The following is a 70,949-nucleotide window of genomic DNA, read 5'->3' as shown; positions in this document are numbered from 1 at the left end:
GGCGGGCTCACTCTCCGATCCAGACAGGCAGGTAGGCGGGCTCACTCTCCGATCCAGACAGGCAGGGAGGCGGGCTCACTCTCCGATCCAGACAGGCAGGGAGGCGGGCTCACTCTCCGATCCACACAGACAGGGAGGTGGGCTCTCCAATCCAGGGAGGAGGGCTCTCCGATCCAGACAGGCAGGGAGGCAGGCTCACTGTCCGATCCAGACAGGCTGCGAGGCGCGCTCACTCTCCGATCGAGACAGGGAGGCGGGCTCACTCTCCAATCCAGACAGACAGGGAGGCGGGCTCTCTGCTCCAGGGAGGCAGGCTCTCCGATCCAGGCAGGCAGGGAGGCGGAATCTCCGATCCAGGGAGGTGGGCTCTCTGATCCAGACAGGCAGGCAGGCGAGCTCACTCTCTGATTCCGACAGGCAGGCGGGCTCAGTCTCCGATCCAGACAGGCAGGGAGGCGGGCTCAGTCTCCGATCCAGACAGGCAGGGAGGCGGGCTCAGTCTCCGATCCAGACAGGCAGGGAGGCGGGCTCAGTCTCCGAACCAGACAGGCAGGGAGGCGGGCTCAGTCTCCGATCCAGGACAGGCAGGGAGGCGGGCTCACTCTCTGATCCAGACAGGCAGGGAGGCGGGCTCACTCTCTGATCCAGACAGGCAGGGAGGTGGGCTCTCCGATCCAGGCAGGCAGGGAGGTGGGCTCTCCGATCCAGGCAGGCACGGAGGCGGTCTCTCCGATCCTGGCAGGCAGGGAGGCGGGCTCACTCTCCGATCCAGACATGCAGGGAGGCAAGCTCACTCTCCGATCCAGACAGGCAGGGAGGCGGGCTCTCCGATCCAGACAGGCAGGGATTCGGGCTGTCCGATCCAGGGGAGGCGGGCCCTCCAATCCAGAGAAACAGGGAGGCAGGCTCACTCTGCGATCTAGACAGTCAGGGAGGCATGCTCTCCGATCCAGGGAGACGGGCCCTCCAATCCAGACAGACAGGGAGGCAGGCTATCCGATCCAGGGAGCGGGCTCTCTGATCGAAACAGGGAGGCGGGCTCACTCTCCTATCCAGAATAACACGGAGGCGGGCTCTCCGATCCAGGCAGGCAGGGAGGTGGGCTCACTCTCCGATCCAGACAGGCAGGGAGGCGGGCTCACTCTCCGATCCAGAAAGGCAGGGAGGCGGGCTCACTCTCCGATCCAGACAGGCAGGGAGGCGGGCTCACTCTCCGATCCAGACAGGCAGAGAGGCGGGCTCACTCTCCGATCCAGGCAAGCAGGGAGGCGGGCTCTCCGATCCAGGCAAGCGGGAGTCGGGCTTCACTCTCCGATCCAGACAGGCAGGGAGGCGAGCTCACTCTCCGATCCAGACAGGCAGGAGGCGAGCTCACTCTCCGATCCAGACAGGCAGGGAGGCGGGCTCACTGTCCGATCCGGACAGGCAGGGAGGCGGGCTCACTCTCCGATCCAGACGGGCAGGGAGGCGGGCTCTCCGATCCAGGGAGGTGGGCTCTCCGATCCAGACAGGCAGGGAGGCGGGCTCACTCTCCGATCCAGACAGGCATGAAGGCGGGCTTACTCTCCGATCCAGACAGGCATGAAGGCGGGCTTACTCTCCGATCCAGACAGGCTGGGAGGCGGGCTCACTCTCCGATCCAGACAGGCTGGGAGGACGGGCTCACTCTCCGATGCAGACAGGCAGGGAGACGGCTCACTCTCCGATGCAGACAGGCAGGGAGGCCGGCTCACTCTCCGATCCAGACAGGCAGGGAGGCCGGCTCACTCTCCGATCCAGGGAGGAGGGCTCTCCGATCCAGACAAGCAGGGAGGCAGGCTCACTCTCCGATCCAGACAGGTAGGCAGGCGGGCTCACTCTCCGATCGAGACAGGCAGGGAAGAGGGCTCTCCGATCCAGACAGGCAGGGAGGCGGGCTCAGTCTCCGATTCAAGGCAGGCACGGAGGCGGGCTCTCCGATCCAGGCAGGCACGGAGGCGTGCTCTCCGATCCTGGCAGGCAGGGAGGCGGGCTCACTCTCCGATCCAGACATGCAGGGAGGCAAGCTCACTCTGCGATCCAGACAGGCAGGGAGGCGGGCTCTCCGATCCAGACATGCAGGGAGGCGGGCCCTCCGATCCAGAGAAACTGGGAGCAGGCTCACTCTCCGATCCAGACAGGTAGGGAGGCGGGCTCTCTAATCCAGGGAGGCGGGCCATCCGATCCAGGGAGACAGGGAGGCAGGCTATCTGATCCAGGGAGCGGGCTCACTCTCCTATCCAGACAGACACAGAGGTGGGCTTTCAGCTCTTGGGAGGCGGGCTCTCTGATCTAGGCAGGAAGGGAGGCGAGCTCTCCGATCCAGACAGGCAGGGAGGCGGGGCTCTCCGATCCAGGGAGGCAAGCCCTCCGATCAAGGCAGCAGAGAAACGGGCTCACTCTCCGATCCAGGCAGGATGGGAGGCGGGCTCACTCTCCGATCCAGACAGGCAGGGAGGCGGGCTCAGTCTCCGATCCAGACAGGCAGGGAGGCGGGCTCAGTCTCCAATCCAGACAGGCAGGGAGGCGGGCTCAGTCTCCGATCCAGACAGGCAGGGAGGCGGGCTCAGTCTCCGATCCAGACAGGCAGGGAGGCGGGCTCTCTAATCCAGGGAGGCGGGCCATCCGATCCAGGGAGACAGGGAGGCAGGCTATCCGATCCAGGGAGCGGGCTCACTCTCCTATCCAGACAAACACGGAGGTTGGCTTTCAGCTCTTGGGAGGCGGGCTCTCTGATCTAGGCAGGCAGGGAGGCGAGCTCTCCGATCCAGACAGGCAGGGAGGCGGGCTCTCCGATCCAGACAGGCAAGCCCTCCGATCAAGGCAGGCAGAGAAACGGGCTCACTCTTCGATCCAGGCAGGCAGGGAGGCGGGCTCACTCTCCGATCCAGACAGGCAGGGAGGCGGGATCACTCTCCGATCCAGACAGGCAGGGAGGCGGGCTCAGTCTCCGATCCAGACAGGCAGGGAGGCGGGCTCAGTCTCCGATCCAGACAGGCAGGGAGGGAGGCGGGCTCAGTCTCCGATCCAGACAGGCAGGGTGGCGGGCTCAGTCTCCGATCCAGACAGGCAGGGAGGCGGGCTCAGTCTCCGATCCAGACAGGCAGGGAGGCGGGCTCAGTCTCCGATCCAGACAGGCAGGGAGACGGGCTCAGTCTCCGATCCAGACAGGCAGGGAGGCGGGCTCAGTCTCCGATCCAGACATGCAGGGAGGCGGGCTCAGTCTCCGATCCAGACAGGCAGGGAGGCGGGCTCAGTCTCCGATCCAGGCAGGCACGGAGGCGGGCTCTCCGATCCTGGCAGGCAGGGAGGCGGGCTCACTCTCCGATCCAGACATGCAGGGAGGTAAGCTCACTCTCCGATCCAGACAGGCAGGGAGGCGGGCTCAGTCTCCGATCCGGACAGGCAGGGAGGCGGGCTCACTCTCCGATCCAGGCAAGCAGGGAGGCGGGCTCTCCGATCCAGGTAAGCAGGGAGTCGGGCTCACTCTCCGATCCAGACAGGCAGGAAGGCGAGCTCACTCTCCGATCCAGACAGGCAGGGAGGCGGGCTCACTCTCCGATCCAGACGGGCAGGAAGGCGAGCTCACTCTCCGATCCAGACGGGCAGGGAGGCGGGCTCACTGTCCGATCCAGACGGGCAGGGAGGCGGGCACACTCTCCGATCCAGACGGGCAGGGAGGCGGGCTCTCCGATCCAGGGAGGTGGGCTCTCCGATCCAGACAGGCAGGGAGGCGGGCTCACTCTCCGATCCAGACAGGCAGGGAGGCGGGCTTACTCTCCGATCCAGACAGGCTGGGAGGCGGGCTCACTCTCCGATCCAGACAGGCTGGGAGGCGGGCTCACTCTCCGATCCAGACAGGCTGGGAGGCGGGCTCACTCTCCGATCCAGACAGGCTGGGAGGCGGGCTCACTCTCCGATCCAGACAGGCTGGGAGGCCGGCTCACTCTCCGATCCAGACAGGCTGGGAGGCCGGCTCACTCTCCGATCCAGACAGGCTGGGAGGCCGGCTCACTCTCCGATCCAGACAGGCAGGGAGGCCGGCTCACTCTCCGATCCAGACAGGCAGGGAGGCCGGCTCACTCTCCGATCCAGGGAGGAGGGCTCTCCGATCCAGACAAGCAGGGAGGCAGGCTCACTCTCCGATCCAGACAGGTAGGCAGGCGGGCTCACTCTCCGATCGAGACAGGTAGGGAGGAGGGCTCTCCGATCCAGACAGGCAGGGAGGCAGGCTCAGTCTCCGATCCAGACAAGCAGGGAGGCGGGCACAGTCTCTGATCCAAACAGGTAGGGAGGCGGGCTCACTCTGCGATCCAGGCAGGCAGGGAGGCGGGCTCAGTCTCCGATCCAGACAGGCAGGTAGGCGGGCTCAGTCTCCGATTCAAGGCAGGCACGGAGGCGGGCTCTCCGATCCAGGCAGGCAGGGAGGCGGGCTCAGTCTCCGATCCAGACAGGCAGGGAGGCGGGCTCAGTCTCCGATCCAGGCAGGCACGGAGGCGTGCTCTCCGATCCTGGCAGGCAGGGAGGCAGGCTCCCCGATCCAGGGAGGTGGGCTCTCCGATCCAGACAGGCAGGGAGGCGGGCTCAGTCTCCGATCCAGACAGGCAGGGAGGCGGGCTCAGTCTCCGATCCAGACAGGCAGGGAGGCGGGCTCAGTCTCCGATCCAGACAGGCAGGGAGGCGGGCTCAGTCTCCGATCCAGACAGGCAGGGAGGCGGGCTCAGTCTCCGATCCAGACAGGCAGGGAGGCGGGCTCAGTCTCCGATCCAGACAGGCAGGGAGGCGGGCTCAGTCTCCGATCCAGACAGGCAGGGAGGCGGGCTCAGTCTCCGATCCAGACAGGCAGGGAGGCGGGCTCTCCAATCCAGGGAGGCGGGCCATCCGATCCAGGGAGACAGGGAGGCAGGCTATCCGATCCAGGGAGCGGGCTCACTCTCCTATCCAGACAAACACGGAGGTGGGCTTTCAGCTCTTGGGAGGCGGGCTCTCTGATCTAGGCGGGCTCTCTGATCTAGGCAGGCAGGGAGGCGAGCTCTCCGATCCACACAGGCAGGGAGGTGGGCTCACTCTCCGATCCAGACATGCAGGGAGGCAAGCTCACTCTCCGATCCAGACAGGCAGGGAGGCGGGCTCTCCGATCCAGACATGCAGGGAGGCGGGCCCTCCGATCCAGAGAAACTGGGAGGCAGGCTCACTCTCCGATCCAGACAGGTAGGGAGGCGGGCTCTCCAATCCAGGGAGGCGGGCCATCCGATCCAGGGAGACAGGGAGGCAGGCTATCCGATCCAGGGAGCGGGCTCACTCTCCTATCCAGACAGACACAGAGGTGAGCTTTCAGCTCTTGGGAGGCGGGCTCTCTGATCTAGGCAGGCAGGGAGGCGAGCTCTCCGATCCAGACAGGCAGGGAGGCGGGCTCTCCGATCCAGGGAGGCAAGCCCTCCGATCAAGGCAGGCAGAGAAACGGGCTCACTCTCCGATCCAGGCAGGATGGGAGGCGGGCTCACTCTCCGATCCAGACAGGCAGGGAGGCGGGCTCAGTCTCCGATCCAGACAGGCAGGGAGGCGGGCTCAGTCTCCGATCCAGACAGGCAGGGAGGCGGGCTCAGTCTCCGATCCAGACAGGCAGGGAGGCGGGCTCAGTCTCCGATCCAGACAGGCAGGGAGGCGGGCTCAGTCTCCGATCCAGACAGGCTGGGAGGCGGGCTCTCCAATCCAGGGAGGCGGGCCATCCGATCCAGGGAGGCAGGGAGGCAGGCTATCCGATCCAGGGAGCGGGCTCACTCTCCTATCCAGACAAACACGGAGGTGGGCTTTCAGCTCTAGGGAAACGGGCTCTCTGATCTAGGCAGGCAGGGAGGCGAGCTCTCCGATCCAGACAGGCAGGGAGGCGGGCTCTCCGATCCAGGGAGGCAAGCCCTCCGATCAAGGCAGGCAGAGAAACGGGCTCACTCTTCGATCCAGGCAGGCAGGGAGGCGGGCTCACTCTCCGATCCAGACAGGCAGGGAGGCGGGCTCACTCTCCGATCCAGACAGGCAGGGAGGCGGGCTCACTCTCCGATCCAGACAGGCAGGGAGGCGGGCTCACTCTCCGATCCAGACAGGCAGGGAGGCGGGCTCACTCTCCGATCCAGACAGGCAGGGAGGCGGGCTCAGTCTCCGATCCAGACAGGCAGGGAGGCGGGCTCAGTCTCCGATCCAGACAGGCAGGGAGGCGGGCTCACTCTCTGATCCAGACAGGCAGGGAGGCGGGCTCACTCTCCGATCCTTACAGACAGGGAGGCGGGCTCACTCTCCGATCCAGACAGACAGGGAGGCGGGCTCACTCTCCGATCCAGACAGGCGGGGAGGTAGGCTCTCCGCTCTAGGAAGGCGGGCTCTCCGATCCAGGCAGGCAGGGAGGCGGGCTCACTCTCTGATCCAGGCAGGCAGGGAGGAGGGCTCACTCTCCGATCCTTACAAACAGGGAGGCGGTCTCACTCTCCGATCCAGACAGACAGGGAGGCGAGCTCACTCTCCGATCCAGACAGGCAGGGAAGCGGGCTCACTCTCCGATCCAGACAGGCAGGGAGGCCGGCTCACTCTCCGATCCAGGGAGGAGGGCTCTCCGATCCAGACAAGCAGGGAGGCAGGCTCACTCTCCGATCCAGACAGGCAGGGAGGCCGGCTCTCCGATCCAGACAGGCAGGGAGGCCGGCTCTCCGATCCAGACAGACAGGGAGGCAGGCTCTCCGATCGAGGCAGGCAGGGAGGCAGGCTCTCCGATCGAGACAGGCAGGGAGGTGGGCTCACTCTCCGATCCAGACATGCAGGGAGGCAAGCTCACTCTCCGATCCAGACAGGCAGGGAGGCGGGCTCTCCGATCCAGACATGCAGGGAGGCGGGCCCTCCGATCCAGAGAAACTGGGAGGCAGGCTCACTCTCCGATCCAGACAGGTAGGGAGGCGGGCTCTTCAATCCAGGGAGGCGGGCCATCCGATCCAGGGAGACAGGGAGGCAGGCTATCCGATCCAGGGAGCGGGCTCACTCTCCTATCCAGACAGACACAGAGGTGGGCTTTCAGCTCTTGGGAGGCGGGCTCTCTGATCTAGGCAGGCAGGGAGGCGGGCTCTCCGATCCAGGGAGGCAAGCCCTCCGATCAAGGCAGGCAGAGAAACGGGCTCACTCTCCGATCCAGGCAGGATGGGAGGCGGGCTCACTCTCCGATCCAGACAGGCAGGGAGGCGGGCTCACTCTCCGATCCAGACAGGCAGGGAGGCGGGCTCAGTCTCCGATCCAGAAAGGCAGGGAGGCGGGCTCAGTCTCCGATCCAGACAGGCAGGGAGGCGGGCTCAGTCTCCGATCCAGACAGGCAGGGAGGCGGGCTCAGTCTCCGATCCAGACAGGCAGGGAGGCGGGCTCAGTCTCCGATCCAGACAGGCAGGGAGGCGGGCTCAGTCTCCGATCCAGACAGGCAGGGAGGCGGGCTCAGTCTCCGATCCAGACAGGCAGGGAGGCGGGCTCAGTCTCCGATCCAGACAGGCAGGGAGGCGGGCTCAGTCTCCGATCCAGACAGGCAGGGAGGCGGGCTCAGTCTCCGATCCAGACAGGCAGGGAGGCGGGCTCAGTCTCCGATCCAGACAGGCAGGGAGGCGGGCTCTCCAATCCAGGGAGGCGGGCCATCCGATCCAGGGAGACAGGGAGGCAGGCTATCCGATCCAGGGAGCGGGCTCACTCTCCTATCCAGACAAACACGGAGGTGGGCTTTCAGCTCTTGGGAGGCGGGCTCTCTGATCTAGGCAGGCAGGGAGGCGAGCTCTCCGATCCAGACAGGCAGGGAGGCGGGCTCTCCGATCCAGGGAGGCAAGCCCTCCGATCAAGGCAGGCAGAGAAACGGGCTCACTCTTCGATCCAGGCAGGCAGGGAGGCGGGCTCACTCTCCGATCCAGACAGGCAGGGAGGCGAGCTCACTCTCCGATCCAGACAGGCAGGGAGGCGGGCTCAGTCTCCGATCCAGACAGGCAGGGAGGCGGGCTCAGTCTCCGATCCAGACAGGCAGGGAGGCGGGCTCAGTCTCCGATCCAGACAGGCAGGGAGGCGGGCTCAGTCTCCGATCCAGACAGGCAGGGAGGCGGGCTCAGTCTCCGATCCAGACAGGCAGGGAGGCGGGCTCAGTCTCCGATCCAGACAGGCAGGTAGGCGGGCTCACTCTCCGATCCAGACAGGCAGGCAGGCGGGCTCACTCTCCGATCCTTACAGACAGGGAGGCGGTCTCACTCTCCGATCCAGACAGACAGGGAGGCGGGCTCACTCTCCGATCCAGACAGGCAGGGAGGTAGGCTCTCCGCTCTAGGAAGGCGGGCTCTCCGATCCAGGCAGGCAGGGAGGCGGGCTCACTCTCTGATCCAGGCAGGCAGGGAGGCGGGCTCACTCTCCGATCCTTACAAACAGGGAGGCGGTCTCACTCTCCGATCCAGACAGGCAGGGAAGCGGGCTCACTCTCCGATCCAGACATGCAGGGAGGCCGGCTCTCCGATCCAGACAGACAGGGAGGCAGGCTCTCCGATCGAGGCAGGCAGGGAGTTGGGCTCTCAGCACCAGGGAGGCGGGCTCTCCGATCCAGACAGGCAGGAGGCGGGCTCTTTCTCCGATCCAGACAGGTCAAGAGACGGGCTCTCCGATCCAGTCAAGCTTCCCCCGCCTTCTCTCTGCTGTTAGCTCCCTAAACCCAACCCACAACACTGCCCCTCCTACCCATGTCACGTCCCTCCCATTTGTAAGGGTGACGCCTGTATTGTGTGCAGCCACTCAGCTCTTTGTCGCACTGGTACCTTGAGAACACACTACATGCGCAGTGCACTGGGCGGCTAATGACATGGGTAGGAGGGCAGGGCGGAGGGGCGGTGCTGAGAGCTAGCTCCGCCTCCCTGACCGGATGCAGAAGTGAAATGAGGAATAAAAGCCGTTTTTAGTGCACGGGGGAATCGGACATAAACCTTGATAGTAACAGAAATGCCCGAGCACCCGTCTGTAGTGTCACAGGAGGTCTGAGGTGACAGGTTCCCTTTAAAGGGTTAAAACCCTCGGTGGTGGTCCGGTGACGTAGGGAGCCCGAACCTCAGAACCTAGAAGTGTGGCTGAAGCTTTGCAGTTTGGGCTCACTCATCCCCAACCTTGACTGACAAAGAGGCGTGGCTAAAATTTTAAGAGTAGATTTATTCTACCACCTCCATCCAAGATATCCTCAGCTTAATCCGTATGCTAATGAGGCCGTAGGTGGACCTAGGACACTTCTTTAGTCAGGACGGGAAGTGCTCTGGGTGCACTCACGACCTCATTAGCATACAAATTACAATGGAACAGAAAATGTAATAATATACAGGAAATCAAAGCGCATTTCTCTAGCACCTGCTGCAGGCAGAGACTGGGGGGCAGCCCCCCGTTACAGGGAGCCCCGTCTCCAGGGTCTGGGGTTCTGTCCCCTAGGACACTCCTCACGTCGGGGCTCTGTTCAGGAGGAAGACCCTCGCCCTTCCATTACTATGGTAACAGAGCAGATCCTAAGAGGGAGGAGTTACTGAGAACTAAAGGATCTTGGGACTTGTAGTTTCCAGTGGCGGCCATCTTGGTGATAACTCCGCCTACTTTATAGAGGTCATAAAATCAAACTATTGATTTTGTGACCAATTACATTGAGTTTTGTTACATTCATTTATTTATATCATTATGAGTTTTTGTATCAGACGTTCGTATTCCCGGAATATCCCTTTAAATAAAATCCCCCATCACAATCCATCCTGATAACCAGGGACATTCCTCCTAGATCCAGGGACCGGGACTGTGGGATCTTCTTATATCTGTTATCCATGGTCACCTCCCTCCTAAAATTATGATAATGAGGGTGAAAGGCTACCGGGGGTGCTACCAGAGCCCCTCTGTACATAACTTCACAGGCTGCTCTCCACTGTTTCTCCCTCTGTAATCGCATATTTTTTTTTTTGTTTGGGGGGGGGGGGGGGGGAGGGGGAGGGGGAAGGAGGGTAAATGTACCAAATTGTGTAACAGATTGTGAAGCTGCAGCACAGAGGGGCTCTGGTAACACCAAAATTAGTAAATGTGTAGCAGTCAGGGCTGTGCTGTTGATCATTGGCCTCAGCTGCACATGGTTGAGTCCAGTGATTGATCTGCATGAAACTACGGAAAGTCTTAGTTTACACAGTTAAAAAAAAAACACTTGTCCATCAAGTCCAACCAAGGAAGGGAAGGGATTGGAGGAGGAAGGGAAGGGATTGGAGGAGGAAGGGATTTAGGGGAAACAATTGTATATAACAACCATCAATGTTATTTAGGTGTAAAAAGGCATCTAGACCCTTCTTGAAGCTCTCCACTGACCCTGCTGTGACCAGCGCCTGAGCTCTCTGCTGTCCCTGCTGTGACCAGCGCCTGAGCTCTCCGCTGTCCCTGCTGTGACCTGCGCCTGAGCTCTCCGCTGTCCCTGCTGTGCCCAGCGCCTGAGCTCTCCGCTGTCCCTGCTGTGACCAGCGCCTGAGCTCTCCGCTGTCCCTGCTGTGACCAGCGCCTGAGCTCTCCGCTGTCCCTGCTGTGACCTGCGCCTGAGCTCTCCGCTGTCCCTGCTGTGACCTGCGCCTGAGCTCTCCGCTGTCCCTGCTGTGACCTGCGCCTGAGCTCTCCGCTGTCCCTGCTGTGACCAGCGCCTGAGCTCTCCGCTGCTCCTGCTGTGACCAGCGCCTGAGCTCTCCGCTGCTCCTGCTGTGACCAGCGCCTGAGCTCTCTGCTGCTCCTGCTCTGACCAGCGCCTGAGCTCTCTGCTGTCCCCGCTCTGACCAGCGCCTGAGCTCTCTGCTGTCCCCGCTCTGACCAGCGCCTGAGCTCTCTGCTGTCCCCGCTCTGACCAGCGCCTGAGCTCTCTGCTGTCCCCGCTCTGACCAGCGCCTGAGCTCTCTGCTGTCCCCGCTCTGACCAGCGCCTGAGCTCTCTGCTGTCCCCGCTCTGACCAGCGCCTGAGCTCTCTGCTGTCCCCGCTCTGACCAGCGCCTGAGCTCTCTGCTGTCCCCGCTCTGACCAGCGCCTGAGCTCTCTGCTGTCCCCGCTCTGACCAGCGCCTGAGCTCTCTGCTGTCCCCGCTGTGACCAGCGCCTGAGCTCTCTGCTGTCCCCGCTGTGATCAGCGCCTGAGCTCTCTGCTGTCCCCGCTGTGACCAGCGCCTGAGCTCTCTGCTGTCCCCGCTGTGACCAGCGCCTGAGCTCTCTGCTGTCCCCGCTGTGACCAGCGCCTGAGCTCTCTGCTGTCCCCGCTGTGACCAGCGCCTGAGCTCTCTGCTGTCCCCGCTGTGACCAGCGCCTGAGCTCTCTGCTGTCCCCGCTGTGACCAGCGCCTGAGCTCTCTGCTGTCCCCGCTGTGACCAGCGCCTGAGCTCTCTGCTGTCCCCGCTGTGACCAGCGCCTGAGCTCTCTGCTGTCCCCGCTGTGACCAGCGCCTGAGCTCTCTGCTGTCCCCGCTGTGACCAGCGCCTGAGCTCTCTGCTGTCCCCGCTGTGACCAGCGCCTGAGCTCTCTGCTGTCCCCGCTGCGACCAGCGCCTGAGCTCTCTGCTGTCCCTGCTGTGCTCTGCTCCTGAGCTCTCTGCTGTCCCTGCTGTGCTCTGCTCCTGAGCTCTCTGCTGTCCCTGCTGTGACCAGTGCCTGAGCTCTCTGCTGTCCCTGCTGTGACCAGCCCCTGAGCTTCCTGCTGTCCCTGCTGTGACCAGCACCTGAGCTCTCTGCCGTCCCCGCTGTGACCAGCCCCTGAGCTCTCTGCCGTCCCCGCTGTGACCAGCGCCTGAGCTCTCTGCCGTCCCCGCTGTGACCAGCGCCTGAGCTCTCTGCTGTCCCTGCTGCGACCAGCGCCTGAGCTCTCTGCTGTCCCTGCTGTGACCAGCGCCTGAGCTCTCTGCTCTCCCTGCTGTGACCAGCGCCTGAGCTCTCTGCTGTCCCTGCTGTGACCGGCGCCTGAGCTCTCTGCTGTCCCTGCTGTGACCAGCGCCTGAGCTCTCTGCTGTCCCTGCTGCGACCAGCGCCTGAGCTCTCTGCTGTCCCTGCTGTGCTCTGCTCCTGAGCTCTCTGCTGTCCCTGCTGTGCTCTGCTCCTGAGCTCTCTGCTGTCCCTGCTGTGCTCTGCTCCTGAGCTCTCTGCTGTCCCTGCTGTGACCAGCGCCTGAGCTCTCTGCTGTCCCTGCTGTGACCAGCGCCTGAGCTCTCTGCTGTCCCTGCTGTGACCAGCGCCTGAGCTCGGCTATTCCACAGATCGACAGTTCTCATAGTATAGAAGCCTTGTGTCGCCTCCGGTGATTAATCCTCGTTTTCTCCAGATGCAGACTCCGCCCCCTTGTCTCTTGATTTGATTTAATCTGGAACAACTTACCACCATATTATTTGTATGGACCATTCATATATTTCTATACATTAATCCTGTCTCCTCGTAGTCGTCTCTTTTCCAGGCTAAATAAATCTAGTTTTAATATTTCCTCATAACTTAGACCCTCCGTATATAACTGAGCTCCAGCTATGAGGCCGGACCAACGCCTTGTGCAGTGTAATATCCCTCTCTCCAGGGTCCGGACCCCTTATGACGTGACGCTGAAGCCTCTGCATACAACCTGCATTAGGGGAAGCAGGAGAAAGGCCCAATCATTTCTAGATTCCAGACATTGCTGGCATTAAGCTACTCCTCTACCTACAGAGAGGTCAATATAAAGCTGGAGTATCCCTTTAAATGGGAATCTAGCACCAGGATGAAGGATAGTAAACCATGAGTGGACCATAGCCTGGTTATTTATGTGAAAGCGTCTCATGCGCCCTTCCCCCGGCTTCTGCCCGGCTCCACCAATGTTTGCCCCGGAGCTCAGGTCTCGCTGCTTGGGAGAAGAAGCTGAAAGCTAAAATCATCATTTCTGGACTTTCCTCCCTGATGTTCTGTCCGGGTCTTGGCATCGGCTTTAGACCAGGAAGCGTCACCATCAAAGCTTCTGCTGCAACCTGTGAGGATCTACCTGCCCTGGGGTTAGGCCGCGGCCCCAGAAACACAGGGTATTTAGGTGAGTGACCGACCCCATGAGCTCAGATCAGTGGTGAGGACCATAGGGACCTTCTGCTTCCAGACTAGACCCCTGCAGAGATCTCCACCAACCACCAGTCTAATCATGTGACCTCACAACAGATCACAGAGGAAGCGGTGCGCAGCTAGAAGTCACCTCAACGAGCGCCCAACCAGCACTGAGCGCACCCAGTATGTCAGTACCAGAGGGGGGAGGAGCACACCCACCAGTATGTCAGTACCAGAGGGGGGAGGAGCACACCCACCAGTATGTCAGTACCAGAGGGGGGAGCACACACCAGTATGTCAGTACCAGAGGGGGGAGCGCACACCAGTATGTCAGTACCAGAGGAGGGAGCACACACACCAGTATGTCAGTACCAGAGGAGGGAGCACACACACCAGTATGTCAGTACCAGAGGGGGGGAGCACACACCAGTATGTCAGTATCAGAGGGGGGAGGAGCACACACCAGTATGTCAGTACCAGAGGGAGGAGCGCACACCAGTATGTCAGTACCAGAGGGAGGAGCGCACACCAGTATGTCAGTACCAGAGGGAGGAGCACACACCAGTATGTCAGTACCAGAGGGGGAGGAGCATACACCAGTATGTCAGTACCAGAGGAGGGAGCACACCCCAGTATGTCAGTACCAGAGGGGGGAGCACACCCCAGTATGTCAGTACCAGAGGGGGAGGAGCACACACCAGTATGTCAGTACCAGAGGGGGGAGCACACACCAGTATGTCAGTACCAGAGGGGGGAGCGCACACCAGTATGTCAGTACCAGAGGGGGAGGAGCATACACCAGTATGTCAGTACCAGAGGGGGAGGAGCATACACCAGTATGTCAGTACCAGAGGGGGAGGAGCACACACCAGTATGTCAGTACCAGAGGGGGAGGAGCATACACCAGTATGTCAGTACCAGAGGAGGGAGCACACCCCAGTATGTCAGTACCAGAGGGGGGAGCACACCCCAGTATGTCAGTACCAGAGGGGGAGGAGCATACACCAGTATGTCAGTACCAGAGGGGGAGGAGCATACACCAGTATGTCAGTACCAGAGGGAGGAGCACACACCAGTATGTCAGTACCAGAGGGGGAGGAGCATACACCAGTATGTCAGTACCAGAGGAGGGAGCACACCCCAGTATGTCAGTACCAGAGGGGGGAGCACACCCCAGTATGTCAGTACCAGAGGGGGAGGAGCACACACCAGTATGTCAGTACCAGAGGGGGGAGCACACACCAGTATGTCAGTACCAGAGGGGGGAGCGCACACCAGTATGTCAGTACCAGAGGAGGGAGCACACACACCAGTATGTCAGTACCAGAGGGGGAGGAGCATACACCAGTATGTCAGTACCAGAGGGGGAGGAGCATACACCAGTATGTCAGTACCAGAGGGAGGAGCACACACCAGTATGTCAGTACCAGAGGGGGAGGAGCATACACCAGTATGTCAGTACCAGAGGAGGGAGCACACCCCAGTATGTCAGTACCAGAGGGGGGAGCACACCCCAGTATGTCAGTACCAGAGGGGGAGGAGCACACACCAGTATGTCAGTACCAGAGGGGGGAGCACACACCAGTATGTCAGTACCAGAGGGGGGAGCGCACACCAGTATGTCAGTACCAGAGGAGGGAGCACACACACCAGTATGTCAGTACCAGAGGGGGAGGAGCGCACACCAGTATGTCAGTACCAGAGGGGGGAGGAGCGCACACCAGTATGTCAGTACCAGAGGGAGGAGCACACACCAGTATGTCAGTACCAGAGGGGGGAGGAGCACACACCAGTATGTCAGTACCAGAGGGGGGAGCACACACCAGTATGTCAGTACCAGAGGGGGGAGGAGCACACACCAGTATGTCAGTACCAGAGGGAGGAGCACACACCAGTATGTCAGTACCAGAGGGGGGAGGAGCACACACCAGTATGTCAGTACCAGAGGGGGGAGCACACACCAGTATGTCAGTACCAGAGGGGGGAGCGCACACCAGTATGTCAGTACCAGAGGAGGGAGCACACACACCAGTATGTCAGTACCAGAGGGAGGAGCGCACACCAGTATGTCAGTACCAGAGGGGGGAGCGCACACCAGTATGTCAGTACCAGAGGGGGGAGCACACCCCAGTATGTCAGTACCAGAGGGGGGAGCACACACCAGTATGTCAGTACCAGAGGAGGGAGCACACACCAGTATGTCAGTGCCAGAGGGAGGAGCACACACCAGTATGTCAGTACCAGAGGGGGGAGCGCACACCAGTATGTCAGTACCAGAGGGGGGAGCGCACACCAGTATGTCAGTACCAGAGGGAGGAGCACACCCCAGTATGTCAGTACCAGAGGGGGGAGGAGCACACACCAGTATGTCAGTACCAGAGGGGGGAGGAGCACACACCAGTATGTCAGTACCAGAGGAGGGAGCACACACCAGTATGTCAGTACCAGAGGGGGGAGCACACCCCAGTATGTCAGTACCAGAGGAGGGAGCACACCCCAGTATGTCAGTACCAGAGGGGGGAGCACACCCCAGTATGTCAGTACCAGAGGAGGGAGCACACCCCAGTATGTCAGTACCAGAGGGGGGAGCACACACCAGTATGTCAGTACCAGAGGGGGGAGCACACCCCAGTATGTCAGTACCAGAGGGGGAGGAGCGCACACCAGTATGTCAGTACCAGAGGGAGGAGCACACACCAGTATGTCAGTACCAGAGGGGGGAGCACACACCAGTATGTCAGTACCAGAGGGGGGAGCACACCCCAGTATGTCAGTACCAGAGGGGGGAGCACACACTAGTATGTCAGTACCAGAGGGAGGAGCACACACCAGTATGTCAGTACCAGAGGGAGGAGCACACACTAGTATGTCAGTACCAGAGGGGGGAGCACACACCAGTATGTCAGTACCAGAGGAGGGAGCACACCCCAGTATGTCAGTACCAGAGGAGGGAGCACACCCCAGTATGTCAGTACCAGAGGGGGGAGCACACCCCAGTATGTCAGTACCAGAGGAGGGAGCACACCCCAGTATGTCAGTACCAGAGGGAGGAGCGCACACCAGTATGTCAGTACCAGAGGGGGGGAGCACACACCAGTATGTCAGTACCAGAGGGGGGGAGCGCACACCAGTATGTCAGTACCAGAGGGAGGAGCGCACACCAGTATGTCAGTACCAGAGGGAGGAGCGCACACCAGTATGTCAGTACCAGAGGGAGGAGCACACACCAGTATGTCAGTACCAGAGGGGGAGGAGCATACACCAGTATGTCAGTACCAGAGGGGGAGGAGCACACACCAGTATGTCAGTACCAGAGGGAGGAGCACACACCAGTATGTCAGTACCAGAGGGAGGAGCACACCAGTCAGTGTACTTGGTTTACAATCCCTCATCCTGGTGGTTTCTTTTAAAGATCTTTTCCATTCTCACCAATCGCTACTTTGAATCTTTGAATACTTTAAAGCGCATTGTTCTGCATTAACCTCAATATTTCCACCTCCCTGCAGTCAGATGGGTGGAGTCCAGCCCTGGAGAGCCTGATTAGCATAATTCTAGGCTACAATATGCTAATGACAGACCTTACCGTCAGGGGGTGGTCCTGCTCCTAATGCTGAAAAATAAAGAAACCAAAAAGCCAATTCTCTAATAAATACTAGAACAAAACTAAAAGACGAGGCTTTAATACTTCATAAAAATGTACAAAAATAGCCCGGTCAGAGGTCACCGCAGGAATATCACTGGAGGAGAAGATTCTGTGTAACCAGAACCACAGTCCGGACCCCCTGGAGCCCCCGGGGGTAAATGGATTTCATCCAAAACAAAGTTGATTTAATGGGTGACGGATAATCAGGCGCCACATTCTCTTATTAGTTACTTAAGGCAAAAATGTGGAGAGGACGAAAAAAAAAGAAAATTTACAACTTTTTGAGTTTTTAACCTTCAGCGTTTGTTCTCCGTGGAGATTCCTTTGTACATGGAGCGGCGCTGGAGGAAGGGGAACCAGAAGAATTGGGCGACGGTCACATTGTATTGTCTTCTTCCTACTGATCGTCGTCCAGCTGCTCCAGGAGGGTTCTCCGCCGCTTCTCCAGTTCTCCTTCACTTAGTTCACTCCCAGACGTGTCCCAATTACCCTGCAAAGAGCAGAACAGAACCTTTACCTCATGGGGGGAGAGCGGGGACTTACCTCACTGTACCCGCAACAGAAATACAACTTCACCGGATACTACAGGGAACCTGTCATCAGAAATTACCATAATAAGTCAGGTATATGGTCAGGCAGTGTTACACCTTCTAGGTCAGTGATGGGCAACCTTTTGAGCTTGGTGTGTCAAAATTCGCCCAAAAAACGAGCATAACTCGGGCGGTGTGTCACCTTGACAAAAAAACATAATTTTGTGATATTTATAGTTTAAATAACAAATCTGTATACTATTTAACTTCTAGGGTACTTTAACCGTAGGTTGCCTGATTGATCCTACCATGTACTGCCATTCTACAGTATACTACAGTATAATACAGTCTGGCAGTATATGGGGATATTCCCAATCATCTATTACTATGTGCAAATCGCACATTATAATAGATTGCTTACAATCAGACAGGTGTGGAAATGCTTAGTAACCTGTGAACTTTCATGACAGAGAGGGCGCAAGCACCGCTGTCTGCATCTCCCTCATGCCCTCTTGGCATGGAGAAGGTGTGAGGAGCATAATAATCGTAATGTCCGGCGATTTGCAAGGCATTGCGATTATTTCAGGGCTTGTACGTCACAAAACTGACACACAAGCCCTGATGACTGTCTTCTATCATACAGTGCACTGACCTTACTTACTATATGATGAGAGTGGTTGTCCTCCCTTGCCCCTGCTGTGGAGATGGTCAGTGTAGAGGTGGCAGCTGCTGGGACATCACACAAGGCAGCAGCGATGTGACCTCTGTCTGTGCTGCCATCCTCCCCCCCCCACAACTATCAGGAGCTGCAGAGGAGCCTCCTGGGTGTATGGCCGGGTCACCTCTCCTGCTGTGCCCCATGCTGATACCTGTGCTGACTGGAGACACTAGGCACAGCTCACACATGTGGAGGGGCCGGCCCGGGGGAGGAGGAGGAGGGGGGAGTGCCGGAAGCTCAGTGCAATCTCTCAGCCTCCTGGCTACTGCACCTGATCATGTAGGATGAAACTTAACTCTCAGGCAGCCGTGTGTCAGTGAAAATGGCTACACGTGTCAGCACTGACACGCGTGTCATAGGTTAGCCATCACTGATCTAGAGGATGTTACAGAGAGAGTATAACACTGAAGTCAAGCTCTCCTCACCTCTTCCTCTGTGATTGACATTGAGCATCAAACTTCAGGAGTTCTGGTTAGTGACTTCTCTGGATGCAAGACCATCAATTACAGTGAAGGAGCTTTCTGAGGCAGGGAGAGCTGGACTTCAGTGTTAAACTCTCCGCCTCCTTGACTTTACACAACCAATTTACATCTCACTTCAGAGTAGATTTTCTGGATAATGCAGCCGCACAGGACCATGAAAGACACAATCTGGAGGGGGACCGGCTGCCTGACCACACACTGCTAGTGGCTTATTAGACCAATTTCTGATGATAGGTTCCCTTTAACTCTGAGGCTACAGTGGTGATATCATATAACGCCTAACACTGGACTCAACCGTGTCCAGCTGAGGCCAGTGCATTGGAAGGCAACACGTCGGATGACGCTCTACCACTACAAATGGCGCCGCCATCCGTTTATTCAAGGGTCCACAATACACCTCCTACTCGGCGCTTCCTTAGGTCTAAAACATTCCATAAAATAACAGCACATGTTCTTTGATAATTATGTGATAGTAATAAATAAGAAATACACGGCAAATATGTGAATACGTGTAAAATAAAGAACAATACGAGTAAAAGGAAATAGATTCCTGTAAGAAATGTCCTGGCGGTTTATCAGGATGGATCCTGATGGGGGATTTCCTTTCCGATGGTCACATCCTTTGCATGAAAGGAAACTACATGTCCAGGTAGATCTGGAGCCATGAACCATCAGCACCTCCTCTATGTGCTGCACCGCACCCCCGCACAGGATTCGGGAATTACAGGAAACAATGCGGACACAAGCAGGAGATGGGAGAGACAAGTCAAGTGATCCGGCAACGGGCCTCCCATTGGGCACCCAGTCACCGGCAACGGGCCTCCCAGTGGGCACCCAGTCACCGGCAACGGGCCTCCCAGTGGGCACCCAGTCACCGGCAACGGGCCTCCCAGTGGGCACCCAGTCACCGGCAACGGGCCTCCCAGTGGGCACCCAGTCACCGGCAACGGGCCTCCCAGTGGGCACCCAGTCACCGGCAACTGGCCTCCCAGTGGGCACCCAGTCACCGGCAACGGGCCTCCCAGTGGGCACCCAGTCACCGGCAACGGGCCTCCCAGTGGGCACCCAGTCACCGACAACGGGCCTCCCAGTGGGCACCCAGTCACCGACAACGGGCCTCCCAATGGGCACCCAGTCACCGACAACAGGCCTCCCAATGGGCACCCAGTCACCGGCAACAGGCCTCCCATTGGGCACCCAGTCACCGGCAACGGCCTCCCATTGGGCACCCAGTCACCGGCAACGGGCCTCCCAGTGGGCACCCAGTCACTCTCCCGAGACGGGAGGCGCTATACCTCGGTCCATATGCCAGTGTGATCAGAACATCAGCGCCTGGTAACAGGGAGCAGGAGGGGCCCGGAGGTCCAGTGCAGGTTCAAAAACAACGAGTAAAACGCAAAATATTAAAAAATTAAACATAAAAAAAAATAAAAAAAAAAAATATCAATGTAACGAGGCCGCGTTCACCCCTGTATTTGGGCTTCTGTTATTATATTTCACCTACAAGTGATGACAGAAGTAACCAATCCGCTAAAACGTCCGGTGATACCACAGGATAAAACAGCTGCATAAAGTAATGGACATGGTGACGAGCCGTTACCTTTGTGGTCTTAGCGCCACTTACAGAGTCTTTCACCGCTTTCCTCTTTGGAGATTTCTGTTTGGATTCATTTTTCTGTCTCGATCGCTCTTTGTCGTTTTCCTTGTCCCTTTCCCTTTCTCGGTCTCGATCCTTTTTCTCCCTTTCTTTTTCTTTCTCTACTTCAGATTCTGGAGAATTCTGGGAGGGGAGAAGCAAAAAGTATTACAATAAACTAATGATAATTCTGGGGATATCGCAAATACATTGCACAACGCGATAAATAGAGAGGGGTTTTCCAGGAGACTTCTGGAGCCGCAGGGGGAGCAGCAGCCGAGACACAGGACACGGAGCCGCGGACTGCAGGGGGAGCAGCAGCCGAGACACAGGACACGGAGCCGCGGACTGCAGGGGGAGCAGCAGCCGAGACACAGGACACGGAGCCGCGGACTGCAGGGGGAGGAGCAGCCGAGACACAGGACACGGAGCCGCGGACTGCAGGGGGAGCAGCAGCCGAGACACAGGACACAGAGCCGCGGACTGCAGGGGGAGCAGCAGCCGAGACACAGGACACGGAGCCGCGGACTGCAGGGGGAGCAGCAGCCGAGACACAGGACACGGAGCCGCGGACTGCAGGGGGAGGAGCAGCCGAGACACAGGACACGGAGCCGCGGACTGCAGGGGGAGCAGCAGCCGAGACACAGGACACAGAGCCGCGGACTGCAGGGGGAGCAGCAGCCGAGACACAGGAGACGGAGCCGCGGACTGCAGGGGGAGCAGCAGCCGAGACACAGGACACGGAGCCGCGGACTGCAGGGGGAGGAGCAGCCGAGACACAGGACACGGAGCCGCGGACTGCAGGGGGAGCAGCAGCCGAGACACAGGACACAGAGCCGCGGACTGCAGGGGGAGCAGCAGCCGAGACACAGGAGACGGAGCCGCGGACTGCAGGGGGAGCAGCAGCCGAGACACAGGACACGGAGCCGTGGACTGCAGGGGGAGGAGCAGCCGAGACACAGGACACGGAGCCGCGGACTGCAGGGGGAGGAGCACCCAAGACACAGGACACGGAGCCGCCGACTGCAGGGGGAGCAGCACCCAAGACACAGGACACGGAGCCGCCGACTGCAGGGGGAGCAGCAGCCGAGACACAGGACACGGAGCCGCAGACTGCAGGGGGAGCAGCAGCCGAGACACAGGACACGGAGCCGCGGACTGCAGGGGGAGCAGCAGCCGAGACACAGGACACGGAGCCGCGGACTGCAGGGGGAGGAGCAGCCGAGACACAGGACACGGAGCCGCGGACTGCAGGAGGAGCAGCACCCGAGACACAGGACACGGAGCCGCGGACTGCAGGGGGAGCAGCAGCCGAGACACTGGACACGGAGCCGTGGACTGCAGGGGGAGCAGCAGCCGAGACACTGGACACGGAGCCGTGGACTGCAGGGGGAGCAGCACCCGAGACACAGGACACGGAGCCGCGGACTGCAGGGGGAGGAGCACCCGAGACACAGGACACGGAGCCGCGGACTGCAGGGGGAGCAGCACCCGAGACACAGGACACGGAGCCGCGGACTGCAGGGGGAGGAGCACCCGAGACACAGGACACGGAGCCGCGGACTGCAGGGGGAGGAGCACCCGAGACACTGGACACGGAGCCGTGGACTGCAGGGGGAGCAGAACCCGAGACACTGGACACGGAGCCGCGGACTGCAGGGGGAGCAGCAGCCGAGACACAGGACACGGAGCCGCGGACTGCAGGGGGAGCAGCAGCCGAGACACAGGACACGGAGCCGCGGACTGCAGGGGGAGGAGCAGCCGAGACACAGGACACGGAGCCGCGGACTGCAGGGGGAGCAGCACCCGAGACACAGAGCGAGCAGCAGCCGAGACACAGGACACGGAGCCGCGGACTGCAGGGGGAGGAGCAGCCGAGACACTGGACACGGAGCCGCGGACTGCAGGGGGAGCAGCACCCAAGACACTGGACACGGAGCCGCGGACTGCAGGGGGAGGAGCAGCACCCGAGACACAGGACACGGAGCCGGGGACTGCAGGGGGAGGAGCACCCGAGACACAGGACACGGAGCCGCGGACTGCAGGGGGAGGAGCAGCCGAGACACTGGACACGGAGCCGCGGACTGCAGGGGGAGGAGCAGCACCCGAGACACAGGACACGGAGCCGGGGACTGCAGGGGGAGGAGCACCCGAGACACAGGACACGGAGCCGCGGACTGCAGGGGGAGCAGCACCCGAGACACAGAGCGAGCAGCAGCCGAGACACAGGACACGGAGCCGCGGACTGCAGGGGGAGGAGCAGCCGAGACACTGGACACGGAGCCGCGGACTGCAGGGGGAGCAGCACCCAAGACACTGGACACGGAGCCGCGGACTGCAGGGGGAGGAGCAGCACCCGAGACACAGGACACGGAGCCGGGGACTGCAGGGGGAGGAGCAGCACCCGAGACACAGGACACGGAGCTGGGGACTGCAGGGGGAGGAGCAGCACCCGAGACACAGGACACGGAGCCGGGGACTGCAGGGGGAGGAGCAGCACCCGAGACACAGGACACGGAGCCGGGGACTGCAGGGGGAGGAGCAGCACCCGAGACACAGGACACGGAGCCGCGGACTGCAGGGGGAGGAGCAGCACCCGAGACACAGGACACGGAGCCGCGGACTGCAGGGGGAGCAGCAGCCGAGACACAGGAGACGGAGCCGCGGACTGCAGGGGGAGCAGCACCCGAGACACAGGACACGGAGCCGCGGACTGCAGGAGGAGCAGCACCCGAGACACAGGAGCCGCGGACTGCAGGGGGAGCAGCACCCGAGACACAGGACACGGAGCCGCGGACTGCAGGGGGAGCAGCACCCGAGACACAGGACACGGAGCCACGGACTGCAGGGGGAGCAGCACCCGAGACACAGGACACGGAGCCGCCACCCTACGGACAGGGGAGGATATCTATTCCCCATGGAATAACCCTGAAGCATCTTTACTACATGACCCTCCATTGCTCTGCTCCTCTGTTATTCCCCCTGGAAATGTGGGAGTAACATGACAACCGGTGGAGACGGTTCCCCCTGAGGACAGCGCCATAGAGTCAGCGCTAATTGGATGCCGTCAGTTGTGCATGGACGCCCTAATGAGGAACCACCAGGGATTTCATTAGTCATATATCTGGAAACTAGCTTAAAAAAAAAAAAAAAAAAGGACATCATATACTTTCTATATCACAAAACAAAATTAGAATTGGTCTAATAATAATAATTCAAAAAAAGACCTTAAAAAAAAAAAAAAAAACAATGACTACTGGACGACTGTCACTCACAGACTTGTGTCTTCTCTTTTTACTCTTTTTCTTGTGCTTTTTCGCCTTTTTATAACTTTTTTCTGCGAAACAAACATATAAACAATGGAAAATGAATGAGCAATGAAAGTGACAGGAAACACAAGAACCAGAGCTGCAGCCTCTCCCCATCACACACTGAGCAGAACCAGAACTGACCCGATTCTCCACTAGTGGAATGTTCAGAGCCCGAGCGTGAATCCGATCGCTGTCTCTTCTTTTTCGTGTGGTTTTCATCATCTTCTTCGGATTCAGAGCCCTAAAAATGTAGAAACAGAGGACAAATTTCTATAAGTTTTTCTGCCAGGAATAACCATTTTTATATGTTGATGATCTGGACTTTATGATTTTTCTAGGGAAAGGTTTTTTTTTTGCTTGTTTTTTTTATACTACTTGTAAATGCAAAGTGTCGCCACATTTATCACAAACTCCTCTAGCTGCAGGTTCTCAGAGCCCTAGTTACTGACTGATCTCCTTATAGTTACAATTGGTTTCCCTTAGATCCCAATATATCAACTTTATCATTTTACCTGATATCCAGGGACATCTGTAGCGAGTACAGGTGGGCGTGGCCTCAGGCTGAATCCAGAAGCTCCACCCATTGTCTCTCTCCATGCAGCAGTAATAACATGTGACCAGGGTGACATCATCTCTGGTCCTTTAGCCTTCTTACATTACTAAACTGTACACCAAGCATATGTCATAAAATCCCAGCAGCCTGCATGGAGAGGAGTAGAAGTGCATGCAGCCTGCTGTGATCTTATGTGGTCAGGTATGTGCATGGGGTACAGGTTACGAATGTTAGGGGGCTAAAGAACCTGAGATGAGGTCACCCTGGTCACATGACATCAAGCCACACCTACAACTTGCTCTTGATGCCCCTGGATAACAGGTAAGTTAATAACTCTGATTTTATGGAGATGTGAAGGAAACAAATTTTAGCTTTAGGAGGGGGTCAGTTACAAGGGCTCTGGGGAACCTACGAGTAGCTGTATTCATGAAGAATGTGGTGCCAGGGTAATTGATACAGAAAGTAATTGTAGAACTTTTCTTCATACAAACAATAACAATTAATTGGGAACAATTCTGTGAAGTGATGAATGGGTCACAGGGAAGGGTCACGGTTATTCAATAGCAAAACACTGATGTCCTTTAGTCCAGGCCCATCACGAGATAAAAAACATCTATAGACGTAACCAGAGACATCACTGACCGAGCGTGAGCGCGATCGCTTCCTGTGGTGTTTCTTAGACTTCTTGGAGTGCTTTTTGTTTTTCGAGTGATGATGCTGACATTCATGCTGGAGGGAGGACAAGTAACAGTGAGATATAGAGGATTATATATTCATATATTCAATGCACAAGTTCACAAAGTAACTAAGTAATTGTGTCTTGGATCACTGGGGGAAGAGGTAAAACAGACATTAAGCTTATGGTAGGGAATACAGGACCTGAAAGGGTAATTTTTATCTAATATTCGTAACATATCCATGAAATAGGTTTCCAATATCAGATTAGTGAAGGTCCGATCCCCCCCCCCAGATTATGTCCATAACATATAATATACAGCACAGGAGCAGATGATGCTCTTCTCTGTTGGAACAGTCACTGCAGTTTAGCTCACGCTGAAATGAATGGGCCCTGATCTGTAGTGACCCGGTCTGCCCACTGCACGGCGCTGAGGCGCTACACAACATAAATCAGAGTAGAAGAAAACACAAACCTCTAGTGTGTGCATAAAATCTTTGAATATCCTCTTCCGCTCAGATTCCAGCGTAATGACCTCGAACGCCGGCTCCTTAATAAATCTCTCCCGTACCTAAAGAGAGAAATAAACTGAGAAAATACACGGCTGGGAAATCACAGTTACATCGACTTCCACACAATGTGAACAGGGCAAAAATAAACCACCATCAAAATCCATCCCGATAAACCAGGGACATTCCCCATAGATCCAGGCACCGGGACTGTGGGATCTTCTTATAGGTCTTATACATCTATTCCTTCTAAAATCAAATTATTGTGATGAGCCAGAAGGGTGGAGGGGGAGCGTTACTAGAGCCCCTCTGTGCTGCATCTACACTGCACCGGAGCACTTTCCCTCCTACTGTGCGAGTACAGAAACAGAGGGAGGGGGAAGTGCTGAGGGATCAGGGGTAGGGGACACAGTAACAGTACAGAGGAGCTATGGTAATGTCCCCAGAACCTTTCTGGCTCAATAGTAAAACTTGATTGTAAAAGTAAGGAGGCCATGGATAACAAATATTCTTCTCAGACTGCCCCCCCGCCACCTGTTGCGACTCACACAGTGGGGGAAGGGGAGTTCTCTGGCACAATGTAACAGCCTATGAAGCAACAACATGGAGGGGCTGAGGTAACAACCCCTGAACCCTTCAGGCTCATTGCCATGATTTTTCCCAGTACCTGGATCTATGGGTAATGTCCCTGGTTTATCGGGATGGATTTGATGGTAGATTAACGGATTTTCAACACAGAAATAATTCCGTCACATGGGAATAACCCATATAAAGACAAATCGAGCAGAGATCTCATTCATTGTATGGCGCTAGTGACATTCAGGCTACACCTGAACGCTCCGTACTACATGTGCAGAGTAGATCATTGAGTGACACCTGCCTCCTCCCAGGACGACTCCACTTCTATGGGCGGCGCGGCCTGCTTCAGCATGCTCTTGAAAGCAGATTCCTTCCTCTTCATCTTCCGTGCCTCCTCTTTTTCACGCTCTCGCTCCCGAGCTTCTGCTTTTTCCAAAAGCTGCAAACAAACCAGTTAAGTGAGAAACGATTTAAAGAGGAGCGAGGACCTGTCACCCATAAAAAGTGAGCAGCTCCTAGCGCCATCTGCGATGCAGCAGTGTTACCCCACTAGCCCTATCAGAACCCGCCGATAACGCTGGCAGACCAAAACCAATTTCACAGCTCTGCTAAACTGCACACTGTGTCCTGGCACCAGCTCCAGTCTGATAACTATCTGGTCCGATTAATGAGGAAGCGTAAATTAGACAAGTGATGTGAACAAGTCCGGCCCTGGAAAGAAGCCATGATCCTGGTAAACTCTACCCCATCACTGTGCTCTGCACTATACAAAGTGATTCCTTATATTACACAAGGTTTACGATGCATGTACTGCACTTGGGATGGACGTTGTAACTTACACTATTGAAAGCGAGCTTAATATTTCCAGCATCCAACGTCGTGGCCCTTTTTGTAGAACTGATAACCATAACAAAATCCTCAAACGTTGTGCGAAGTTCCACTACAAAACCTTTGTCCTGCGAATAGAAGACCGTTTGATAAAATGTTAATGAGGATGCAAGTAGTGATGGAGACAAATGTCACCGATGTCTCCATATCTAGCAGCGTCTCGCTCATCGTTCTGCTCCTGGATGCATGGAGCCCCTCACCACAGCTGTAGGTCCCAGTGATGGAGTCTGCATTTGCAGGGACCATGCTGTGAATACTCACCCTCAGAATATCCTTGATTATTTTCTTCTCATCATGATATCGAGCTTTAAGACCTTCTACATAAAACTTGAAAAGATCTAGAGCCGTGGAACCTGCAAAATGCGAGAAGGAATGTTACATAATTTTGTAACAAACATCTGACACAACTTTGTCTACACAGATATAACCTGCATACCTGGCTGCCCGAGCATGTTGGCAAAGCGTATATCCGAGCTAACAGTAGGATACAGCTCCATCCAGGATGACATGGAATGCAACTGCCCGTGTTCATGCAATTCATCCAGAAATACCTGAAACCAGAGTTACAAGGATGATCAAAATCCTTTAGAAAGATGCAGAAAAATCTCTCTCCATCTCTATACATAAACAATATTGTTACGTACCTGGAAAGATTCTCTGTTCTTGCGCTGCCGCCTCCTCTCCCGTAGCAATGTCTTCTGCTTTTCCTCCTCTTCCTCTTTTTCTAAAGCGCGGATATGCTCCTCGAAGCAGATTAAGGCATCTTCCTTATCCATATCTGGAGAAGTGTAAAGATCAATGAGCAATGTATTGTAATAATACCAAGGTCACTGCACCCAGCTGTGCTCCGCGAGGGAACCTTTCACCTTCCGCGTAGGAAGAAATGGGGGAAATGAAGCAGCCAGTTCTTATAGAGCAGAGAGAATAGAAGAGCAGGGGCTGAGGCACCAGGAGGAGCTGGACCGAGCCGTCAGACGAGATATGGGAAATGTTCATTAGTAACTTAATTTAGTTTAACAATGGCGGGTATTTTTTTTAATTTTTGGTAAATTCACCTTTTTATAAAAAAAATTCACATAAAAATATTGACAATAAAATACGCACTCTGCAGCTCCTCATCTTCAGCGAACGTGGGGTTGTCCATGAGGTACTGCTGAGCCTCTGACCACGTGGTGCTGTAGGTGACATTCGCCATATTGTCCAGGATGTTCTTCAGCGCCTCCCAGTTTCTCTTCCTTAGTTGCTTCGCTTGCTCCTGGAAATCACCAAGAGAACAAATAACTTGGCAACCATAAAGGAGCCGACACACAGAGCACACGGCAGTAACGTCTGATACCTCGTGGCAGAAGAACTTTCATATAAATCAGCTCTAAAGGTCACAAGGACCTGTGCCCCGTGCCCTGATCGGGGCCGTCTCGCCCACACGCAAAAAAATACAGGAGGCGCATTTCCGGCCTTCAGATCCAATAAACTGAAGTGATCGGCTACAAACAAGTCTTACAAGCCGGTGAATGTCACTGGTTCTGATCATCCACTCAAGGTTATGACATCTCATCACTCTCCAACATCATAAGAAATTACAAGACCTTCCCCCACCCCCCGAAGAATCAAATGAACATTTGTTATGCAGCACAAGTAAACTAAAAGGGGTTCTCCAGTGACAAACAGGTCAGTAGGACAGGGGGGGGGGGGGGGGGAAGAGGGGCCAGGTCAGCAGGACGGGGGGGGGGGGGGGGGGGAGAGAGGGGCCAGGTCAGCAGGACGGGGGGGGAGGGGCCAGGTCTCTTAATGTGATCTGCTGCTTAGTTCATGTCTATGGTGGTGATGGTCTAACAAGTTCATGTCTATGGTGGTGATGGTCTAACAAGTTCATGTCTATGGTGGTGATGGTCTAACAATCTAAAACGTCTTTATAATAAACCACTTTACTTCTCCGTTAACTCGTGAAAGCTGAATATTTATTCTGAGCCAAAACCAGTGGTGCTGGAAGGCACAGAACAGGTGCAGGTCTTCCCATTGTACACCCTTACCTCTGTATAGTCACTTCTATCTATAAACCTAACAGATGTGACCTGGGCCTATGCTCGACAGGGACTTGCTGAGCGCGGTAGATATTGGACCCATCTTATTAGGCAGATCCGTGCTGAACCAGCCATTGGATCCATCTTATTAGGCAGATCCGTGCTGAACCGGCCATTGGATCCATCTTATTAGGCAGGTCCGTGCTGAACCGGCCATTGGACCCATCTTATTAGGCAGATCCGTGCTGAACCGGCCATTGGATCCATCTTATTAGGCAGGTCCGTGCTGAACCGGCCATTGGATCCATCTTATTAGGCAGGTCCGTGCTGAACCGGCCATTGGATCCATCTTATTAGGCAGGTCCGTGCTGAACCGGCCATTGGATCCATCTTATTAGGCAGGTCCGTGCTGAACCGGCCATTGGATCCATCTTATTAGGCAGGTCCGTGCTGAACCGGCCATTGGATCCATCTTATTAGGCAGATCCGTGCTGAACCGGCCATTGGATCCATCTTATTAGGCAGGTCCGTGCTGAACCGGCCATTGGATCCATCTTATTAGGCAGGTCCGTGCTGAACCGGCCATTGGACCCATCTTATTAGGCAGGTCCGTGCTGAACCAGCCATTGGATCCATCTTATTAGGCAGGTCCGTGCTGAACCAGCCATTGGATCCATCTTATTAGGCAGATCCATGCTGAACCGGCCATTGGATCCATCTTATTAGGCAGATCCGTGCTGAACCGGCCATTGGACCCATCTTATTAGGCAGGTCCGTGCTGAACCGGCCATTGGATCCATCTTATTAGGCAGGTCCGTGCTGAACCGGCCATTGGATCCATCTTATTAGGCAGATCTGTGCTGAACCGGCCATTGGACCCATCTTATTAGGCAGATCCGTGCTGAACCGGCCATTGGACCCATTAGGCAGGTCCGTGCTGAACCAGCCATTGGATCCATCTTATTAGGCAGGTCCGTGCTGTACCGGCCATTGGATCCATCTTATTAGGCAGATCCATGCTGAACCGGCCATTGGATCCATCTTATTAGGCAGATCCGTGCTGAACCGGCCATTGGATCCATCTTATTAGGCAGGTCCGTGCTGAACCGGCCATTGGATCCATCTTATTAGGCAGATCCGTGCTGAACCGGCCATTGGATCCATCTTATTAGGCAGATCCGTGCTGAACCGGCCATTGGACCCATCTTATTAGGCAGATCCGTGCTGAACCGGCCATTGGACCCATTAGGCAGGTCCGTGCTGAACCAGCCATTGGATCCATCTTATTAGGCAGGTCCGTGCTGTACCGGCCATTGGATCCATCTTATTAGGCAGGTCTGTGCTGAACCGGCCATTGGATCCATCTTATTAGGCAGGTCCGTGCTGAACCGGCCATTGGATCCATCTTATTAGGCAGGTCCGTGCTGTACCGGCCATTGGATCCATCTTATTAGGCAGGTCCGTGCTGTACCGGCCATTGGACCCATCTTATTAGGCAGGTCCGTGCTGAACCGGCCATTGGATCCATCTTATTAGGCAGGTCCGTGCTGGTAGCTTCCCTATAAGCCGGATACAGAAGATATCCGCATGTTCCAACCTTACCTTTTCTTTCTTTGCTAGATTGAACAAGACGTCTTCGTAAATTTCCAGACGATCTCGCTCAGATATTGCATTCCAGACGTCTAACTCGGTAAACATCTGTTCTGCTTTTCTGGTAGACACGGGGAGAAGTGAGATTACTATCAGAGGTCCCATGTCGTGCACACAAAGCCGTTGGATTTGGGTCAGTCTTACTTGTATCGGGTGGTGGAGGTCATCTTCTCGTGATTCTCCATGAACCTCTGGAAAGTCTCCTTGGCCTCCTTATACTTCAGTCTGGCATCCTCCTTTTCTTCTTTCTCAGTCTGGACTTTGTAGACGTTGAACGCTTGTTTTTTCTCGGCGAGCTTAGCCAGGGCGCTGCAGAGGGAATGACGGAGGAGGTGACCCAATATCACATATACATATAACCCCTGCTGCCACACCCTCTGCTCCGCACTCACCTGTATCTAGGGTCATTAATAATCATCTTCATAGCTTGTTCCCACGATGCATTGGACGGTACTCGCTGGGGAAGACAATGGAGGGGTCACTATACGTAAACATTCAGATTTTACCTCCGTGTTACCAGAAGAGGAGGAAACCCAGAGAGTTACTGGATTGTTACATGATATTTTACCTTTTCTTTTAGCAGTTCTTTAAACGCCTGTTTGGCCTCCTCTTTTGTATTCCAAGTGTAAGTTTTTTTGGGAGCTTTTTCCTCCTCCGGTTCTTCTATTACAGCAGAACTAAAAACAAACAAACAAAAAATATAATATGTACAATTAATAGACCATCAGGCATTGGCTTGGAGAGAAAGATCCCCACAATCTGATGCTGACGGTCTATCCTGAGGGATAACCCTTTAATGTTCACTGTTAGAAGCGTCAACTGTGCAAAACTGTGGTCATTCAAGCAGGAGTAGTCCCAGGGCAGTCACTTCTCCTGGAGTGAAGCTGTAAATGGCTGAAGGAGACCAAGCGTTTTTTCACCAAAACCCATCTATTCACAGGGAAGAGTTAAAGGAAATCTATCAAACTCCATCCTGACAAACCAGGTAAATTACTCCTGGATCGAGGCCCCGGGACTGTGGAATCTTCTTGTATTAGTTATTCATGGCTGCTTGGAGTGCTAGGGAGGGCGTTACCAGAGTCCCTTCATGCTGAAGCTTCACAGGCTGTTACACTGTGCAGAAGCGCTTCCACCACTGAGATTCAAGCAGACCAGTGAGGACACAGCACGGAGGGTCTCTGGTTACATCCTCCAGAGCACATCTGGCTCAATAGCATAATTTTAAAAGTCGATTATAGTAGGAATGAGGCTACGGATAACAAATCTAAAAAGAGATTACCACACGGTGCCTGGATCAATGAGTAAGTGTCCCTGGTTTATCATGATGGATATTGATGGTAGATTTCCTCTGAAGATCTCTGGGACCTTTGGGAAACTCTGTTGAGCTGCAGTTTGGGTTACCCAAAGTCTCCCTGACCTACTCCATACAGAATAGGCCTTCCAGGATCAGCTGTAATGTAAGCCATAAAAAGGCTGGGAATTGATGCTCTTCAGCAGCCCTCACACCAATATGTCAGAATATTTTAAAGGGATTGGCCACTAACATAAATTGCCTATGTGCCCCGATAATAAACCCTGAATGCTCCCTAATTCATCCATCATCCGTGATGCCTTATTTCTGTGTGTAGAATCGGTGCAATCTGCATAGAAAGAAAGATCCTACAGTGGTAAATAGTAGAGATCTGCCGCAGGAGACGAGGACTCCTCCACTTCCCTGTGGGTCAGTGAGAAGAGAGAAAATGGACAAACTGGGGGCAGCCATGACAGACGTACAGAAGGAGAGAGAAACCGGAGGTAGTGCAGCTCTCACAGGAGGCAAAGACACAAACATGCACAGACGTGTCTGACTAATTTATTGAAAAGTGGCCAACCCCTTTAAGAATATATCATCATAAGGCACATTGACCATTTGTGGGCAGACTGCACAAGTCCCTTGATATCAAACTATATAACGACTCCATGGGACCCTCCTCTCAAAGTCCAGGCAACCCAAAACTCTGCAAGACCAGGAACAATCTCTGGTAAGAAATCGGCTTGGTGTCCCGCAGGGCCCGGAGTCCATCAGATGAGTGGGAGACACTTCTATACTTACTCCGGTAAAACCTCTAGTTTGGCCATTTCCTCCACGGCGCCGCTGCTGCTGACTTCATACTCCTTCTCATGTATAGAAGAGGCCACAGAGTGCGGCTGCTCCTCCACACAGTCGTTGAGCATAGTTTCACTTTCCATGGCAGGGGTGGTGGGCATAGCAAGCTCTGGTTCTGCAGCCATGGGCACCGGGGTGGTGGTACTGACCGCTTCTGCAGCCGGGGTAGTCGTCTGGACAGGAGTTACTGCTGCAGACGCTGCTGGGTCCTGTACGCTAAAAACAGAGCAAATAAATGTTACAATTTAGCAAATGACGAGTGATTGGGGGATTGGGGGGTCTGTCAGCAGCAAGACTCATTGGATAAAGGGACAGGCCACGTATCACAAGTAAAATAGAGAGCAGAGTGGCTCTGGCACTACCCCCAAACACCTCGTAAACACAATTGAGCCCCGGTTTCGTTGGGGTGACGTATGGCATGTATAGCAGTGATGTGAAGCCACAGGTGGTGCTCAGCAGGAAAACAGTGTAATCTTGAATAGGTATAAAGAAAGCCGCGGCACTCACCAGGAACGCTTCAATATTTATTCATAAAAACACAGGTGGTACAGGACGACTTTCTTTATACCTATTCACGTATCACAAGTAACACCCCTTCAAATGTCCATACAGAACTAGGACTTTTACTAAATGGGGAAGGTTCAATTTGCAATCCATGGCCTCCTCGCATCTAAACGCAAATTTTAAAATTATGCTCATGAGGAGGGATGCAGATTCACAGGATGTTACACTGTCCAGGAGCACTTTAACCCTCACACTTTGAGATTAAACGTCAGGCAGAGAGGGATAGGGGAAGTGCTGAGGAGCAGGGGGAAATGAGAGTTTAACAGCCCATGAAGCAACACCACGGAAGGGCTCTGGTAACACCTCCAGAAATCCTTATGGCTCATTAATATAATTATAAAAGTTGATTTTAAAAGAAGAGAGGCCATGGATAACAAACATAAGACTGCCACAGTCACGATGCCTGGATCTGAGTAAGGCTACTAAACATACCTGCCACTTTCTTCTGCTTTGATCATCGCTATAAAGAGAATGAAAAAAAAAAAAAATGTTACAAATCATTTTGAACAAAGTGATGGTCAAAAAGGAAACCTCTGGCCCCTTACACACTATCGGGGCAGACAGCAAACAACCAGAACTTATCAGACAGGCCATGGTTCAGTTCTGTTGCCTCCAGCCAGCACACGCTGCGAGAGTGTAAGGGGCTTAAAGGTGACATTATTCTTACCTTCCAGGTCCTCCAGCTCCTTGGGTTTGGCCCAACGAGATTCTTTTGTCTGGGAATTGTAATAGTACGGCTTCCCAGAATCCGATTTGAATTCCTTCCACGGACATTTAGATAACATTTGCTAAATTTAGAAAGAAAAGCAAAAATGTAATGAATGGCTCTGCTCTGCATCTCTGTATCCACACATACAACTTACACCATGTCTCACCTCTACTGGGCTTTTCATTTCATCCGGCTTCTCCCAGGTCGACTGCTTGGTTTCAATGTTATAATAATAGGTTCTACCATCTGGTGATTTATGCTCCGTCCACAAAGATTTCTGCAAGTAGGAACAAAAAAAATAATAATAATTTGGTGTAAGAACAGGAAAACAAATCAACGCTGCTGGAGACGGGATGGATGAAGTAAATTACCGGTTTGGCCGGTTCTTCATTAGCACCGCTATTAGCTGTAATCGATGGCGGCGCTGAAATTACAGGATGTGGCGACTAGGAAGAAAGCGAGATAACAATTTAATACATTTCTACCTTTAATGAACAGAAGATATGTAACACAGGTCCTACAGCTCAGGAAACTTACCGGGGTAAGTGCAGGTTGGGCTGGAAGCGGGGGAAGAAAAGTGTAAAAATAAGTTCTAGGTTATTTGCGGTTCCAGGTGACAGATAAGTGCAGAACATACAATACAGGCAGAAAAAGTCATTTATGGAATCAAACAAGAGGTGGGTGCAGTAGGTTGTCAGAGCCGCCCCCATGGGCTTCACTACACTGCACTATTAATCCTAAACATTTAACCACCCCCCCTGCCTCTAATGGGGGCAATTATAAACGGCCAGCCCTAAGTGCTGGAGGGTACGAGAAAACAAAATGAAAGTAGATACAAATCACACATATAAAGTCTATACTTTGTATTAATATTTGTATCAGGCTCTGAGTGGGTTTATCATTTATTCTTCAATGCAAATTGACTAAAGGCTCCGATGAATGTGAGGGGCTCAGAAAACCCTTTTCCTTACCTAATGAGGGATCCACACCCGGCTGAGGAAAAAATACAAACATAAACCATTAGCAGTTATATGAAACGTTGCATCAACCGGATAAAAAAAATAAATAAAACACAGGGATGAAAAAGCTTAGATACATTACCTGGATACCTGCTGGTAACGTGCCCGGCGCTACGTGAGTGGTCATCATCATGCCGGACATGAGAGGGGGAATCATAGGAGCCATCTGCATGGAGAGATGGAAGGAGCTCATTACAACTAAATGCACAATGTATTATAAAGGAGTCTTTTGTAACCACCTACCTGACCCATTTGATGAGCGGCCATTGGTGTCATCAAGGGTGGGATCATCCCTGGTGGAGCCAAACCTGGCCTTGGAGGTAGGCCACCCATTCCTACAGCAGGGTAATGGGCAACAGGACTCATCTACAGAACAAACAACATTAATATCATAGGACAGAAAAATACAAAATCACAGGTCAAAGCGGTAACATATTCCGGAGCACGGCATCAATGTGACCCTCTCTACACTGGAGGCTGTAGCCACGCTTTTCCCTTTAGTTATTGGGAGATCATCCCCGATGCCGACTATCCGTCTATATAAGGTTCTTCCTGTAAAGGGGCTGTCCAGGATTATGACACCCATCAGGTACCTCCTCCTGTCATCGCTACAAACCATAGAGGCCTCAGAGGCGGGCGCCGGGCCCAGTACTCTCCAGGGAACGGCAGGAAACATGCTGGATCAGAGGCAATAAGAGGCCTGACTGGTTCATGATCGCAATGTACAATATTTCATAATCAATACAATCCCTTTAAAACAAATTTACCTTCGAAAATAAACCAGAGGCAGTCACTCATAGATGCAGACATCTTCTTGTATGTGTCCATGGCTTCCTTCCTTCTAAAATCAAAATTATGCTGAGGGAAGTGCTCCAGCACAGTGTAATAGCCTGTGATGCTGCAGTAGGGGGGAGCTCTGGTAACGTCTGCAGGAGACCTTCTGGTTAATTAGCATAAATTGTAAAAGTTGATGTCAGAAGGAAGGAGACCATGGATAGCAAACATGATAAGAAGATCCCACAGTCCCGGTGCCTGGATCTATGAGTAAGAACAGCCCCCCCCCCCGGCCATGGATGGAGCATGCTACTGCAGTGATCTGGCTAATCTGCAGTACCACACAGGACCACTGCACATGTGAGGCGCTATTGTCCGGTACAACTATTTATACATCTCACAGTATAAAAAACAAGAAAATTAGAGCGTTACTTACATATTGTGCCCTCAACATGCGAGAGCCGTTTGGATACAGCCCCGGCTGACTCGGTCCATTTGTGCCATCGCCCGAAGCCTGAAAACAAAGAATAAAGAGTCCACCGGTCACAGAGGTTGTACAGCACATTAAAGGGGCGCTCCAATCACAGAGTCATTGAGTTATATCTTGTGCAGGGCTCCAGGTTCTGGAAAGACAATGAGTCGTGCTCCTCCCTCCCGGCCCTGCACCCGGCATCACTAAGCTATTAGCTGTGACTGGAACGTTCCTGTAAGTTGCTTAGGCCGATCGACCACACTAGACAGTAGCGTGCGCAGCCAGCAGCAGTTCAGTTGTTGTGGTTCTGGTGTCATCCTAGATGGGTCCATTATTTTCCTGTGTTTTTCTATGTTATGATCGGATCGGCAGACTGCATAGAAAAATTATTATGCGAGTTCTGTCGGATGCACCTCAGGGTGTGAGCGTGCAAAACGCATCAAGATTTAAATGGAGCGTCTGGTGGTACATGCACAGTCCATCTACAGCAGTCACACAGACTAAAAGGAGCAGCTAGTAGCACATGGGGAGTACACACAACAGCGGGGGTCCCTGTGTATAAGAGATTCCCTGCCAGACTACCAGATCCCTACTGTCATCAAGACTGCTACAGGCCACACAATAATACCCATCACTGTGTTAGGGGTGTACTCCCTGACTGTGGGCATCTGCTGCTGGGAAACCTCCACTATTCGGGGGTCCTGAACTCCCTGGTACAATATTGCAGTGATGAGTATTCAGCTTTGCCATCTAATATATAAAGGGCTTTGTGGGCGTTTCTGGGTGGTTGTTGCTTGTGACTGCATCGAGTCTGGAGCAATGTAATAACAGATGACTACACCAGGGGGCGCTCTGCAGATTGCTGAGACACTTTGCCTCTTCTTTCCTAGACCACGGGTTACGCAGGTTAATTGACTTTCATATTACACACTGCTTAAAAGAGTAACAATCTATTTCCCCATGCAAGACATGTGATGTGTAGTCATGTGGTAGAAATCCTCCAATCACATCACACCCTGAGCTGCTACAATGTATTCACCAGAGACACAATTATGTTTACATCCAGAGCCTGAAAACAATGTCAAATCATTTTTCTCTTTACAGCAAGAAGAGATTTGGAAACGATGCTGAATATTATTTTAGCGCCCAATCGCTTTCCTGCGTTCAGCCGTCACGTTGATAGAAATAAAGCCGCGTTCTCACGGAGAATCAGGAGCAGAATTATAACTTGGAACATATAGATCACTCATCATTACTGTGAAGGGAAAGTTTGCACAAACGTTTTACTCGTTCTTGTATTTATTATCTATAATTCAGGTTCCCCGGATGTTTCCACGTCACAGCAGGAATGTCTCGTACGTAATACAGTGAGGCTTATCCTCACAACATTACCGAAAGCTTTGGGTTCAGGTCAGAGACTATCCTTCAGCTGACACAGACTGAGATTTGTTTCGGATTCACCAGTGGCGGCTCATTCACACAAGTTTATTTCCAGTAGACGTGAGATACCACCGATTAAAGGGGTTGTCCAAGAGTGAGAAAAAAAAAAAATCTGGAGCCAGGCTGGGCGTGTATTCACCTCCTCCATCAGTCCTGAACTCTCATGCCGTGGTCTGTCTGATCCGTGCCCTGTTTGTTTGCAGGGGTGCGACCACAGAGGAGACGTCTCTGCAGTAAAACCCTGACTCTACGCCTCTGATTCTACACAATTTCTGCGTGGAAACATCCGTGTCTTATGTTCCTGGATTCCACAGCAGAAGAAGATTTTTAGCACAAATCCGTACGGTATAAACCGCAGCCAATACGGACTGCGCAGTGCGGAGGAGGAACTCAAGGAGATTTCCATTCACTGACAGCAAGATCATTCACTGAGGAGCCGACACAAAGGCCGCGGTCACACGTACCACTAGGCGTCCATCAATACGCGACGCTAGCGCACAGGGGGAGGTCCTCGGCCCAAACGCTCATGCGTTTCCAAGAGAAACACATGCGATTGTTAAGCCGATCACATGCGTTTCCCTGGAAACACATGTGCGTTCGGGCCGAGGACCTCCCCCTGTGCGCCAGCGTCTAGCGGTACATGTGACCGCAGCCAAAGTCTATTGGAGAATAGCAGAACTTTTACTACATATTATTATGGGTTCAGATCTGTGGTGGAAGCGGCGAATCCCCCACAAATATTGGGGGTCCAGCCCTCCCCCCCCCCCTTACACTGAGCAGATGGAGGGATCGGGGATCCACTCATCAGCCTGAGGATGCTGGGAGTTGTAGTCCCGCGCCGGGCTTGAATCCACACAATGTAACCAGGGCTCAGGCCACGAGCCGCAGCACGTTGTTGTCTCGTGCACACAATGAGGAGGAAGCCGCAGCACATGAGCCGCACCGCGCTCCAGGCCGCCATTCACACACATAGACGCCGGAGAGCCGCACTCACCATGTTGTCTCCTCTCCGGCCCCGCCGCTTCCCAGCAAGGGCGACGCGTATTGGTCACCGGCACGGGGCGAGCGTGCAGTGACGTAGTGACGCCGCGCTGATAGGGGAGGGCCGGAGGGCACGGGGTTACGTCCTTGGCCAATAGCGGAGCGCGTTGCTCGGCGTGACTAAGACGCGCGCGCCGATTGGCTGCGGGGCGCGCGTGCGTGCGTGACGGAGGCGGGACACAGCTACAGGAGCGGGATATATAGCGAAGTATTACTGCGCCGCCGCCGCTGCCCGGGAGAGAGTTATAAGGTACCGGCTGTAAGGTCACAGCGGGGGCGGAGGCCTGGCGCAGCTCACCGCCTCATTACCTCACACCTACACCGGAGCCTGCAGTGACAGCTCATAACTACATACAACAGACAGCCATTGTTACACGGGATCACTTGTATACACTGACAATGGCGGCCGCGAAGCGGGAACTCCAGAAGCCGTGATACATGGCGACAGTGTCCCGCTCAGCAGCTGACTGGCGGAAGGATACCACAGACTGGAGGAATAGCACTGCGCATGCGCGGCAGAGAGATTAGGCGGCAAAATATACACCGCTCATGGCAACCAATGAAAGCTCAGCTTAGATTTATCCACAGCAGTTTTTAAAATGAAAGCTGATCTCTGATTGGTCGCCTTCAAAAACCTGAGGAGAACTACTCCTCCACATTATCCACAAATAGTAAAAAAGTTCTCGGATTGTGTATTATTTTTTAATGAGGCATTGTGAGTTCTGCATTACAACACATCCACAAACGAGCATGTAGAGTGTCAGCTCTTCGGCGCAGCGTTTACAATCGCTCGTGTCGCTGGTTTATTACTTGACACATTTTATAGTGAAGTGAAAGTTATATCTTGGAGAACATTTGATGATTTTGAGGGGATTTCTGGAATTCTAGTTTAAAGAAATCAGTCTATAATTAGATAAGTGAGCGCCGTGCTCAGCAATTTGTTGGCTCCGTTGAGATGTATGAAGCCGGACGGTCATGCTCATCCCTCTGCTCCATTACTGTCATGGAGCCACGAGGGGTCTGAGTGAGGGATGTGGGACCCCATCGGACCCCTCGTCTTCGTGATCTGTGGGGGTCTCCTCTCTGAGATCCCCGGCGATCAGCACGTTAGGCCTAACTTGAATTTGTAGGAAAACCCCTTCAAGGTTGTTGTACCAAGTGCAATCCTGAGGATGTGGGATAATCTAAGCGTGAGGGTCTGACTGCTGGGACTTCCTTCAGTAAGGACGGGGGACCTACAGCAATCTGGAGAACAGGGATTAACATCGGAGTGTCAGAAATTGCTGAGCACAGTGCTCTGGTATCACCAGCATCTCATAGACGGTGAATGGGTGAACCTAAGCGCTGTGCTCTGCAATTGAAGGCACTTATTGAATTTAGCGCAAGGACTGATAAATCTGCTGCTTCACCCAATGGGAACCCCGCTTTCCAAATTACTTAGCAGTCGGATCCTCCGCGATCAGATTCTTATCTCCTGTTCTAACATGTTTAAAGGAATCTCCCATCACCTTCAGAACTTTCCCTTCCATCTGCCTGATATAATCTCCCTCCTGCACAGTGTAACAGCCTGTGAAGCTGCAGCATGGGGTGGGCTCTGGTACTGTGTCTCTTGTGTCCAGGCTTATGTGATGAATTCTCTGCATTGATAGGTTCCTGGATGGACGCCTCTTACGTCACCAGTGCCAGGAGGTTGAGGACCAGCCGTCGCTCTGTGGTTCCTGCCTCAGCCACGTCTCACAGTGTCACGGAGCAGGGAGCCACGCAGGAGGATCTGGTGGTGAGGAACCTGGAAAGTGACTTGTATGTGGCTTCAGCCCCCAAAACCAACAGCCTGAACCCAGAACTGTATTCAGAGCCCCAGCAGAGGGGACAGAACGGGGAGGTCCGGACACAAGTGGTGACCTCCAAGAGAGGCAAGAGATGGCCGGCCAGACTGCTGTCCATGCTGTGCTGCCTCGTGGTGGTCAGCGTCCTCGCTCTTCTCTTTGTCATCTTATACATTGTGGTGCAAGGTAATGTACGGTGCATGTATCTGTTATACAGGGGGTGGGGGGGGGCAGGTACAATGTATGGTATATACAGATAGTATATATCTGTTATACAGGGGGTGGGGGCAGGTACTATCTGTATATACCATGCAGTGTATATATCTGTTATACAGGGGGGTGGGGTGGGGGGGCAGGTACTATCTGTATATACCATGCAGTGTATATATCTGTTATACAGGGGGTGGGGGCAGGTACTATCTGTATATACCATACACTGGGGTTGGTGAGGCTGCAGTTATGCACCATGGCCACTGCAGAGTATGGGGCGCACCAGAGCAGTACCAGCCCAGATGTCTGACCCCCGGGTGCACATGGCACCTCGTATCTCGTGTAATAAGGTGCCGGCTCCTGTGCTGTTGTAGTCCCGGAGCCAGGAATGATGTGACAAGTTATGTGACATATTGTTCATCTCTTCTATAGAAATGCAGAGCGGAAAAGTCACGGAGGACGGAGTAAGAACGAGTCTCCTTGGTAAGAACAATGTAACTAAGTGAGATGTCCTGGGCTTCAGGGGTTAAATTACTCATCCCCCCCGGACCGGAGTCCAGGACTAATCTCATAATGTCAGGGCTTATTCCCACAAACGTACTGAGGTCCGATTTCTGGCCGAATATCAATCCCCTATGGTGCCTGGACACAAAGCGGTGAGCACCCCTGGTCAGGACGTGTCCTCTGCTGCTCTATGCAGAGGGGAGGGGTGAGCACCCCTGGTCAGGACATGTCCTCTGCTGCTCTATGGAGAGGGGAGGGGTGAGCACCCCTGGTCAGGACATGTCCTCTGCTGCTCTATGGAGAGGGGAGGGGTGAGCACCCCTGGTCAGGACATGTCCCTGCTCCTCTATGGAGAGGGGAGGGGTGAGCAGCCCTGGTCAGGACATGTCCTCTGCTGCTCTATGGAGAGGGGAGGGGTGAGCACCCCTGGTCAGGACATGTCCTCTGCTGCTCTATGGAGAGGGGAGGGGTGAGCACCCCTGGTCAGGACGTGTCCTCTGCTGCTCTATGCAGAGGGGAGGGGTGAGCACCCCTGGTCAGGACATGTCCTCTGCTGCTCTATGGAGAGGGGAGGGGTGAGCACCCATGGTCAGGACATGTCCTCTGCTGCTCTATGGAGAGGGGAGGGGTGAGCACCCCTGGTCAGGGCATGTCCTCTGCTGCTCTATGGAGAGGGGAGGGGTGAGCACCCCTGGTCAGGACATGTCCTCTGCTGCTCTATGGAGAGGGGAGGGGTGAGCACCCATGGTCAGGACATGTCCTCTGCTGCTCTATGGAGAGGGGAGGGGTGAGCACCCCTGGTCAGGACATGTCCTCTGCTGCTCTATGGAGAGGGGAGGGGTGAGCACCCCTGGTCAGGACATGTCCTCTGCTGCTCTATGGAGAGGGGAGGGGTGAGCACCCATGGTCAGGACATGTCCTCTGCTGCTCTATGGAGTGGGGAGGGGTGAGCACCCCTGGTCAGGACATGTCCTCTGCTGCTCTATGGAGAGGGGAGGGGTGAGCACCCCTGGTCAGGACATGTCCTCTGCTGCTCTATGGAGAGGGGAGGGGTGAGCACCCCTGGTCAGGACATGTCCTCTGCTGCTCTATGGAGAGGGGAGGGGTGAGCACCCCTGGTCAGGACATGTCCTCTGCTGCTCTATGGAGAGGGGAGGGGTGAGCAGCCCTGGACAGGGCGTGTCCTCTGCTGCTCTATGGGAGAGGGGAGGGGTGAGCACCCCTGGTCAGGACGTGTCCTCTGCTGCTCTATGGAGAGGGGAGGGGTGAGCACCCCTGGTCAGGACATGTCCTCTGCTGCTCTATGGAGAGGGGAGGGGTGAGCACCCCTGGTCAGGACATGTCCTCTGCTGCTCTATGGAGAGGGGAGGGGTGAGCACCCCTGGTCAGGACATGTCCTCTGCTGCTCTATGGAGAGGGGAGGGGTGAGCACCCCTGGTCAGGACATGTCCTCTGCTGCTCTATGGAGAGGGGAGGGGTGAGCAGCCCTGGTCAGGACATGTCCTCTGCTGCTCTATGGAGAGGGGAGGGGTGAGCAGCCCTGGTCAGGACATGTCCTCTGCTGCTCTATGGAGAGGGGAGGGGTGAGCACCCCTGGTCAGGGCATGTCCTCTGCTGCTCTATGGAGAGGGGAGGGGTGAGCACCCCTGGTCAGGACATGTCCTCTGCTGCTCTATGGAGAGGGGAGGGGTGAGCACCCCTGGTCAGGACATGTCCTCTGCTGCTCTATGGAGAGGGGAGGGGTGAGCAGCCCTGGTCAGGACATGTCCTCTGCTGCTCTATGGAGAGGGGAGGGGTGAGCACCCCTGGTCAGGACGTGTCCTCTGCTGCTCTATGGAGAGGGGAGGGGTGAGCACCCATTGTCAGGGCATGTCCTCTGCTGCTCTATGGAGAGGGGAGGGGTGAGTACCCCTGGTCAGGACATGTCCTCTGCTGCTCTATGGAGAGGGGAGGGGTGAGCAGCCCTGGTCAGGGCATGTCCTCTGCTGCTCTATGGAGAGGGGAGGGGTGAGCACCCATTGTCAGGACATGTCCTCTGCTGCTCTATGGAGAGGGGAGGAGTGAGCACCCCTGGTCAGGGCATGTCCTCTGCTGCTCTATGGAGAGGGGAGGGGTGAGCACCCCTGGTCAGGACATGTCCCTGCTCCTCTATGGAGAGGGGAGGGGTGAGCAGCCCTGGTCAGGACATGTCCTCTGCTGCTCTATGGAGAGGGGAGGGGTGAGCAGCCCTTGTCAGGACATGTCCTCTGCTGCTCTATGGAGAGGGGAGGGGTGAGCACCCCTGGTCAGGACATGTCCTCTGCTGCTCTATGGAGAGGGGAGGGGTGAGCAGCCCTGGTCAGGACATGTCCTCTGCTGCTCTATGGAGAGGGGAGGGGTGAGCACCCCTGGTCAGGGCATGTCCTCTGCTGCTCTATGGAGAGGGGAGGGGTGAGCACCCCTGGTCAGGACATGTCCTCTGCTGCTCTATGGAGAGGGGAGGGGTGAGCAGCCCTGGTCAGGGCATGTCCTCTGCTGCTCTATGGAGAGGGGAGGGGTGAGCACCCCTGGTCAGGACATGTCCTCTGCTGCTCTATGGAGAGGGGAGGGGTGAGCACCCCTGGTCAGGGCATGTCCTCTGCTGCTCTATGGAGAGGGGAGGGGTGAGCACCCCTGGTCAGGGCATGTCCTCTGCTGCTCTATGGAGAGGGGAGGGGTGAGCACCCCTGGTCAGGGCATGTCCTCTGCTGCTCTATGGAGAGGGGAGGGGTGAGCACCCCTGGTCAGGGCATGTCCTCTGCTGCTCTATGGAGAGGGGAGGGGTGAGCAGCCCTGGTCAGGGCATGTCCTCTGCTGCTCTATGGAGAGGGGAGGGGTGAGCAGCCCTGGTCAGGGCATGTCCTCTGCTGCTCTATGGAGAGGGGAGGGGTGAGCACCCCTGGTCAGGGCATGTCCTCTGCTGCTCTATGGAGAGGGGAGGGGTGAGCACCCCTGGTCAGGACATGTCCTCTGCTGCTCTATGGAGAGGGGAGGGGTGAGCACCCCTGGTCAGGACATGTCCTCTGCTGCTCTATGGAGAGGGGAGGGGTGAGCACCCCTGGTCAGGACATGTCCTCTGCTGCTCTATGGCGAGGGGAGGGGTGAGCACCCCTGGTCAGGACATGTCCTCTGCTGCTCTATGGAGAGGGGAGGGGTGAGCACCCATTGTCAGGGCATGTCCTCTGCTGCTCTATGGAGAGGGGAGGGGTGAGCACCCCTGGTCAGGGCATGTCCTCTGCTCCTCTATGGAGAGGGGAGGGGTGAGCACCCCTGGTCAGGACATGTCCTCTGCTGCTCTATGGAGAGGGGAGGGGTGAGCACCCCTGGTCAGGACATGTCCTCTGCTGCTCTATGGAGAGGGGAGGGGTGAGCACCCCTGGTCAGGACATGTCCTCTGCTGCTCTATGGAGAGGGGAGGGGTGAGCACCCCTGGTCAGGACGTGTCCTCTGCTGCTCTATGGAGAGGGGAGGGGTGAGCACCCCTGGTCAGGACGTGTCCTCTGCTGCTCTATGGAGAGGGGAGGGGTGAGCACCCCTGGTCAGGACGTGTCCTCTGCTGCTCTATGGAGAGGGGAGGGGTGAGCACCCCTGGTCAGGACGTGTCCTCTGCTGCTCTATGGAGAGGGGAGGGGTGAGCACCCCTGGTCAGGACGTGTCCTCTGCTGCTCTATGGAGAGGGGAGGGGTGAGCACCCCTGGTCAGGACGTGTCCTCTGCTGCTCTATGGAGAGGGGAGGGGTGAGCACCCCTGGTCAGGACATGTCCTCTGCTGCTCTATGGAGAGGGGAGGGGTGAGCACCCCTGGTCAGGACATGTCCTCTGCTGCTCTATGGAGAGGGGAGGGGTGAGCACCCCTGGTCAGGACATGTCCTCTGCTGCTCTATGGAGAGGGGAGGGGTGAGCACCCCTGGTCAGGACATGTCCTCTGCTGCTCTATGGAGAGGGGAGGGGTGAGCACCCCTGGTCAGGACATGTCCTCTGCTGCTCTATGGAGAGGGGAGGGGTGAGCACCCCTGGTCAGGACATGTCCTCTGCTGCTCTATGGCGAGGGGAGGGGTGAGCACCCCTGGTCAGGACATGTCCTCTGCTGCTCTATGGCGAGGGGAGGGGTGAGCACCCCTGGTCAGGACATGTCCTCTGCTGCTCTATGGAGAGGGGAGGGGTGAGCACCCCTGGTCAGGACATGTCCTCTGCTGCTCTATGGAGAGAGGAGGGGTGAGCACCCCTGGTCAGGACATGTCCTCTGCTGCTCTATGGAGAGGGGAGGGGTGAGCACCCCTGGTCAGGACATGTCCTCTGCTGCTCTATGGAGAGGGGAGGGGTGAGCACCCCTGGTCAGGACATGTCCTCTGCTGCTCTATGGAGAGGGGAGGGGTGAGCACCCCTGGTCAGGGCATGTCCTCTGCTGCTCTATGGAGAGGGGAGGGGTGAGCAGCCCTGGTCAGGACATGTCCTCTGCTGCTCTATGGAGAGGGAAGGGGTGAGCACCCCTGGTCAGGGCATGTCCTCTGCTGCTCTATGGAGAGGGAAGGGGTGAGCACCCCTGGTCAGGACGTGTCCTCTGCTGCTCTATGGAGAGGGGAGGGGTGAGCACCCCTGGTCAGGACATGTCCTCTGCTGCTCTATGGAGACGGGAGGGGTGAGCACCCCTGGTCAGGACATGTCCTCTGCTGCTCTATGGAGAGGGGAGGGGTGAGCACCCCTGGTCAGGACATGTCCTCTGCTGCTCTATGGAGAGGGGAGGGGTGAGCACCCCTGGTCAGGACATGTCCTCTGCTGCTCTATGGCGAGGGGAGGGGTGAGCACCCCTGGTCAGGACATGTCCTCTGCTGCTCTATGGCGAGGGGAGGGGTGAGCACCCCTGGTCAGGACATGTCCTCTGCTGCTCTATGGAGAGGGGGGAGGGGTGAGCACCCCTGGTCAGGACATGTCCTCTGCTGCTCTATGGAGAGGGGAGGGGTGAGCACCCCTGGTCAGGACATGTCCTCTGCTGCTCTATGGAGAGGGGAGGGGTGAGCACCCCTGGTCAGGACATGTCCTCTGCTGCTCTATGGAGAGGGGAGGGGTGAGCACCCCTGGTCAGGACATGTCCTCTGCTGCTCTATGGCGAGGGGAGGGGTGAGCACCCCTGGTCAGGACATGTCCTCTGCTGCTCTATGGCGAGGGGAGGGGTGAGCACCCCTGGTCAGGACATGTCCTCTGCTGCTCTATGGAGAGGGGAGGGGTGAGCACCCCTGGTCAGGACATGTCCTCTGCTGCTCTATGGAGAGGGGAGGGGTGAGCAGCCCTGGTCAGGACATGTCCTCTGCTGCTCTATGGAGACGGGAGGGGTGAGCACCCCTGGTCAGGACATGTCCTCTGCTGCTCTATGGAGACGGGAGGGGTGAGCACCCCTGGTCAGGACATGTCCTCTGCTGCTCTATGGAGAGGGGAGGGGTGAGCACCCCTGGTCAGGACATGTCCTCTGCTGCTCTATGGCGAGGGGAGGGGTGAGCACCCCTGGTCAGGACATGTCCTCTGCTGCTCTATGGCGAGGGGAGGGGTGAGCACCCCTGGTCAGGGCATGTCCTCTCTGCTCTTGGAGAGGGGAGGGGTGATCACCCCTGGTCAGGACATGTCCTCTGCTGCTCTATGGAGAGGGGGGAGGGGTGAGCACCCCTGGTCAGGACATGTCCTCTGCTGCTCTATGGCGAGGGGAGGGGTGAGCACCCCTGGTCAGGACATGTCCTCTGCTGCTCTATGGCGAGGGGAGGGGTGAGCACCCCTGGTCAGGGCATGTCCTCTCTGCTCTTGGAGAGGGGAGGGGTGAGCACCCCTGGTCAGGACATGTCCTCTGCTGCTCTATGGAGAGGGGGGAGGGGTGAGCACCCCTGGTCAGGACATGTCCTCTGCTGCTCTATGGAGAGGGGAGGGGTGAGCACCCCTGGTCAGGACATGTCCTCTGCTGCTCTATGGAGAGGGGAGGGGTGAGCACCCCTGGTCAGGACATGTCCTCTGCTGCTCTATGGAGAGGGGAGGGGTGAGCAGCCCTGGTCAGGGCATGTCCTCTCTGCTCTTGGAGAGGGGAGGGGTGATCACCCCTGGTCAGGACATGTCCTCTGCTGCTCTATGGAGAGGGGAGGGGTGAGCAGCGCTCGGTGGGCACATGTTCGTGTGCATGTACCCTAAAGGTTATAAAATATGAATTCATGGGTCTGAGAATGAATGATGGTGGATCACAGACTCCATTCTTACAGGGGCTCTACAAACTATTTAATCTGATTGTGAGGGGCCGATCCCTGGGACCCCCAGTAATCCAGAGGGAAGGGGTTCCCATTCTCCATAATGGGTGGAGTGGCAGGACGAGCATGCTTCCTTCTCCTCCATCTGTCTCCTCTGTAATTTAGCCAGCAGACAGCAGGGAGTCCTTGCATCACATTTCTCTATAATGCAAGGACTCCCATCCCCTGCATTGTGCTTGGTCTACGTGTCCCTTTTCACATTCATGTGACTTTCTTTTTGCCACTTTTTAGGTTTCTGGAGTCTTCTGGTGCTGTCTCTTCTCGCCGGTCTATCCTGCTGCAGTTTCTCTTGGACTGTGACGTACTTTGACTCTTTTGAGCCAGGAATGTTTCCACCTACTCCTCTGTCCCCTGCAAGATTCAAGTAAGTGTGGTCTCCACGGAATATCTGCCTTCAGGGATGTCCATGGATATTGTGGTTTGTCTTCTTTTTTGGTGCTTTTAACCCCTCCGCGGCCGGGGCATTTCGGGCAGGATGTGAGGATCTGGTGCACTGTGACTGCCTGTATCAGCTGCTTCTACTCTTCTGGCTCTCACCTACCCGGGATGTGCGCTCTGACAGTCTGACTAATGATGTGCCGGAGAGATGAGACAGACGCCCGGCTATGAGCCTATTCACACTGCTGTGGTTCTGGCATCAATCACGGACCGTGTGGTGTCCTGTTTCATAGACTCCGAGAAACAAAAGGGGCGGGACTAGCACTCCTTAAATATATATGGTCAGGGTCAAAAGTCATACACAAACAATCCAATAATATAATCAAAAGAAGGAAGAAGTATGCTATAAGACCCAAGTTCAAAGTATAAAACAAATTTATTTGTACCGTGGTGTGGAATAACGCCCCTTTAACTGCTCCCATGTAGGTGACCTTTAACCCTGTGTCTGATAATGGTGGCAGGAAGTCTGACTGCATCTGTGTGGACTGAGCCGTAGCTATTGGCAGCGTGTGAAATCCGTGCATGTGCAGCGCTGGTCAGTAGATGGTGCGCTCGGCCCGGCACAGTCCTGGATGTTTGCTGCTGCGCCATGTATTATTATTATTGTGTTGTAGGTGGAGAGGAGACGTCGTTATCCCGTGGCTTTACATTATAGAGAGTGCAGCGCCCCTATATGTAAAGCGTATATCATGACATTATAGAGAGTGCAGCCGGGACTCTTTATAGTGCAGCGCCCCTATATGTACCCCTGAAGGATGGAGCGTATATCATGACATTATAGAGAGTGCAGCCGGGGCTCTTTATAGTGCAGTGCCCCTATATGTACCCCTGAAGGATGGAGCGTATATCATGACATTATAGAGAGTGCAGCCGGGGCTCTTTATAGTGCAGTGCCCCTATATGTAAAGCGTATATCATGACATTATAGAGAGTGCAGCCGGGACTCTTTATAGTGCAGCGCCCCTATATGTACCCCTGAAGGATGGAGCGTATATCATGACATTATAGAGAGTGCAGCCGGGGCTCTTTATAGTGCAGTGCCCCTATATGTAAAGCGTATATCATGACATTATAGAGAGTGCAGCCGGGACTCTTTATAGTGCAGCGCCCCTATATGTACCCCTGAAGGATGGAGCGTATATCATGACATTATAGAGAGTGCAGCCGGGGCTCTTTATAGTGCAGCGCCCCTATATGTACCCCTGAAGGATGGAGCGTATATCATGACATTATAGAGAGTGCAGCCGGGGCTCTATATAGTGCAGCGCCCCTATATGTACCCCTGAAGGATGGAGCGTATATCATGACATTATAGAGAGTGCAGCTGGGGCTCTATATAGTGCAGCGCCCCTATATGTACCCCTGAAGGATGGAGCGTATATCATGACATTATAGAGAGTGCAGCCGGGGCTCTATATAGTGCAGCGCCCCTATATGTACCCCTGAAGGATGGAGCGTATATCATGACATTATAGAGAGTGCAGCCGGGGCTCTTTATAGTGCAGAGCCCCTATATGTAAAGCGTATATCATGACATTATAGAGAGTGCAGCCGGGACTCTTTATAGTGCAGCGCCCCTATATGTACCCCTGAAGGATGGAGCGTATATCATGACATTATAGAGAGCGCAGCCGGGACTCTTTATAGTGCAGCGCCCCTATATGTACCCCTGAAGGATGGAGCGTATATCATGACATTATAGAGAGTGCAGCCGGGGCTCTTTATAGTGCAGCGCCCCTATATGTACCCCTGAAGGATGGAGCGTATATCATGACATTATAGAGAGTGCAGCCGGGGCTCTATATAGTGCAGCGCCCCTATATGTACCCCTGAAGGATGGAGCGTATATCATGACATTATAGAGAGTGCAGCTGGGGCTCTATATAGTGCAGCGCCCCTATATGTACCCCTGAAGGATGGAGCGTATATCATGACATTATAGAGAGTGCAGCCGGGGCTCTATATAGTGCAGCGCCCCTAAATGTACCCCTGAAGGATGGAGCGTATATCATGACATTATAGAGAGTGCAGCCGGGGCTCTATATAGTGCAGCGCCCCTATATGTACCCCTGAAGGATGGAGCGTATATCATGACATTATAGAGAGTGCAGCCGGGGCTCTTTATAGTGCAGCGCCCCTATATGTACCCCTGAAGGATGGAGCGTATATCATGACATTATAGAGAGTGCAGCCGGGGCTCTATATAGTGCAGCGCCCCTATATGTACCCCTGAAGGATGGAGCGTATATCATGACATTATAGAGAGCGCAGCCGGGGCTCTTTATAGTGCAGCGCCCCTATATGTACCCCTGAAGGATGGAGCGTATATCATGACATTATAGAGAGTGCAGCTGGGGCTCTATATAGTGCAGCGCCCCTATATGTACCCCTGAAGGATGGAGCGTATATCATGACATTATAGAGAGTGCAGTCGGGGCTCTATATAGTGCAGCGCCCCTATATGTACCCCTGAAGGATGGAGCGTATATCATGACATTATAGAGAGTGCAGCCGGGGCTCTATATAGTGCAGCGCCCCTATATGTACCCCTGAAGGATGGAGCGTATATCATGACATTATAGAGAGCGCAGCCGGGGCTCTTTATAGTGCAGCGCCCCTATATGTACCCCTGAAGGATGGAGCGTATATCATGACATTATAGAGAGTGCAGCTGGGGCTCTATATAGTGCAGCGCCCCTATATGTACCCCTGAAGGATGGAGCGTATATCATGACATTATAGAGAGTGCAGCCGGGGCTCTATATAGTGCAGCGCCCCTATATGTACCCCTGAAGGATGGAGCGTATATCATGACATTATAGAGAGTGCAGCCGGGGCTCTATATAGTGCAGCGCCCCTATATGTACCCCTGAAGGATGGAGCGTATATCAATGACATTAACAGGCGCTATCAGCTGATGATCCATGATGATCCGGCATGTGCGCACCTCGTCTCTGTTGCAGGTTTTAGGGTTGATGTGTAGATAAACCTGGCAGCGGCTTCCACACATGCACACTCGGCCGAGCTTAGGGAGCACGGGTGGAGGGATCGGGACTGCTGATTTACACTTTGCATATTGAGGAGCGGGGGCACCTATATCTACCGGTATGGCCACCTTTTCCATCTTGCTGCTGGTCTTACAGGGCTTGGCCACTTTACCTCATGTGTTTTATAATGTGTGTAGGTGCAGGGGGCAGAAAGTTCTAATAATTTTATTAAATTCTTATATGTGATTCTCCCTTTAAAAACAAACATTGCCCATATTGTGCTGCTCGCCCTTTTCTTTCCAAAATTCTTGCATTTTCTGTTCTGAAAGTGTTTGACAAAAATCTTTCTAAACAGAGGTGAAGTGGGCGGAGACTAATGTCTTCCTGTACCTGCACTGGAGTCCAGTCCAATTTAAGCTGCCCACAGGTCCCATGATTCCTTGTGTTCTAATGTGTAGTAATTTGGTTTCATACAAGTAATTCCACTGAACACTGCACAGAGCACGTGCGGGGCGCCCGGGGAGGCTGTGCGCGCAGGGAACATGTAATAAGTGGAAAAAACTAAGGGTTAATAGCTCATCTGCACAGTGCACAAGGTGGGGGAGGGAGCAGCAGGAGGTGCGGAGAGACAGAGAAAGTTCTGTAGACTGGGATGGAGGGACTGATGGGGAACGTGGAGATCTTGGACCTCACTATTCTGTGTAGGAGACACAGCACATGACCTCCCCCTCCTTCCTCCTCCGTGAGCAGCAGCCCCTCTCGTCTTGTGAGACGGTAGATTTGCTTATATGACTCCTCAGCACTTGCAGAGGAAGGAGCTGCTCCCGAGAGAATCTGAGGGATAGAGCAAAGAAAATGCTGCGTATAGCGTCCCAAGAGCTAACGATTTGTGGTAAAACCTCTTCAGTAAGGAATAACAGAGTAACGACAAGTCTGAGCCGGTACTGGAGATGCTGCCGAGCTGTAGGTTACTTTGTGGCGGGTTGGTTAGTGACGTTTCTTGCTTGACTTCTAGTTGAAGGGTAATAATTGTCTCCATTTACTCGGTTTCCTGATGAAATGAGATTCTTTCTTCTGTCTCAATGGACATCAATCTCACCTCGGTGTCTGCTCAAATAGAAGTCTATGAGGAGGGGAGGGGGAATGCGCAGCAGCAGCTACTGTTTACAAATCTACAACCCTGTAATAAAAATCCATATATCACAGTCCTGCTGCTACTAAAAACATGAATGAAGGTCTGATTACATGTCTCTGGGGACTATACCTGACAGTGGCTGCACAGAGCACAGCAGTGTGAGGACACGCCACTGCACAGAGCACAGCAGTGTGAGGACACGCCACTGCACAGAGCACAGCAGGGTGAGGACACGCCACTGCACAGAGCACAGCAGGGTGAGGACACGCCACTGCACAGAGCACAGCAGGGTGAGGACACGCCACTGCACAGAGCACAGCAGGGTGAGGACACGCCACTGCACAGAGCACAGCAGGGTGAGGACACGCCACTGCACAGAGCACAGCAGGGTGAGGACACGCCACTGCACAGAGCACAGCAGGGTGAGGACACGCCACTGCACAGAGCACAGCAGGGTGAGGACACGCCACTGCACAGAGCACAGCAGGGTGAGGACACGCCACTGCACAGAGCACAGCAGGGTGAGGACACGCCACTGCACAGAGCACAGCAGGGTGAGGACACGCCACTGCACAGAGCACAGCAGGGTGAGGACACGCCACCAGTGCAGTTGGAAAAGATAGAATCCTGGGATATGGGAGGGGAGTGGTTACCGCCGAGCTGCATGGCCGCATAGAGGAGTAGCTCCGTGCCCAAAGCTGAGTTTCTAGCGACTAACGCCAGCGACCACCTGCAGGATCGGCAAAAACACTAGCCCGGACACCGGGGGACCAGAATGAGCTCCTCAAGCAGGAAAAGAACGGCGAGAGACGCCGATAAAACACCCAGGCAGCAGAGCTCCGCAGCGCCCGGGAAAACTAAAAATGGCGCCGAGCAGCGCAAACAACAGCCCTCCCCGCTCCCACAGCGCGCTCAGCAGAGGAATAAGGGAGCGCTAAAAATCCCACAACCGGAGGACCAAGGGAAAAGACTCACAGCAAGCGGCTCAGGTCAGAGTAAACCCCCTATAACACAAGTGCCACGGGCAAACCACACACTCTTACCTCAGCCTGACTCCATCATGGCACCAAGCCAGAAGCCCCACGTGTGCACTCACTCCAGTAGCAGCAAAACTTCAGAATCAGTGGAGAGCTCTCCCTCTCAGAGAAGCTCCTTGCAATCAGCACCTAATTCAGCATATAACTCCCCCTCTATCAGCCCTGCTAAGCAAAAACAGAGGCTGCAGAATGATGAGCTAAATGCCATATCTAATAACAGCCAGGATGCATTCACAAGCTTTCAAGCTTCTGACAAGACTGTGTCTGAAGCCCTTCTTAAGGATATGTTAATGGCTCTGCGTACTTCTATGCATAAGGACCTGTCACAACTAATTGTTCCACTTCAAACCACGGTCAATGAACTAGGAGAAAGAGTCTCACAGACAGAAAATAGAATGACTACATTTACCAGCGCCCATAACGCCCTAGTAGATGCGCACAATGATACCGAAGAAAAAATTTCTAAATTACAAGCAAAACTAACCGACTATGAAGACCGGAGCAGACGCAACAATGTAAAGCTCTGCACGTCACTCTGCTCTGTCTCTGGTGCCGCGGTCCGGACGCTGTTGCTGCCCGGACGCTGCCCCCCCCTCCTCCCCCCCGCTTCTCCTCCTTGCTCCCGGTGTGGTTGTCCTGCGGGGTGCCACGTGTGTTGCGGCCGGCGCGGTGCTCGTGCTCCGCGGTTTGTGAAGTTTGCTTGGGGCTGTTTGCGGCTGCGGTGTACGTGCTGCAGGTGCAGCGGCCCTGTCTCCGGCTGGGGAGTGAGGGGTTTTGTCTGCCAGTCCCCCTGTTTGCCTGTCTGTCCGTCCCCCTGTTTGCCGTTCCTGTCAATTGTTCTGTCCTGTACCTTGCTTGCGTACTTGGATCGCTGGAGATTCTTCTTTCACACCGATTGTACCGTGGACTGTTGGGGATCCAGGATCTTGTGTCGCCGCTGCCTGAGTCGGCTGGGGATCTTCGCTGTCCGGACTGCCTGGATTGCCAGGGTGCCTCCGTCCTCGCTGTTGTTGCCGGGATCCATTGTCCGCTGCCATTGCCTGGGTGATTGGAGGTCCTCCGTGCCCACCGTTTTTTGTTCGGACTGTTGAAGAAAGCCCCCACCCCCCCCCATCGGGACTATCTGGGATTGTCTGAGATCTTTCACCCCCCCCCCCCCCCTCCCTTCACAACCTGGGACTGCTTGACCCTATTAATTCTTGGACTACCTCCAAGAGCTGGACTACCTCGAGACCTGCTGTATCTCGTATTGGACTGATCCCGAGTGCAGACATCAGACATGAAATTGGACTGTGACCGCCAACGTCTAGACCTAAGGTATGGGGTACCGGGTGGGGGGAGGATGAGCCGATGCCTAGGGATGGGAGGAGAGGATCCCTGTGTCTTAGATTGTCTCCAAGTGCGGCCAAACGAATTGGGGAGGGAAATCTCCCAGGTTGAATTGATAGTACCAATTGCTGGTGCAGTCAGCCCTGTAATGGGGTCCGGGGGCGTCCGGGAATATGAGGTCTGGCAGGCACTCAGAGTGTGGAGTCTTGTTCTGCCTCTGTATTTTGTACTGGGGGTGGGCGGAATCATCCCGCTCTGTCTGTGGTCTTTGCTATTGGACTCAGCCCGTGGTTGCCTGGGTCTACCTGGTGAGTTATCTCTGAAGGCTGTGGAGAGTCTGGGCTACCTCGATCAGAGGATGGGGGTCCTCTTGGGCTCCATTCATGGCGGGTGCTTGTTCTGCCCCCCTATGGCCCTGCACCGCGGTCTGAATCAGGAGGTCCAGGTGCAAACCAGCGCTGCAACTGCTGTTCATTGTCAGTCAAGGACTGGATCGGAAAATGCAGATATAGTTGTGACTAGTGGGGAGACCAACTTCCCCCCCCTTTGCCTGTATCCATATACGGTTAATGGAAGTATGAAATCTGGAGGAGTGAATAAAAATATGGGCCTGAGATTAGGGAATCTCAACCCCGGGGTTTATAGTTATGGGGAGGAAAGGAAAAATGTGTATATGCAATCTATAGAGAACAGTAGAATTAGGTTTACGCGTTACGTGCTCTTAGAGATTAGGAAATCTATACCTAGGAGGAATATGAAGTGTAAAGATATACCAAAAGAAATTAGGAGACCGTTTCGGGGTACGAGGGCAGGCTTTAAGTGTAAACAGAAAAAGAGGGGGATGAGACCGTTTGTCCCGTCGGTGTTAACTGGAAATGTAAGATCTCTAAGTAACAAAATGGACGAGTTACATTCTATGGTCATGAATGATAATGAATTGCTGAAGTGCTGTATTATGTGTTTCACTGAGTCATGGTTGCACGATATGATCCCGGATAGCCTAATTAGTGTACCAGGTTTCTCCCAGATCAGGGGAGATAGGGATTGTAGAAATAGTGGGAAGAAAAAAGGTGGAGGTATTATTATTTATGTAAATCAGGGATGGTGTTTAGCCGAACATATTACGGTAAGAATGAAACATTGCTGTGGAGATGTGGAGATCTTAGCACTGGTGATGAGGCCCTTCTATCTGCCGAGGGAGTTCTCGGCTGTAATCTTGGTTGGTATATATATTCCACCATCAGCCAATTACGATGCGGCACTTACAGTAATTCAGGATGTGGTTGGTGAACTACAAGGTAGATACAGTGATACTTTATTGATCATAACTGGAGATTTCAACCACGTTAGGAAAGCGGGTGTATGGTCAAAGTTAACACAGTATGTGACTAGGCCGACTAGAGGAGAACATATACTTGATCTATTCTATGCTAACATTACTGATGCTTACAAATCTGTGACACTGTCACCCTTGGGAAATTCTGACCATAACTTGATCTTTCTTAAACCACGATATCGCCCGGTCCTAAAAAGACTCCCTTCTAAGGAGATGGTGGTACGTAAATGGTCGGGGTCAGTGGAAGAGGAATTGCAATGCTGTTTTGCAACTACGAACTGGGAGTTGCTATGTGGTGAAGCTCAGGGTGATGTAAATCTAAGCGTTACCCTGGTCACTGACTATATCAAGTTTTGCGTAGACAGTATAGTGCCAGTAAAAAGGGTCAAAATATTTGCAAATAACAAACCATGGATGACCGGAGAACTTAAGAAATTGTTGGGGTTGAAGAGGCGGGCATTCCTGGCTGGGGATGAGGACTCCTATAGAAGCTTATTGAAGGATGTTAAACAGAAAATCCGAGAGTGTAAAGCTGCATATAAAAAGAGATTAGAAAATAAGCTGTCTGAGCAGAAAACAAAGGAGGTCTGGAAGGGTCTAAAACTAATCACCGGTATACCAACGCGAACTGAGGGGGCAGAAGGGGATAAAGAGAAGGCCAACGAATTGAATAATTTCTTTAATCGGTTTGATGATATGAGTGAATCCATAGTGCTGGGAAGTAATGTAAGGGATGGTGTAAATTTAAATACGGTGGGGGAACACTACGAGGAAGGAAAACAGGAGATGATGCCACCGATTAAAGTTGAGGATGTGGTACTAGAATTAGGACGGATAAAATCTAGTAAAGCTGGAGGCCCAGACATGCTGGATAATAGGGTCTTGAAAACATGCTGTAGAGAGCTAGGTGAGGTTTTTACACATTTATTTAATATGAGCTTACAATGTGGAATAGTGCCAACACTATGGAAAACTTCGGTCATAGTTCCTGTGAATAAAGTTCCTCGACCGAAAACATTAAACGATCACAGACCAATAGCATTGACCCCGGTGGTCATGAAAATCTTAGAAAGACTGGTTATGCGGCATTTATCCAGTGTAGTGAAGGAATTCGTAGACCCACTACAATTCGCATATCGGCGTGGGCTGGGAGTTGATGATGCATTAATTAATCTGTTACATAGAGTATGTGCCCATCTAGAATCCCCCAAAACAGAGGTACGTTTGACTTTTTTTGACTTTAGCAGTGCATTTAATACGATCATTCCAGCATTGCTAGAATCGAAGCTGCAGCTTATGCAGATAGAACCGACCATGATTAAATGGCTGATGAGTTATCTGCGCTGCAGACCACAGAGGGTCAGGTTGGGTGACACATGGTCTGATGAGGTGGTGTGCAGTACGGGGGCCCCCCAGGGTACTGTGTTAGCTCCCTTCTTGTTTATTCTATACACCTCTGATTTTAGGAAAAATGATCTGGCCTGTTTTCTACAGAAATACTCGGATGATTCGGTAATGGTGGGCTGTATCACAGAGGGGGATGATAGTGAATATCGAGAGTCAGTGAATACTTTTACTGAATGGTGCAGCTTAAATGGTCTCGTATTAAATGTAAATAAGACGAAAGAATTGGTTATAGATTTTTCAAGGAAAAGGGGCGTTATGCCCAAACCGCTCATTATAGCAGGGACAGAAGTGGAGCAGGTTGGTAGCTATAAATATCTGGGCGTAATTATTGATAATAAATTAAGTTGGCATGAGCATATTGATAAGGTCTCTAGACGTGCTAATAGTAATCTATTCTTTTTACGTAGACTGAGAGCATTTGACATCCAGAGGACTATGTTGGTCAGTTTCTATAATACGATTATGGTGAGCGCATTTGCATTTGCCCTAGTGGCTTGGGGCAACTGCATTTCTAGTAGGGACTGTCAAAAGATGAATAAAATAATTAAGAAAGCCTCCTCGATAGTGGGTTTACAATTTGATCGATGGGAAAAACTCGTACAGTGCGGGATATTAAGGAAATTGGAAAAAATTAGAAATAATAGAGACCATCCATTGCATGGCGTGCTGCAGGCACAGGTCAGTGGTTTTAGCTCCCGTTTTATTCTCTTGCGCTGCAGGTCGGAGAGATTTAAAAAGTCGTTTATACCGGCCGCTCTCGAGCTGTCAAATACCGCAATTAGGGGTAACATAGGAATGCTTTAGAAATTAAAGATTATTGGAAATATGGGTTCCATTTTATTACTTTTATAATCTATTTAACTAATTATTTACCTTGTGTATTGGTGTTTTTACTCTGTCTTATTGTATATGTGTTCTTTTTATGTGAGTTTTTTTATATATGTGCTGTCTTGTCAATTTTATGTATTGCTGAGGTGACACTTTAAATGCCCTTCTGGGATAATAAAGTAAAGTAAAGTAAAGTATCCCGGAAAGTGTACCAGGACAAGACCTCAAACAATACGTACAAAAACTAACTAATACTCTACTGCCTGATCTAGCCGACTATGAGCTATGCCTAGACAGGGTACACAGAGTACCAAAACCAGCTAACCTACCTGATACTGTTCCAAGAGACACCCTGGCCAGGTTCACCTTCTTTCATGTCAAAGAAGCATTGCTCACACAATCAAGAAAACTCCAAACCTTACCACAACCGTATAATAACATCAAATTGTACAACGATTTATCAGCAGCAACTCTGCAGGCAAGACGAGAATTTACGCCGATTACACTAATCCTGAGAAACCATGGAATACCCTACAGATGGGGCTTCCCCACCAAACTCCTCGTCAGAAGACACAACTCCATCATCCCAATCGACTCAGCAGAAGCGGGAAGAGAGATCCTAAAATCCTGGAATATCTCAACTGATCCAGATCCAAAAACCCCGGCAAGAAAACCACCACAACATCTGGAGGCAGACTGGAATGTCCGCTGATGATCCTGGGACTATCACTTCACGTATTCATCGCGACAGCTAAGTATAGGCTTTGTTGGACACTTTGATCTACACCCTATATGCTCATGTTGGTATCTTCCCCCCCCCCATAGTCGCGATATTATTTAGACCTTCGCGATCTCTTTAGTGATAATTGATATGAAGAATGTAATGCTATGCTTTATTCATGTTTGTGTTAAAAAGTTTCTGTTACCTCCCACCCCCACTTCCCTCCCTCACCCACCCCTAAAGGCAAGCTGTGACTGCGGAAATAACATTCATTTAGAGGGTATACCAGACATAAAAGTCTCAGACAGGATAATGCATCACACCATACGGTAAATGGGAATAAAAATTATGTCCCTTAATGTCAAGGGAATGAATAGCCCCTACAAAAGGACAGCAGTATGGCGAGAGGCAAAACGCAATAAAATCGACATATGCTGTGTACAAGAGACACATTTATCAACCACAAACACACCTAATACCAGCCACAATTTATATCCAACCATCATCTCCTCCACATACAGTAAGAAGAAAAGAGGCGTGCTAATTGCTTTCAGAGCTCAGCTATCCATTAGTATAGATCAACAAATAATAGACCCCAACAGTAGATATATCATCTTAGTTTGTGACATCAATAATATAAAATACACTATAGTAAACCTATATGCCCCAAACAAACGTCAGAACCGCTTCATAACTAAGCTATTAAATAAAATCAGACAAGTTCAACAGGGATCCTTAGTGATCTGCGGCGACTTTAATGCTACGGTACAACACGACATGGACTCTACCTCTCACCCGAAACATAAACCTTACGAACTCCACACACTCCTATGGAAAAACGGACTCCATGATATATGGAGAATGCAACACACCACTGAGCGTGACTACTCCTTCTTCTCACAGAGGCATAACACTTATTCACGAATTGACCTTTTTACAATTGACCGTTCCCTTTTAGATAGAATAGAAGAAACTGCGATAGGTAACATAGAGTGGTCTGACCATGCCCCCATTTTTATGACCATATCGGACGCTCTATCCAAGTACAATGATTATATATGGAAAGCGGATATGAGCATAGTATTCAAGGATAGTAACAAGTGTATTATAGAAACCGCCTTATTAGAATGCCTAAAAAACAATTTTTCACCAGAAACGAACCTATTCTCGGCCTGGATGGGACACAAAGTATTCATAAAAGGTGAACTTATGAAACTAGGGGCAAAAATTAAAAAACAACGGGACAAAGACATAACTGACGCAACTAAAAAAGTACACATTTTAGAAACACAAAATAAAGTAAGACAATCCTTCGCTCTCAAGACAGAATTAAATAAAGAGAGAGATCATTTACGTAATCTCCTTCTCTATCAATACGAAAGAGCTACACGGTTCACTAAATCCAAGTATTACGCTCAGGACCAGAAAATAGGCTCATTATTAGCTAAAAAACTAAAAGACAAGCATCAAAAAGTTAAAATAACTCAACTAAAACACCCCTTCAGTAACAAAGCACTGCGCAACCCTAGAGAAATATCTAACGCCTTTAAGGACTATTACCAGAGTTTGTACAATATTAAACTAGACCCGACGTCTCACCAACCTACTGAAAAAGATATTGCAGAGTTTTTAGGAAAGATTAATTTACCTCATATCACTCCAGAACAACAACAACAAATAAATATGCCATTCACTCAAGAAGAGATTAGGCAGACAATTTGAAAACTTCCCCCCCACAAAGCGCCCGGGTTTGACGGACTGACAGGAGAATACTACAAACAATTCTCACATATACTAACTCCATACTTAGAAAAAATTTTCAACTTAGCGACTGACAAAGAAACATTCCCCCAAGACATGCTAACAGCATTGATAATAACCATCCCCAAACCAGGCAAACCTACGGACACCCCCCTTAATTATAGACCAATCTCCTTACTCAATACAGACGTTAAATTATACGCCAAGATAATAGCAAACAGACTTAAAAACATTCTACACAAACTGATTAAAAACGACCAAGTAGGATTTGTCCCCAACAGACAGGCACCCGACAACACCAGAAGACTGCTAAACATACTTCAGCACTGTGAGATACACAACATACCTACAACGTTCCTGACAATTGACGCGGAAAAAGCGTTTGATAGGGTTAATTGGAACTACGCTTTCCACACTCTAACAAAATACGGAATCAGAGGCCCAATTTTGTCAGCAATCAAAGCATTATACTCCAATCCAGCCGCTTATGTATATACTAATAATACACTGTCCCAGAAACTTACACTTACTAATGGAACCAGACAGGGCTGCCCTCTATCCCCAATTTTTTTTAGTCTCTCTATTGAACCCTTAGCAGAATTAATTAGAAGTCATCCCAACATCACAGGGGTCAAAATAGGGAACACACTACAAAAAATTGCACTTTTTGCAGACGACATAGTACTCATAATGACAAAGACGGAAAACTCACTAAAATACGTATTTGAGACAATAAAAGAATACGGAAAAGTATCACACTACAAAATTAACACTAACAAATCCCAAATCCTTCCAGTAAAAATACCAGATATAGAACTAAACACCTTGAAGCAGCAATACCACTTAGACTGGCAACCACAAAACATAACCTATTTGGGTATCCAACTAACTTATCCATCAAACAAAATGTATCAGACAAACTTTGCACCATTAGTCAATTCCATCAACGCATTATATATAAAATACTCTAGACACCAACTCACATGGTTCGGCCGCATCGCCTCATTTAAGATGGTAATCCTGCCTAAATTTTTATACCTGTTCAGAACGGTTCCAATCAAACTACCAAACTCCTTTTTTATAGCAAACAACAAAAATCTTCAGAGATACATTTGGCAAAATAAGAAACCGAGAGTCTCATTAAGTAAGATGGTCAAACACAGGAAAGCAGGAGGTTTAGGGCTCCCCGATCTAAAGGACTATTATAAAGCTGCAATAATTGACCAGCTGAAGCACTGGTGGGCAGACACACAAGACAAAGTCTGGATAGGAATAGAGAGATTTTACAATAATAACACAGCGCTAGCAAAGAGAATGATCGCCAAACTATGGGGTACAGACCCTCCACCCTCCAAACTCCAATCCATGACAATATCAGACAACCTATGGGCAAACATGATCAAGAAAGAAAACAACCACACCCTCAACATGATAAATAGAATTCCACTAAGCTTCCTAGAAAACCAGAATAAGCATCTTAACTTAGAAACTTGGAGACAAAAGGGAATCAAAACAATAAGCGACATTCTCAACCCAAATGGTCACATAGACACCAGATTCCTACTGAACACTAGAGGCCTCCCACCTACCGAATGCCAACAAATCACAAGGGTAAAGACTCTATATAACTCATTAAACCAAACAACTCCTAAAATCGATCCCATTTTGTTAGAATATCTAGACAAAGAAAAACCGGGGAAAAAAGGAATCTCTTTCTTCTACAATAGACTAGAAAAGAAAACAGAATTTACCAAAACTCAAAACGAACTAAAATGGGAAGAAGATCTCCAAATGAAATTTTCACCAGCAAAATGGGAAGCAGCGCTCCAAACGACTTACCAAACACTACGCTGCACTTCACATATAGAGGCCATCCTAAAAACCCACCTTAGATGGTACTTCACTCCCTCGAAACTCAACCTTATATACCCAAATGTTTCACCAATGTGCTGGCGAGAATGTGGGATGAGAGGAAGCTTATTACATATTCTATGGAACTGCCCCAAAATCCTTCCCCTATGGAAAGCAACAACTACAATCATAAAAGAAATAACAAAAAAGGACTTTGTGCTAAACCCAGAACAAGCCCTCCTACTGATAAACCTAGAAGACGTCCCAAAAGAACAGAAGACGGTGATAATACACCTCCTGATGGCCACAAAATTAATTATCACTAGACATTGGAAGAAGACTGAATCTCCCCACATCAACGAGATCATCAGCCAAATGAATACAACTTGCGCCTATGAAAGAATTCTGGCGCACCAGACCACAACTTTCAAGAAATTTCACGACAAATGGAACCTCTGGACAGGAAGTAAACATTTCAGCACATAACCTGAGAATCTACTATAAAACTAGTTACTGGTATCTGTATTCACGGCTTGCCTTCCCCCCCCCCCCCATACCTTCTTTTTTCTTTTTGTTTTCTTCTTGTTAAAGGACTAAATAAGGTTCTATGAAGTTAAGGACATGTATACTATATGATATCCCTAAAATAGTCGTCATCATCAGATATGTCAAGTATGATACGAGTAGACAAGAAGATATAAAGTAATCATAAGATCTACAAAATCTTGTTATCTGATTTATATGACTCTGTACAACACTGGAATACATGTTATGTTGTTTTTTGATAAAACTAATAAAAATTATTAATAAAAAAAAAAGAATCCTGGGATATGAATCCATATATCACAGTCCTGCTGCTACTAACAACATGCACAAATGTCTGATCACTCATCTCTCTGGAAACAATCCATAACACTGGCTGGAGCTTTGTTTTGCCGTAGCTCCCCTCTATCTGTCTCTATTAGAGCACAAGCTCCTGACACTCGTGACTGATGGAGAAATCTGAGTCCTGACATCTGCCGCAGCCCTTGTGTCTGATGTGGGTCACCAGCGCCGCCATGTCTGCGCTGAGCTGTCACTTGTATCGGTCCCCGCTGAGCTGTCACTTGTATCAGTGGCTTATGCGGCTGCTGCGTCGGTCACCGCTGAGCTGTCACTTGTAGCGGTCCCCGCTGAGCTGTCACTTGTATCGGTCCCCGCTGAGCTGTCACTTGTATCGGTCCCCGCTGAGCTGTCACTTGTATCAGTGGCTTATGCGGCTGCTGCGTCGGTCACCGCTGAGCTGTCACTTGTAGCGGTCCCCGCTGAGCTGTCACTTGTAGCGGTCCCCGCTGAGCTGTCACTTGTAGCGGTCCCTGCTGAGCTGTCACTTGTATCGGTCCCCGCTGAGCTGTCACTTGTAGCGGTCCCCGCTGAGCTGTCACTTGTAGCGGTCCCCGCTGAGCTGTCACTTGTAGCGGTCCCCGCTGAGCTGTCACTTGTAGCGGTCCCCGCTGAGCTGTCACTTGTAGCGGTCCCCGCTGAGCTGTCACTTGTAGCGGTCCCCGCTGAGCTGTCACTTGTAGCGGTCCCCGCTGAGCTGTCGCTTGTAGCGGTCCCCGCTGAGCTGTCGCTTGTAGCGGTCCCCGCTGAGCTGTCGCTTGTATCGGTCCCCGCTGAGCTGTCGCTTGTAGCGGTCCCCGCTGAGCTGTCGCTTGTATCGGTCCCCGCTGAGCTGTCGCTTGTAGCGGTCCCCGCTGAGCTGTCGCTTGTAACGGTCCCCGCTGAGCTGTCGCTTGTAGCGGTCCCCGCTGAGCTGTCGCTTGTAGCGGTCCCCGCTGAGCTGTCGCTTGTAGCGGTCCCCGCTGAGCTGTCGCTTGTATCGGTCCCCGCTGAGCTGTCACTTGTAGCGGTCCCCGCTGAGCTTGTAGTCTCTGTCTTCTCTTGTAACCTGATGTTGCTTGTTCCTTGCAGGAGGATGACGGGCCATTCCTTCCACATGGGCTACACTATGGCGATACTGAATGGCGTGGTGGCGGCTCTGACCGTGCTGTGGTGCCTGCTCTGAGCGATGTCCTGCGCCTCACCATCCGAGGAGACGTATATCCAGTTCTGCGCTGTGTGGATCATGTTCTTATTTCTACATTATTTTTAGACATTTTATATTGCATTTGTAAAGATTTTTATTTTTTTAAATCCTGACCCCGTCCCCACAGACACTGGGCCCCCCCACCCTCGATCGCCTCCCCGCAGGCGCTGGGCCCCCCACCCACGACCGCCTCCCCACATGCACTGCCCCCTCTCTTTATGCTGTAGCATTGATGTAAATGGGAGTTTAAAGGGGTTGTAGTAAGTTACCTCCTATCTACCGTATAATGATAGGAAGCTGATTGGTCAGAGTCCGACTGCTGGGACCCCCTAAGAGAACGGAGCAATCCGGAGAATGCGGGTCCTGTTCTCACTAATGGTTGGATTATCAGGTCCAACATGTCTACAATATGGGAACACAACATTAGTGAGAACAGGACCCCGATCCTAGGCTCCTGTTGTCCGTGGTGGTCCCAGGAGTTGGGCTTTTACTGATCAGCTTGTTATCCCCTATCCTGTGGATTGGTGCAGACCTTGCTCATTTGGTACAACCCCTTAAAAGGGTTGTCCAATAGTTAGGGCTCCACTGGAACCAGTAAAATAATTAAATGGTAATAACTGCATCTGTACTGATGCTCCCCTCCGCACTGCACTTCCTGGGAGTTCCCCAAATCCTCAGGAAAATCTAGGATCTGCCATAGTAGGTGGATTATCAGCGATCGGCCGAGTGGCCTGTCCTGGTGTTTCCTCCAGAACCAGCGATCGGCTAAGTGGCCTGTCCTGGTGTTTCCTCCACAACCAGCGATCGGCTAAGTGGCCTGTCCTGGTGTTTCCTCCACAACCAGCGATCGGCTAAGTGGCCTGTCCTGGTATTTGCTCCACAACCAGCGATCGGCTAAGTGGCCTGTCCTAGTGTTTGCTCCACAACCAGCGATCGGCTAAGTGACCTGTCCTGGTGTTTGCTCCACAACCAGCGATCGGCTAAGTGGCCTGTCCTAGTGTTTGCTCCACAACCAGCGATCGGCTAAGTGGCCTGTCCTGGTGTTTCCTCCAGAACCAGTGATCGGCTAAGTGGCCTGTCCTAGTGTTTGCTCCACAACCAGCGATCGGCTAAGTGACCTGTCCTGGTGTTTGCTCCACAACCAGCGATCGGCTAAGTGGCCTGTCCTGGTGTTTGCTCCACAACCAGCGATCGGCTAAGTGGCCTGTCCTAGTGTTTCCTCCAGAACCAGCGATCGGCTAAGTGGCCTGTCCTGGTGTTTGCTCCACAACCAGCGAGTGGCCTGTCCTAGTGTATGCTCTAGAAAGTGAAGTACATTGGGGACCGAAGTGTTGAGTCCTTCTCATATTTTTCTAGGTTCACCCTATTTTTTTGCTTGAAGGGGTTTTCCTCCCACAAAGACGAGTTTCTTATATGTCCCCTGGATAACAAAATATCACATTCTCTAATTCACTGTTATTAACAAATATACAGCATTTCATAGATCTAGGTTGGGCGGCCCTCTTGGATTTTTGTGTGCTCCTGAGATTACGGTCTGTAGCCAGGCCCCCTGCACGGAGCTCAGAGACTCTCACTGATCAGTTCAGGAGATTGTGACGAGAGACGCTGCAAGCTACGAGTAGATAAGTGATCTGGGGGAAGGGGGAGGCAGGCACATGTCTGTGAGATGTAGCAGAGCTCACAGTGTAATCAGCTCATGCATCTCTCATCTGTCTCATCTATGTGTCAGTACAATGTCAGAGGTCCGATGAGAGTGTATATACACCTGTACCCTGATACTGTAACCACATTGTCACCACACACAACTAGAGGGATCATAATGTGTCTGCTTAGAGAGGTCCCGCCCATACCCTTGGGATGTTACACTGAGCAGCTTGGAGTGATAGGAGCTAAAACAGCAATAACACTGAGTAACATTGTAAAGTAAGGGGTTAACATGCTCTTTGTGTAACATCACTGGGGGCTGAGAATTTTCTTTTGTGGGGAATCCCCTTTAATGATGGAGCTCATGTTCCTCTACGCAGCGTGAAGTATCACTGCACTGATCCGGAGGAGGAGGATGGAGGGGCCTCTATTACCTCACAGGGGGGTCAGCCATTGAATGAACAATTTGATTTAAAAAAATGTATAATTTAGGTTGTGGGACATCCCAAAAATATGCAAATGATCCCAAACCATAGGAAGTGTTAAGTTATCAGCCTTATAGGTAAAGCTGAGCAGAATGTGTCTTCCCTTTTGTATGGCACTGATTTGTACATTGTATATTTCTGCTTTCATACTTCTGTACAGTTATTATATATAACATTTTCTATCCTCACACACAAAGACTTTGTATAAAAGGGAAAGTTTTATAACAGCTTGATCTGTAAATCTAAGGAGGAAAAACAACAGAACAAATATAAATGTGACCAATAGAACCTTGTCCTGCAGTGTGTGATTGTATGAAGAGCTGTGACACGGGAGGGGCTCTGTTACCACCCCCAGAGCCCTTAGAAGGAAGGATATAAGAAGATGCCCCAGTCTATGAGGAAGTGCACAAAGACTAAACCAAACTACTATAGAATATTATATAACTACTAGAGAGTATCCTGCATGGAGGGTGCGGTATCTGACTACAGAGTGTTTGTAGTCTGTCACCATGGAGACGCAGGGGAAGATGTATCTTTTCCCACAGCTGTTAATAAAACTAAAGGGGTTTTCCCACAAAGAAAAGTTAAGCCCTATCCACGGGACCCCCACAGATCAGGAAAGCATGGGGTCCCACGTACCTCTGATGGACCCCTCGTCGCTCCCGCAGACGGAGACTGGTGAGCGCATGAGACCCCACGGGGTCCTGTGGATAGGGCCTAACTATTCTTCATGGGAAACCCCTGTAAAGCTGAGCTCTGATTCGTCTCCATGGGGAACAGTTTTACCTCCTGTGATAAATCTCCCCGCAGATCTCGGAGGAGCCGGACGTGATCATCAAACCGGAATGTTTTGTCTGTTATTTTGGATACATTTGAGGCGATAATAAGTTATAAAGTGTTTGTAGCAGGTGAAGTCGCATCATCCAAATTACAGGAGGAAAGAAATAGAAGAAGTGATGTGACGCCACGCTCGCTGTTTACGTCTCTGCTTGCAGGAGCGTTTCTGTAATTGGATGTGACAAGTAGCGCGGCGTGAGATTTGGCTTTAAATAACTGGTTCACACGAGGTGAAGCTGCGGGGCGGCTCTTCTCCACAATTACCTCCGAATCTGAACCGCCAGTAACCGCGATTATTATTCGGTTTACCGCACCTGGACGGTGGACAGGTGTGCATGGGCGTGGACAGTGCAGGGTGTTCCTGCGCACCCACTACAGCCAGCGACCCCTCCAGCAGCCTGGCCTACACCTCCACATCAGGACCCTGGAGCCGCTGCTGCTTCATCATACGGCGGCACAGAGTAAGTGTCCGTCCGTGCGTCTATCACTATGTGGTCAGATTGACGGGCGCAGACAATCACTTTCCAGAGACCACAGTGTTCAGATGAGCCCCAGCCTCTATTCCTTTCCTAGCACAGCGCCATTCATGGTATAGTGGCAATTCTTGGTACTACAGCTCAGACCTATTCACTTAAATATGACTGAACCAAAAACGGGCAAATAGACGCAATGTTACGGCCTGCAAAACCAAAGCTACACAATCACCAGTGCGCAGGCTATACGCAGTGCCCCGGCACCTCCAACATAGAAGGGGTAGAAGTCACAAGTCCCGGCCTGGTGTCAGGTGTAGACACTGAAGTGAGAGGAGTAATAATGGAGACTTTTACCCTGTCCATGAGGGACGGACAAGGAGCAGTAAAAGTCACCCCCCGGGAGCGGCAATGTCCGGCCATCACTGATGAGCCGGCACCTCGATTGAATTTGGATACTAACCCTAGAACTCTTCAGTATTCGCGCTCTGTACATGAGTCGTGGTCCCTCGTGGCTGACCCTGGCTCTGAGCAGATGTACAGTCAGTAATGTGCACAGAGCCGTATCCCCCTACATAAGGACGAGCTCTGGCTGCTGTTTTCTGTCCTGTGGCTGGAAGTAAATGTTAATAGATATTTTCCTTTGTGGGATTAGTCAGATGTGGACCCGACAGCGCCTGGACCCGACAGCGATGATCATCAGCGTAATCCTCAATGCGCCAATTATAACTTCTGCGGCCATTAAGCAGCTGCACAAACAATAGAAGGGGGAACCAATAACAACAAACCACAAGGACCTTCTTAAAGGGAATGTCGGGTTTTGAAAACTTGTTTCCAAATACAATAGAGCAGTAAATTGTGGATCAGTAGACGGAGGTTTCCCATTTCAGAACCTCATCAGCGAGATCCTCGTGTTCTTGGGTTAGAGTCAGTGAAATGCTACAGCACAGGGATTGTGGTAGGGATTATGGAGCAGTGGTAGGGATTATGGAGCAGTGGTAGGGATTATGCAGAGAGCTCAGAGCCCTGCAGGGTGAGGACACCCCCAGTCTACTTGGAGAGGTTACAAGCTCTTCCTGCAATGGATTATGAGATGAATCCGCTGTGGACCGTCCTGACACTTCACCTTCCCTGCAGGATGCCCCATAATGGTAGTTCATTATTAGATGTCTCAGGCAGACCACCCCTTTAAGTTGTAGTGCCCCCTGAGCAGTGAACGGTTAATCTCGCTGTCCTGTTAGAAGCTTCTCACAGCAGACGACTTCCTGACCTGCATGAAATTCATCCTCCATCCCCTGCGCTCTGTATGTGACCTCCGGGGGCGTCCTACAAACAGCGCTCGTGCTTCTCCATAATTATCCTGACTCCTCTTAATGGAAAGTTTGTGACCCCGTAAACCTGGTGCAGCTTTTACATACATTGCCATTGGAGATGTAATTGAGCTTTGCCTTGTTCTCTCCGCGTGAACGTTGTTCTGACGTGTACTGCGTCTTATTGTGATGCGGTCAGAGAACACTGAGTGTATCGCGCGGTCACCGGTTTACGTCATATAAAGCAATCCCCATAAACGAGGCTCCGTACTCCCACCATCCACATGGAAAGGAAAAGTAAGATTGGCGCTGATGTGTTTACTTGTTTGCTAAGGCAGCAGTGTAGCCGTGTATGTAAAGGAGTTACACAGAGTCTACACCAGCAACATTGACGGCTTCAGACTGGAGCCACCTCCTCGTGACACATGGCCCAGGGGCACAGCTGTGTATACCATGGCCCTCTGCATAGGCCGACTGCCTCATCCACAAGACATAGAGCCGGGCCTATTCCTTCTCATCTCTGCTTCCTGGGCTCTTTTCCTGTTACATGAATGTCACCGGCAGATGACACACGGGCCACAAATAACACATTACACGTTCTGGTGCATGAAGCCTGAGACTTGTAGCCGTGTATGTGAAGGAGTTGCACAGACTCTACATTAGCGACATGTTAGGTTTCACATGAGCTCACACAACGTTCCCCAACTAGGCCCGGCCGCAGTGTGGGGGCAGCCACGTAATTTGGGGAGTACCTCAGCTTGCAGCCAGTGCTCAGAAGGGAGGCAGTTAAGTCCACATCGGCTCTGCTGTATCAGCGTCAGGACGGCAGGCCATTCGTGTAGCAGTTGTAGGTAATTAGCATATCATTATACAATAACAACAAGCAAGAGCCCAGAACCCTGGAAGATGCTACTATTTATAGATTCCTGCAGAAACCACTCCACGCTGAGCCAACCAATCACAGCCCGGTATCCCGCAGAAATCACTCCAAAGCACCTGAGCCAACCAATCACAGCCCGGTATCCCGCAGAAATCACTCCAAAGCACCTGAGCCAACCAATCACAGCCCGGTATCCTGCAGGAAAGATCACAATTGTTTCAACATATTATAAATATCCCATTAACTCCTCAGTGGCCGGCATGATGGAGAAGCGGTGTAAACGCTCCTATTCACAGCAGATGGTAACACATGATCGCCATTGTAACGAATGATCGCCATTGTAACGAATGATCGCCATTGTAACGAATGATGGCCATTGTAACGAATGATGGCCATTGTAACGAATGATGGCCATTGTAACGAATGATGGCCATTATAACGAATGATCGCCATTGTAACGAATTATCGCCATTGTAACGAATTATCGCCATTGTAACGAATGATCGCCATTGTAACGAATGATGGCCATTGTAACGAATGATCGCCATTGTAACGAATGATCGCCATTGTAACACATGATCGCCATTGTAACACATGATCGCCATTGTAACGAATGATCGCCATTGTAACGAATGATCGCCATTGTAACGAATGATCGCCATTGTAACGAATGATCGCCATTGTAACACATGATCGCCACATTGTAAGAAATGATCGCCATTGTAACACATGATCGCCATTGTAACGAATGATCGCCATTGTAACGAATGATCGCTATTGGATAGCAGGAGACCAAGGGGAATCATGGACTTAGGTGGTAGACTGTCCCATAAGGCACCCGCTTTACCTGTAGGGGATGACCGCGACTCTCTTCGCTTTCTCTGGGGCCTCCGTCCGTGGCTGTCCGTGGCCAGACAGTCAGTGATGTCACCCTGTCTGTAATTCTTGTGCAGGCGCGAGATCTTCTTTCTTCTGCAGCTCGCCGGTATCCTGTGCGGCTGCGCAAGCAATAAAGCCGGAACACATCGGAGGACATCTGCGACTTCAGAGTCGGGTGACGTCACCGGCTATCTGGCCTCGGAGAGCCATGGGAGGGGTGCATAACAATGAGGAGGGGGGGAGGGCGTGCATAA

General features: G+C 52.8%; 2 protein-coding genes across 4 annotated transcripts; one reads left to right on the top strand and one right to left on the bottom strand.

Annotated features, from left to right (window-relative positions):
- Positions 1 to 16,757: 16,757 nt before the first annotated feature.
- PRPF40A (pre-mRNA processing factor 40 homolog A) lies at positions 16,758 to 38,909 on the bottom strand. Of its 2 annotated transcripts, none has more exons than XM_072122494.1 (27): positions 38,853 to 38,909; positions 35,938 to 36,015; positions 34,971 to 35,093; positions 34,810 to 34,893; positions 34,680 to 34,701; positions 34,246 to 34,265; positions 34,080 to 34,154; positions 33,875 to 33,985; positions 33,667 to 33,787; positions 33,432 to 33,459; positions 32,382 to 32,651; positions 30,858 to 30,966; positions 30,682 to 30,746; positions 30,434 to 30,598; positions 30,242 to 30,350; positions 27,723 to 27,873; positions 27,263 to 27,396; positions 27,055 to 27,169; positions 26,880 to 26,971; positions 26,570 to 26,686; positions 26,032 to 26,169; positions 25,118 to 25,213; positions 24,609 to 24,695; positions 23,555 to 23,654; positions 23,378 to 23,439; positions 20,067 to 20,246; positions 16,758 to 17,226 (listed from the first exon to the last, which is right to left on the bottom strand). In XM_072122494.1, the coding sequence occupies exons 1-27, from the start codon at positions 38,892 to 38,894 to the stop codon at positions 17,134 to 17,136; spliced, it is 2,787 nt and encodes a 928-aa protein (XP_071978595.1). In that variant the 5' UTR covers positions 38,895 to 38,909; the 3' UTR covers positions 16,758 to 17,133. The 2 variants fall into 2 exon arrangements, with proteins under 2 accessions (XP_071978595.1, XP_071978596.1); XM_072122495.1 differs by having other exon boundaries at positions 20,091 to 20,246.
- On the top strand, positions 38,556 to 66,612 carry ARL6IP6 (ARF like GTPase 6 interacting protein 6). Of its 2 annotated transcripts, none has more exons than XM_072122496.1 (5): positions 38,556 to 38,704; positions 40,104 to 40,466; positions 40,923 to 40,973; positions 47,524 to 47,656; positions 58,254 to 58,730. In XM_072122496.1, exons 2-5 carry the CDS (start codon positions 40,112 to 40,114, stop codon positions 58,432 to 58,434), a joined length of 720 nt encoding a protein of 239 aa, XP_071978597.1. In that variant the 5' UTR covers positions 38,556 to 38,704; positions 40,104 to 40,111; the 3' UTR covers positions 58,435 to 58,730. The 2 variants fall into 2 exon arrangements, with proteins under 2 accessions (XP_071978597.1, XP_071978598.1); XM_072122497.1 differs by lacking the exon at positions 58,254 to 58,730 and adding an exon at positions 64,076 to 66,612 and having other exon boundaries at positions 38,557 to 38,704.
- The last annotated feature ends 4,337 nt before the right edge of the window (positions 66,613 to 70,949 follow it).

The sequence above is a fragment of the Engystomops pustulosus genome, chromosome 8 (assembly GCF_040894005.1).
Source record: "Engystomops pustulosus chromosome 8, aEngPut4.maternal, whole genome shotgun sequence".
Lineage (NCBI taxonomy): Eukaryota > Metazoa > Chordata > Amphibia > Anura > Leptodactylidae > Engystomops > Engystomops pustulosus.
The sequence above is the reverse complement of the archived record's forward strand: the minus strand, read 5'-3'. Positions and strand labels throughout refer to the sequence as shown.

Coding starts and splice junctions, on each gene's coding strand:
- PRPF40A (XM_072122494.1), bottom strand. CDS start 38,894: ATGTATCACGGCTTCTGGAGTTCCCGCTTCGCGGCCGCCATT. Junction 34,266..34,679: donor GGGTGTGGATCCCTCATTAG/GTAAGGAAAAGG, acceptor CCCCGCTTCCAG/CCCAACCTGCACTTACCCCG. Junction 26,170..26,569: donor TTAAGCTCGCTTTCAATAGT/GTAAGTTACAAC, acceptor GTTTGTTTGCAG/CTTTTGGAAAAAGCAGAAGC.
- ARL6IP6 (XM_072122496.1), top strand. CDS start 40,112: ATGGACGCCTCTTACGTCACCAGTGCCAGGAGGTTGAGGACCAGCCGT. Junction 40,467..40,922: donor CTTATACATTGTGGTGCAAG/GTAATGTACGGT, acceptor TCTCTTCTATAG/AAATGCAGAGCGGAAAAGTC. Junction 40,974..47,523: donor AGTAAGAACGAGTCTCCTTG/GTAAGAACAATG, acceptor GCCACTTTTTAG/GTTTCTGGAGTCTTCTGGTG.